This window comes from Carassius gibelio, chromosome A4 (assembly GCF_023724105.1).
Source record: "Carassius gibelio isolate Cgi1373 ecotype wild population from Czech Republic chromosome A4, carGib1.2-hapl.c, whole genome shotgun sequence".
NCBI classification, from domain to species: domain Eukaryota; kingdom Metazoa; phylum Chordata; class Actinopteri; order Cypriniformes; family Cyprinidae; genus Carassius; species Carassius gibelio.
This window is the reverse complement of record NC_068374.1, coordinates 16,066,036-16,138,124: the sequence shown is the minus strand read 5'-3', so window position 1 is coordinate 16,138,124 and position 72,089 is coordinate 16,066,036. Positions and strand designations below refer to the sequence as shown.

The 72,089-nt window shown below is 39.7% G+C and overlaps 1 protein-coding gene across 1 annotated transcript; it reads left to right on the top strand.

The window, feature by feature from the left end:
• Positions 1-21,747: 21,747 nt before the first annotated feature.
• LOC127970775 (deleted in malignant brain tumors 1 protein-like) lies at positions 21,748-67,919 on the top strand (the record flags this gene model as incomplete). The annotated part of the gene is made up of 35 exons (XM_052573497.1): positions 21,748-22,057; positions 23,451-23,766; positions 25,362-25,679; positions 27,275-27,582; positions 29,189-29,494; positions 31,102-31,407; positions 32,839-32,883; positions 33,012-33,317; positions 34,754-34,798; positions 34,918-35,242; positions 36,835-37,142; positions 38,579-38,623; positions 38,753-39,058; positions 40,495-40,539; positions 40,660-40,974; positions 42,581-42,886; positions 44,323-44,367; positions 44,487-44,801; positions 46,238-46,282; positions 46,403-46,717; positions 48,154-48,198; positions 48,319-48,633; positions 50,240-50,545; positions 51,982-52,026; positions 52,146-52,460; positions 53,896-53,940; positions 54,070-54,375; positions 55,982-56,287; positions 64,793-64,912; positions 65,018-65,202; positions 65,443-65,603; positions 65,785-66,030; positions 66,181-66,343; positions 67,115-67,217; positions 67,342-67,919. Coding segments are annotated over 35 exons (7,299 nt in total), but the record flags the coding sequence as incomplete, so codon positions are not given.
• Between the last annotated feature and the right edge of the window lie 4,170 nt (positions 67,920-72,089).

The window sequence follows — 72,089 nt, the reverse complement described above, 5'->3', positions numbered from 1 at the left end:
TATCGGTAGAATTCACATTCTAGGGGCTATATATGACACTATTGGGGTCACCTCAAACCCCGGACAGAAATAGCAACCCTCAGAAAAAAAAAAAAACGGTCCTGGCAACGCCGGTGCTTTTCGAGATGTCGCGTCAGTGCTGCTTGGGTCTCAACACCCGACTTTGGTCTCAATCAACAATTATTCATCTGTACGCTCACGTGAACCTGCACGAATGAAGTCTCTCCGGACCAGCAGACAGAATCAAGGCTGCCGGTCTCTTTCGGCATCTCGCCTCCATTTCTTCATCAGTCTACAGCATTATAAGTATCATTTTGTTCTATACACTTGTGGCGCCTGGGAATTAATTTTATTTTCTGCAAGGATTTATACTCACACGTTCAAATAAAGCACTGGGCGTTTCGTGCTTGTTTATCTAGCAGACTCGCACAGCATAATTAAGATGTTGATCATAGTGCATGCAATGTTCTGAATAACTCCTTCGTAATGAGGCACTTTAAGACCCATAATAAATGCTACAATCTTTTATACTGATAAAGATTGTTCGCATTTCTGTTAAAAATATGATTTGTCTAGCACACTTAAGATTCGTTGTTTTAATCATATGCTTTAATCTTTGTTTATTCAGTCATTGTTTCATTTGCGTCTATTCCTGAAATGCTTCATACTCGAATGGGATTCTATGGTTGCAGATGCAGGGAACCACTGCTCTCACCTCATCTTTACATGGCTTACTCTTGGACTAGCGCTATTATGAACACTGGATCTACCAAGCTGATGCGTATATGGACCCTTTCATTTGAGTCGTAGGTAAGATTCGGCTCAATGCTCAGCAGGTATCTTAAAGTCCACGTGACACGAAGTTGCTGCTGACCTTATTTCAGAGTAGTGACATATCTCCAGTTAAACCGGATATTAATTAGCAGGCATGGTTTGTTTGCGCTCCTGGTCTCCGTCTCACTCTTAGCAAACTAATGGCTGGAGGGGTGTCTTAAGGAGGTTCTGCTCATGCTGTCAAACTGACGTCATCAGAAAAATTATGCATTACAGAGTGGAAATGTTCAGATTTCGATAAAGATTATGAAGACAATGTTTAATTGTCAATTCGATTTATGCGGACTTTAAACTTCTATAACTTTTGATACTTCAACTTTTAGAGAAAAAAAAATCCACTTTTGCCAACATCTGCTAATTTCTTCGTTTAAAAGATACCAACCTTTATTTATATTCCAAAGTGTTCATAAATTACAGCAATTTAGTTCGGATAGTGCACTTTAATGCCTTAAAAAAAATAAAAAAAATTGGCGGATTACAGTTAAGGGGTTAAGCTACAATCAAGGCTTGTTTATTTCGCACATCTACTGGTGTTGGTTCATTCTGTCTCCTACTCGGATGTTGCGGCCTACACTTTAGACTTTCAGACAGCTGTGCCCCTCAGCCAACCCGGATTCTTCAGTCTGCCCTCCGTTAGCAGACATAATAATAAACTAAACGACCTACTTACGTCAGCTAGAAATCACATTTCTAAGGCGTCGCTCCCTCTACAATCAAGCCAACACGTCTGCATGGTCCGCTTTCTAATGTTTCCTTCCAAATTTCTGTTTCCTATTCTAATTTCAACCGTTTGCTCCTTTCTCGTCTTTAATTAAAAAAATTAAATAAATAAAAAAATAATAATAATAAAATCGCAATCTTAAAATTTCTCTATTCGCAGACTCCTTGCCAGCATCTAATTCTACGCTAAATTTTATAATCCTAATTTTCAAAGCCTTTTCTGAATATTCAGTTCTATTACTACTTAAGGGGTTAGCTAAATCTTCCAACAAAATTAAAGACAAACGTCTGCCTATTACCCTGCCCATATTGCAAAAATGAATTACTTCCATCTGCTATGGCCTTCTTTCTAAGTACCTCAATATTCTTCTCGAGGCAGTGTTTTATCTGCCTTCTACGGGTTTATGCGTCCAGGGGAATTCACTTCAAAACTAATCAATTTGATCCTACTCGCGGCATTTCCCTTCAGATCTATGATTCGAACCTAAATTCTTCACACTTTTCCTCAAGCACTCAAAAACCGATGCGCAAGGTTCTGGTGTCACCTTAACAAATTCTAAAATCAATAATAAATTCTGTCCCTTCTCTGCATGGTGAAATTCTTAAAATCTGACCTAGAACTTCTAAAAACGCACCACTCTCTATTTTACCTAACGGAGAACCCCTTTCCAAGGCCTGTTTTAGAACTCACTTAACCACTGTTCTCAAAAGCTGCAGTCTATCCCCCTCTCTCTATACTGGCCATTCATTCAGAATTGGGGCAGCTACTTCAGCAGCTGAGCGAGGGATCTCTACATCAGCTATTAAGATCATGGGCAGATGGTCTTCCTCAGCATTTGAACCATACATCAGACCTGATTCAAAAACCATTCTCGAAGCTCAGCAAGCTCTCCTGTAACTAATCAGGTAAATTCATGCAATTACTGGTGGTGGTGTTACTATATCTGTATGGTCTATCAAGGCCTGTATATGTCTGGCCTCTTGTGGCTATTTCTGTACGGTCTTTCGAGGCCTGTCTGTGTCTGCCTATCGTGGCTGTCTGTGTCTGGCCTATCGTGGCTATTTCTGTACGGTCTATTGAGGCCTATCCGTGTCTGGCTATCATGGCTAATTCCATACGGTCTATCGAGGCCTGTCCGTGTCTGGCCTATCGTGGCTATTTCTGTACGGTCTATCGAGGCCTTTCCGTGTCCGGCTATCATGGCTATTTTTCTGTACGATCTATCAAGGCCTGTCCCGTGTCTGCCTATCGTGGCTATTTCTGTACGGTCTATCGAGGCCTATCCGTGTCTGGCTATCATGGCTATTTCTGTACGGTCTATCGAGGCCTGTCCGTGTCTGCCTATCGTGGCTGTCTGTGTCTGGCCTATCGTGGCTATTTCTGTACGGTCTATCGAGGCCTGTCCTGTGTCTGCCTATTGTGGCTATTTCTGTACGGCCTACTGTCTGCATCTGCCTATTGTGGCTGTCTGCGTCTGGCCTATCGTGGCTATTTTTGTACGGTCTATTGAGGCCTGTCTGCGTCTGCCTATCGTGGCTATTTCTGTATGGTCTATTGAGGCCTGTCTGCGTCTGCCTATCGTGGCTGTCTGCGTCTGGCCTATCGTGGCTATTTCTGTACGGTCTGTCTAGGCCTATCCGTGTCTGGCTATCATGGCTATTTTTGTACGGCCTATTGAGGCCTGTCTGCGTCTGGCTATCATGGCTATTTTTGTACGCTCTATTGAGGCCTGTCTGCGTCTGCCTATCGTGGCTATTTCTTTTTGGTCTATTGTGGCCTGTCTGCGTCTGCCTATCGTGGCTGTCTGCGTCTGGCCTATCGTGGCTATTTCTGTACGGTCTATCGAGGCCTATCCGTGTCTGGCTATCATGGCTATTTCTGTACGGTCTATTGAGGCCTGTCCATGTCTGCCTATCGTGGCTGTCTGCGTCTGGCCTATTGTGGCTATTTCTGTTGGTCTATCGAGGCCTGTCCGTGTCTGGCTATCATGGCTATTTTTCTGTACGGTCTATCGAGGCCTATCTGTGTCTGGCCATCATGGCTATTCTGTACGATCTATCGAGGCCCGTCTGCGTCTGCCTATTGTGGCTGTCTGCGTCTGGCCTATCGTGGCTATTTATGTATGGTCTTTCAAGGCCTGTCTGTGTCTGGCTATCATGGCTATTTTTCTGTACGGTCTATCGAGGCTGTCTGCGTCTGGCCTATCGTGGCTATTTATGTTCGGTCTATTGGGGCCTGTCTGTGTCTGCCTATTGTGGCTGTCTGCGTCTGGCCTATTGTGGCTATTTATGTACGGTCTATCGAGGCCTTTCCGTGTCGGCCTATCGCGGCTATTTATGTACAGTCTATCGAGGCCTGTCTGTGTTGGCCCATTGTGGCTGTCTGTGTCTGCCTATCGTGTCGGCCTATTGCGGCTATTTCTGTAAACTTTATTAGAGGTTTAATCTAACGTCATCATACTGATCATGCTAACTCTCTTTTTATATCTTCCAGTAACCTTAGGATTCACAACTGGTGGGTATACTTCATCTACTTTTTTGGGAGGAAGGCTGGCCCCGTCTGGAGGTCTCATTATCCACCTAATTTTGGGGGTCGGCTGCGCCCCTGCCTTCGTCTTCAGGCGGGAAATGCAGATTGGCTACCCTCGGATTACGAACCATGGAGGGGGGCCTTCCGCCAAAGAAATTTATAATTGTGCTTGCTGAACTGTCAATAAATGTATGCTTCGTACATAATTTTATCTCCCGAGTCTTTCTGGTAGAAATGGAAGCTTTAGCCTAAGTTCTGCCAGGAAGACTCAATCACTTTGTCACTAATTACCTTCATCATTATCCAATCATGTCTTTATACTCCTGTATAAAAGATCGTACTTACACATGTTTGAGTTCGCAGATGCCGACGCGACAACCTCCACCCTCCCCACCACCACCAGGATGGTCCTGTCCTTACCTTCCAGGGGGGTCGGCTGCGCCCCTGCCTTCGTCTTCAGGTGGGAAATGCAGATTCGCTACCCTCGGATTACGAACCATGGACGGGGCCTTCCGCCAAAGAAATTTATAATTGTGCTTGCTGAGCTGTCAATAAATGTATGCTTCGTACATCATTTTATCTCCCGAGTCTTTCTGGTAGAACTACTTTTATTGTGGGTGTCATGGAGGATGAACACGACACTTCCTCAAAGCCTGCTTACATCATGCTTGCCAAGCCACAGTGTGCTTACATCATATATGCTATGGCAAATCCTGCTAACGCCATGCCTTCTACTCCAGGACCTGCTCACATCATGCCAGTTAAGTCAAAGTTCACTCGTTTCATATCTAAGTCAAAGTCTGATAACATCATGTCAGCTAGCACTAGAGCTGTAGTCAAGTCCAGCTTTGTCGAGTCCAAGTCAAGTCCAAGTCCAGGACTAGTCGAGACCGAGTCAAGACCGAGTCCAAAGAGGTTCGAGTCCAAGTCAAGTCCAAGTCCAAATTTTTCGAGTCCAAGTCAAGACCGAGTCCAAATGAGAGAAAAATAAATGATCATCTTCAAGACCACATAGTTAACTATTGATAATGTATGTGATACGAGAGACAGCATATCTCCTAGTCTAAGAAAATAATTTTACAGTATTTTTGGAATGATCAAAAAGCATGTGCAAATTAAAAACTTTGTAGGACAGGGGTCTCCAAACTAGATCCTGGAGGGCCAATGCCTGCAGAGTTTAGCTCTAGCTGGTCTTAACACTATCTGGATATATCTAGTGTGTTTAGTAAGGTTCAAGCTTGATTAATTGGTTCAAGTGTGTTTAATTAGGGTTGGCGCTAAACTTTATTTACTTTAGGTATAGCAATTTCACACAAGCTGAAGTGCAACTTCACAATTTCAGTCTTTTTATTATAGTGTGTAACAATACTGTTTTACAGTTATATATATATATATATATATATATATATATATATATTATACTATTTTATAATTATACTTGTTTAACAATTTTATAGTGTAATAATAACATTCTGGTCTGCCAATGTAAAAAGTAACAAATAAAAAGCAACACAGGTGTCACTAAATTTTTTTACAAAACATTTTAATTCCAAAATGACTGCAATGAACATGTTCCCATTTTTGTAACTTATTACTTACAATAAACCAAAGGAACATTTTCAACAAAAACAAAACAAAAACCAAGTAATAAATCTGAACATATTCAGCTGTGTGTGCGTGTGTGTGTGCTTGCCATAGGCCATATAATATATAACATATTCAGGAGTACCAGTCAAATCAAAATCCCCCAGGGGATTACCAACACAGTTTTAGTGCAGAATTTGATGCAAGTATGGTATAGCAGGACCCTAACCTGAACTGTCTCTGCATCTAATCCTCATACTGTACATCCTCAGTATTCTTTTCTGTTTTACAGAAGTCCATTGTTGCACTTGAGAAATATAAGAGATGAGAGCATTTTTGATCCTAGGCTTGCTCGATGGGGCCTCATAAGAAGTCCTCCAGCACTAAACACTCTTTCAACTGGTGCTGAAGATGCAGGGACAGACAGCACTTTAAGAGCAAGAGCATGCAAATGTGGATATTTGTCCTTGTTGTGAGCCCAGAATATAAGGGGGTCCTCCTCTATTGGAGAGCTCTGGATGTGTTCAAAGTATTTCATTACCTGAGTGACAATGCTTGCCTCAGTGGGAGAGCTAGGTTTCATTTTATGAGTTTTATACTTTGCCAGGAGTCGTGGAATCTTGGAATTTGATGGAGAATGATGTGGATCTGCTCTAGGTCAGCCTTTTCTGCTTCAGCTATCAAGCAGTCTAGAAGAAATAAAACAAAAATGCATACATTACTAATCAACTTGAAAATATAATGTAAGAGGTATTAATAATAGTAGTAGTAGCAGTTAAAGTAGCTGTATAACTATAAAACTTAAAAACTAAATTTTATAAGTTGGCTTTTAATTTGTTTTTATGCTTTTATTCATTAATTTATTTTTTTTAGATTTGTAACCATTGTCTTATCGTTTTAAATTAATTTTTCTTACATTGAATTTAAGTTGTGTCTGTGAAGCACTTCTTTTTGTGCTATATAAATAAAATATATTATAGCAGTAGTCGTAGTAGTAGTAAATACAAGTCCTCACAGGAGGACACACAAACCTGTCAGCGACTTCCGCACCTCCTCCCTTAGTCTCTTTACAGCAACAGTGGTGCCACTGGTCCTCACATCCATGTCGACCCAGCTCATTCCAAACTGAGGGTCCAACATTGCAGCTTGTGCATAGATTTCATGACTAAATGGTGCATCAAATCTATGGTACTCTGGCTCTGCCATATGAAGTCTAATGAAGATGCCTGAGAACCTTTCCTGGAGTGAATCCCGGAGTGCTCTGATCAATGGCCTGCAGAGGCTCTTTGGCAAATCCATCTGAATTAGATGAGTGTTCAGGTCAAGCACTGTTGGAACAACCATGCTGATTGTTATGATTTTTTCTCCCTCTGTTAATTCAGTCGCTTCAGCAAAAGGTCCAAGAATCAAACAAAGTTCTCTTAACTGGGCAAACTCTCTTGTTGTGATGACAACATTCTTAAAGTCAGGAGAGCACATTTCTGTCAAGGTGGTGTGATCCAGCTCCGTAATGGCCTGTACTTGCTTCAAGGTGGAATTCCATCGTGTTACAGTGGCCACCGGAATGCTTTTGCCATTGCCAAAGACTGCCTCAAACTTGTCTTTGAAAATTGTGCTGCTATGCAGGAGAGTTGCAAGCTTTGACACTTTGGACATTGCTTGAGAAAGGCACTTCACCTCCTTTAATCCATCACCCACTACTAGCTGAAGACTGTGAGCAAAGCAGGACAGCCGTTGCCGGGAACCTAGGTTAAAGTTCCTATCTAACGGTTCAGTAACCATGTCCTCCTCATCCTCACTATCATCAGAAAGGTCTTCTGCCATTACAAATTTAAAAGCTTTTTTCATGTTAGCTGCGTTATCTGTGATAATAAATTCAACTTTATCATTTATATTGTATTCTTCCATTATTTCATCAAATGCAGCTGCAATGTTGTCAGCACTATGACGCCCTTTAAATCTTCTGCAGTCAAGGAGGAAGAATTTCAGAGTGTATTCATTAGCTGTGAAGTTACAAACATGAGCTGTTACTCCTAGGTAAGACCTCAAGGTGCGATCTGATCATATGTCAGCCGTTACAGAGACACATTTTTGATCAGCCAGACTGGATTTGATACACTCTTTGACTTTAGTCACTAGCTGAGGTATCTGTTTGAAGGCTATGGTTGATCTGGCGATTGGGGTGTACCTCTCATCAATGGTGTGTAGAAAATGTCGGAAATGTTGATTCTCCACTATTGATAGGGGCAGGCAGCAGCCAATGATGAGGTCATGGATGATGGCTTGGTTAATGGCAAGTTGCCTCAATGAAGAAGCACTGTACACTGGAACTTGTGTTGTTTGCCGCTGGAATGTATCTATGTATCCCCCGTCGCTGGCCTGCCCGATACTGCTGAAGCCTGGAAAGAAGAAATGCAGTGTCCTCTATTAGTGCAGAAATGTAATAACAGAAGATAAGTCAACTTTCTTTTTAAATCAATATAGCAGACATACAGTATACACAGATTTGCATTGATTTTGCATTTCTGATAGTCCTGCACAATATAAGGAAATTCATATATATATATATATATATATATATATATATATATATATATATATATATATCTATATATATATATTTTTTTTTTTTTGCAATGATGATTACTAATGATAAAGTGATAAATAAATAAATAAATAACTGTGCATATATTATATTATTTAATAAAAATAGTTATTCATACATTTTTAGTTCATGTTAGTGTCATTTGAATAATGCATCAGTGAATGCTGAAATTAAAGTTAACTTATATCAATAAATGCTGTAGAAGGAATATTCATTATTAGTTCATGTTAACTAATGTAGTTAACCATACTGTAAAGTGAAAAGGCTTATTCTTATGTTCAGGATGCCTTCCAGCTCAACTTACCTATCTTTGTGGTGTCTTTGCAGGTGCCTTACAAAATTAGATGTTGTCCCACAGGTTTCTGCAATAGTTTTGTTGCAAAATTTGCAGTTGGCCTTGTGTTTCTTCTTCTTCCATGCTCCGTCGAAGAATTCTCTGTGGTTTGTAAAACCATACTGTATAATGCCGCTGTTTGCTGACATCCTGTCTGTATTCAAAAATTAAAATGACTGATGCCTTCGCAAAGCGCGGTTAGGGCAAGAAGGGATACATTTGGCGCCACTGGGTATGCGCACATAAATACGGCATAATTTGTGTCACACTGTACAGCAATAATTATCATTTCACTATTGTAAAGGGCAAGTTTAAAGATTGGCTAGGTGTAGACATTAATAAAAGATGATCTAACAGGTAGAAAATTAAATTAGAAACATCTAAACTTTTCAGAGCCGTTAAGAATGAAGCAAGTGTACTGCTGGTCATGTAACAAGAATCAACCAATCAGCTTCATCCCATAACAAAATAGAAATCTAAGCCAAGAAAGAGAAATAGCTGATTATAGCTGTACAACAGCGGTTCTCAACCCGCGGCTGTCACGGATTCAAATGCGGCCCACCATATGCTGAACACAAAAAAAAAAAAAAAAAAAAAAAACTTTTAGTTTTACAATTAATTTTATTTTTTTACATTAATTTAAAAAATGTAGGCTACTAAAGAAATATAAGCTATAGCCTAATGTTTTTATGTGAAATTATTTTGTTTTTCATAAATTATTTTCAGACAGCAGACTAGGCTATTATGAACCCATAAAAACGGGCACTTTGGCAGAATTCAATTCAAATAGTCATCAACAGCCATTAGTTCGGTAAAATTGAGCATCAGAAATGACAAATTTGTTTTTAAGGGAGAAAAAAAGAAATGTGGAGAATGCCACGGAATGAACACATACACCAAAAAGGATAGTCGCAGTATCAGTAGTGAAGGAGGATTTGCGGTTTGCCCCGCTACTCACTTACTCACTCACGTTTTCAAGCAAATGAAAACTCAATATAGGCTACTACGCAGCAATCATCCTTGCTGAAACTTCCATGTTTTCTTGGAGAGCGCAAGTCATGGTTGCCTAGCAACGGTAGACGCCACAGGAGCGCAAGCACAGAGGGCAGGCTACAGACTGCTTTGGAAAAAAAGGGAAAACCGCGCGCCTAGCATCCACACGTTTTGGGGTTTTTTTTGAAGGAGAAAAAAAAACATATTGCTGGACTCAGTCGAGACCAACGAGAACATTTAGCAAGTCCGATGACCAAGTCCGAGACAAGTCTGAGTGCAAACGCAGCAAGTCCGAGACGATAGAAAAATGTCTTGAGTCCGGACTCGAGTCCAAGACCAGACTCGAGTACTACAGCCCTAGCTAGCACCATGTCTGTTACCTCAGGGCCTGCCCACATCATGTCTGCCAGGCCAGAGCCTGCTCACATCACGCATGCCAAGCCAGAGCCTGCTCACATCATGCCGGTCACGCAAGAGATTCTTCTCAACATTGAAGAATTTTGTCGCAAGGTGGCTTCAGAAAATGGGCGCCATTCTAGAGACTCATCACATCGCAGCTGATCATCCAGAGCTTTGTCACTACAAGACTGGCATTCGAGAGTCTGCTTACGTCAAGCCCGTCATGCCTGAGTCTCTGGCCAAGATGGCTGCCACACCTGAGCCCCCAGCTAAGATGTCCACCACGCCTGAGCCACATCGCAAGATGGCCGCCATTCCTGATTCCCCGGCCAAGATGGCTACCATGCCTAAGTCCTTAGCCAAGATGGCCACCACACCCGAGCCTTACCAAGTCACAGCACTCACCAAATTTTCCCCTAAGGATTTTTTTTGGAGGGGGAGCGCTGTTGCACCCAAGCCCCACAGACTGATTGCCAGAGAGAGATACCCAACAATAATGTTGGTGCAAGCAGCTGGCATCCCCAAGGTCTCAGCACTGGCTGTCACAGAGATTATTCCCCTGTCCTCAGTGCTTTCTGTTATGACAGTAGCCATTTTGAACATGTGGGCTTCACACTGTGCTCCAGAGGCCTCGTCTGTCCTTTAGTCTGCTCATGAAGCCTCTCTTGTCCATGAATCTGCTCCGGCCTCTCATGTTCATAAATCTATTCCAGTGCCTCCAGAGGTGGTGGCTTCCACTGCAGATATTCCTGAGGTGGTGGCACCCACATTTGAACTCTCTTTCTGCCATGTAATGGCTAAGGAGGCCGCTTCTGAACTCTTTGCCTGTCCTGCCATGCCCACAGAAGCCGTTCATGAATTCACTGTCTGTCCTGTCATGGCCAAGTAAGCCGTTCATGAACTCACGGTCTGTCCTGCCATGGCCAAGGAGGCTTTTCATGAACTCACTTCCTGTCCTGTCAAAACTAAGGAAGTTGTTAATGAACTCACTGTCTGTCTTGCCATGGCCAAAGAAGGCCACTCACAAACTCCCTACTCTGCCTGCATTGCTATGGTTCCCCACTCTGCCGGCTCCAACATGGATCCATGCTCCTTTGGATCTTCTTCATGGTCCAGATACACATTTGCTCCATACCCCAGGTCTGCCATTGCTCCATGCTTCAGATCCTGTTCCTCTTTACTGGCCTGGCCCTCCATCCCTCCCCCTGTTCCACCTCTGCTCTACCAACCTCCTGGACTTGGGTTTTGGGTGTGTTTAGGGCATCTGGAGCCATCCTTAAAGGGGGGGTATGTGATGTGGGGTTTGGGTTATGTTTATGTTTCTTATGCATTGTTTTCCTGACTTCATGTCTTTTATTTAGTAGTCATATTCTGTTATGTGACTCCTTTGTTTGTTTGTTATTCCTTTGTTTGTTCTCTGTTCATTGCGACGTTCATTGTGATGTTCTTATTGGTTGTCCAGGTCATGTGTCTTCTGTATTGATGTTGTAACCTGCTGTATGTGAGTCTAATCTGTCTATGCCACGTCAAGTCTGTTCATGCCTCGTCAAGTCTGTGTATATTGTTTAGATTTTGGATTTCACGTCAGTAAATGAACTGCAATTAGGTTCTCACTACGCTCACCTTCAGTGGACTCATTACAAAGCACAACATTTCTTAGCTATTTTCAGTGTACAAAAAAGTAGATTATTTACCATTTTTGAATGATGTCTTTCTCTAATATGTACAATAAAAATAATGGAATCATTTAAGTTATTTCCATTGTTTTCAAGAAAAAATGCAAGAGATCCTGCCAGCACCTCCACTGACCCCAAAAGGTTAACTACCACAGTGGCTTCATACCACAGCCTGGATAAGCCCATGCTTCCCCCACCTAAGCCATCTGACAGCTTGCAAAGGAAGGACGAGCAAAAGTCCTTCTCTACAGCTCCCATAAGTTCCTTCCACACTTGAAGTTTAACTTCCACAACTGCTGCGGCTGTAGTTCTTCTTGCCTACCAGTACCTGTCAGCCCCTGAATTAACCAATCCTAAAAGGCTAGATACTCAACTGTGATTCAGTGCTTAAACACAAAGTCAAACTGTGGTGTCGAGTTGAGGACTTCTGAGTATTCCCACACCTGCTTGATGCTTTTCCACCTGGGTTACTCCAGAGAAGGAGAGAGTACTTGAAGTTCCTGTCCAGGTTCCACAGCCTGAGCTGAGCATGGATGTGTGGACAATTTTATCTAGCCTGTCACTCAAGCTCCTTTAAGTACCTTTAAGTACCGGTAGTACCGAGGTCCCGTTCAAACCCGGTTCAGCGCTATGATTTCCGCGCATTTTAATATGGACAGTCATGGAATTTGTCAAAGTTAGCTTAAATTAATCAAATCCAATCTCCATATGGACCAGTATCTGTAAATGTTAAGCCGCAAAACTTGGTTGAAATATGAATTCGTGTTCTGCGCGTCTCTGTGTGAATTAATTACTACATAGACTGAAGTGCGTGATGCTTGCATTAATTTCAGCATCTGAGCTTCAGAGTTCTCTCTCCATCAAGCAATCTGAACTTTTCAGTTCATCTCAATGGACGCGCAGCGCACCTGTATTTGATGCTCTGTAAACTCTGTGTGAAGGCGCACAACTCACCGTCGCTTTACTGATAGCGCTGTTTCTCACACATGCAAAGAGAGAGAGAGAGCGAGAGTCTTACCACGCTGAATCGACACGCTACATGTTAACTATTCTTTGTTGTCTTCTCCTGTCAAAATAATGGAGTTCATTTAGAATTATTCATATTCATTTTCGAACAAGCAGAACACATACTGGTTTCTCCGGGAGTGGGCAGAGCTAATGCGCAAATGGCAATTTCATTGCCTGGCGCTGATCTTGTACCGTCCCTGTTTTGATTTCAGCAAATCAGTTTGACCGAACGCAGACAATGTGATTAATATTCATGAACCCAGCAGCTCATCAATTCATAGTGCATTGTATATACATTAGTATGATAGTAGAATTAGTAGTAGTATTATCTTTCAATAATAATTAATATGATCTATTACTATTTTTTTTACAGAAACCCTCAATGACCAAAAATATCTTAAGCATCACCACCAGTCTTAAGTTCAGTTAAAATGACAAATATGCATTCATTAGGCCTAAAAGTACATTTTTACATAAAGGCACTGTGCTAGAAACATTACTATTATTAAAAGACAAATTAAATTTGGGTGAAACTTGTTCACTGTTTTTCATAATTATATAACTTGTAGAAAAACTTTAAACACAATTGTAAATAAGTATAAAGAATGGCATAGGTTTTATTTTTAGTGCTTAAAAAGTTATTATTTTTTAAATTAGCATATTTTTGTGTTTTGCTTTGGTACCGAAATTGGTACCGAGAACCTTGGATTTTCAATGGTATCGGTACCGAATACTGAAATTTTGGTACCGTGACAACACTAATTCATTCCATCTCCAAGCATACATATTCAAGAGTAAAGTGAAAACATTTAAGGCTAAGTGGCAGTAACACAACAAAACAATGAATGGTTGACATCAAGTCTATAATCTGGCTTGTGATGCAGCATGGAATCATAACCCCACAGGGGTTGTGATGGTGAGGAAGTTCTCCCATCGACGTGTGACAACACAGGTAATACCAGAATAAAAATAGACCATGCTATAGACTTCATATAAAATAACAAATAACTTATACAAATTTTTTATTCTAAACAAATTTAAATCAGCAAACACTGTGGAACCAAATAAATAAGAAACATGGAATGTTTATTAGCAAAACAAACAAAAGCTTGGAAGCATTGCATACACCTTTATTTAAAATAAAATAAATAAATGACGCAAAATGTAAAAAAAATAAAAAATCTGCAAACACTGTGGAAACAAATACAAAATAAACAAATGTTAAAATCTTCCAAAATCACCTTAGATAAACTGTAAAAGAGTCAACAGTTTTTTTTTTTTTGTATTTCATTTTGAAACTAAATGTTCCACCATCATCTTGATTTTTAAATTTTTAAATTAAATCTGATTCCTGCTACTCTGTGATGCTACTGTTGTTTGGCACATTGTATTGAGCAGCTGCATTAATTTTTTTTATTGTATTGTCTGTTCTCTAAACTAAATTAGAACTAAATTAGTTTTATTACTATAAAATATCAAAAAGACGGTGGGGGGCAGTGCTTTGGTGGGCACGTAACGTAACTGGTGTTGTGACTTAACACCTATAACACCGTCAACACCTTCGTTTGCAAACCTAAGCCTAAACTACGCCATGTTGGTTTGTTTGGCCAAAGGAAACTCTGCCCCCCCCCCCCCCCACCCAACTGAGCCTAGTTTCTCTGCAGGTTTTTTTCTACAGAGCTGCTTTATAATTTATATAAATTGAACTCAATTCATATTTGGTGATCTTTATAATGATTGAAATAAGCTGAATCAACACGGAACTGACCTCAGCTAAACAATGATAGTATTTTCATTTTAAGAGCTGTTTTACAGCAGAATTCATCTGTGAACAAAGGTGACTAAAGTGAACAAAGGATGTGAACAAAGGTAACAAAAGATAACACTGATTAAATGACTAACAACTAGGTGTGCTTTGGGGTTGGGTGTGGAAAGGAACTGGTTTTAAGGTATTTTTGAGTGATACTTTTAGTTTCACTCATGGTCTGCCCACATGTATAAATAAAGGTGCTGACCAGATTCTGACACCTGCAGTTCTGCATCACTGTATTCTGGTAAAGGTTTTGTATCCTGGTAAAGAGTTTGCTCTGCTCTGCATTTTTCTCTGGTAAAAAATGTTTTTTTTTTTATCTCATCTGCTTTTAATGTATTTTTCTAAAATAGTAATTCTCTTTGTGTAAATACACCAATGCTTGTTCCGAAGATTGTAGCAAAAATGTGTCTGTACATTAATGTTTAAATTTTTGTCATTATATATTTTTTTATAATATATTTCCTTCTTAATTGACTTCTTATCTTATTGTAAAGTATATTTATAATGTTATGTGTGTGTCTGTGTGTGTACTTATAAATGTGCAGGTGCAGGAAGTGCAGTTTCTCATAATGAGGTTTTTAATCTCATTGTGTGTGTCTCTACTGCTGCTCATTAATGGTGAGGGGTTTACAGCTCTAGCATTACAGAATTATGACCAAGAATCTGACATTAGAATAAAACATTTAAATAAGCAAACTAACTATGCTTTCCAGTTATTGTGTCATAATGTCTATATTCTCTGTATTTGATAGATGAAATAATTAATGGCCAAACACCAGGTAAGTTTTTCACTATATCATTAATTATTATTATGTATTATCTTCCTCCCATGTTTGGAACTCTACACACCTAGCAATAAAAAAAAAAAAAAACTTCTTAATCTTGTTGCTCATGAGAGTGTGTTCATTCAATTAAAATTTCAGCATTACCACCAGAACCGTCCAGGAGGATTGAACCTGTTTTGGCCTTTTCTCAAGGCTGCAGGAAAATGTCATGGGTTTGCTTTTTCTCACGCACTTCATTCCACATTGCATTCTATTTTCTTGTTATTTATTTAATTGATTCAATAATTGATAAACAAAACATCAATTGAAATTTAGAAACAAATTATAAAAAATTTAATTCATTAAAACAGTGCTTTCAACAAAAGAAAAAAAATGTATGAAGTGGTCTGATGCACTCCATTTCTGCTGTAAAATTCAGTACCACACCTTTTTTTTACTTTCTTTCTTTCTTTCTTTCTTTCTTTCTTTCTTTCGTTTTACTTGTCTTGCAAATATTCAAACAAACTAATCTTCAACAAACAAAGAAAGCATTGAGAACAACAAGTCTTTCATTCAAATACCATTACTCAAGGTAAAGCATGAAGCATATATCCATTGAGTTTCAACGAAGTCCATTCAATTATTTGCTCTACAATCTGTCATATTAATCCAAAGTGATCTACAGAAACTCAGACAATTTTTGACTTGATGTTTTTGACTTTCAAGGCCACGGAAGCATGTGGTTGTAAACAAAATGACCGCTGAATGGTGCTTTAACTACAAGTTATCAAACAAATGCATCAAATCATATCAAAATTACAGAAAAACACTGTACTTAAAATATTAATATTAACAGATGAAAATTTTGTAAGCCTACTTATAAAGTTATGTGCATTTCTTAGAACAAATTCAAGCAGGATAAATGTCAAGCCAATGATTGTCAGAGTTTTTGTTTTGTAATGTTTTATTTTGGCCACTAGAGGTCCCCATGGTACCCTCACATCAATCTTGTGCCTTTTTTCAGTCCCTCCAGAAAAACGCGGATTTTTTTTTGTGATTGTTGGGGGCAAAAATCCTTGATTTTGCGGCACATTTTCTTAAAAAATGCGATGGAATATGCGGGATATTTTTGCAATTTTATGCGATGAAATTGCGTGAACTTGCAAAAACTGCGGTTTGATGAAAAAGAGAAAAAAAAGGTGATTCCCCCAACATCAGCTTTTTCTCACTAGGCTACTACCTTAATGTAAAGAGTAATTTCTTATTACTTCCTATGATAAGCGATCATACTAAATCACAGAATATTTAAGTTGCAATCTCTTACTGCAATGTAAATTATTTTACATACTACTAATATAATTACAACTGTAAGTTTTTGGTACTGTTCTGTAACAAAAAAGTGCAATCTTACAACTGTAAAGTTGCATCAACTACTGAATGAAACTACAACAGTGTTTAGAAGCCTAGTGAGAAGGGGGTGTTGGGGGAATCACCTTTTTTTTCTCTATTTCATCAAACCGCAGTTTTTGCAAGTTCACGTCTTCAGAATCAGTGAGCGCTTGTTTATAAGCATCTTCAAAGTACTTCAAAGCATTTTCGGTGTAACGGCCACGGTTCAGCTCGTCTGCGTTCATCTTTGCGGCGTACATCTTCACTGAATTTTGATATCAGCTACAGCCGGCCAGAGCGCTGCATACTAAGTGCATACTAAGTAGCCACGCGTCCCTCAGAGGGCGGGGGCAATAACAAAAGAAACAAATCCAGTATGGAAATACAGACAGACAATGAAATGCCCCTACTGCGAGCTAGAATCTCCGACAAACTAGCTGATTTCAACCTCAAAATGTACGCTTTTAAATATACCAATACTGCTATCTCAAACACGGAGAGGCTTCTTTGTGATCTCAACTAACAGATTCTGCAAAAAAAACAAAAATCACCAATTTAAAAAAAAAAAACGCTTCTTTCTCATTTTGCTCGAAAGTTGTGCTGCCGACTTGTGTCACTGGTTTCCGTGAAGGGTCACATATATGTGAGTTTTTTGCAACGAAAATACAGGAATTATGAAATCATCCTAGCCCCACATATTTTGCTTTCTGAAATCAACAATTTATGTGGCAAAAGAGCGGCGTATTTGAAAAAATGCGACCCTGCATAAATATGCGGCCTTTGGCTGATTATGCATTAAATCAGGCGATCGCAAAAAACGCGTTTTTCTGGAGGGACTGTTTTTTAATCAGTGCTATTGTTTACACATGTGCCTCTTTCTGGGCTGTGTATTTAAGCTGATCAGTTCTTTTGTATCTTTGCTTGGTTATTGTTGTTCCTGATTAGGTTGACAGGTTACTGCTGTAAGTCTGCTCTATTTCCAAGAACTATTCTTTGAAAGCCTTTTTGGATTGTTTTCCTGGGATTAGCTTTGCTGTCTTTTCCCTGAGTTCTTGTTTTGGATACTATTTTGCACAGAATGGAACGCACAGGATTGTGGGATATCAAAGACATTAGGCCCTGTCTTGAAGAAAGTAAAGGCGTGGCATGCATCTTCCTTTAATCTATCCTATGTTTGTAATGTTCACAATGACAAAAAGTTGTGCTTCTTATGTATATGTATACATAGAACAGTGCTGGTAAAACATGTCTGCAAGGAACTTTTTGTCTGTAGCCTGCATGTAGAAATGTATTCATTAGATGAAGAACATTTTTTTGCTACCGTTGCCCTTATTAGACTTTATATATGAATAATATTGGAACTTAACTTGCTTATGTCTGGATAAAATAATCAATCATTAGCCATTCACTTCAGAAACCCTTGGAATAAGAATTTTTTGTAGTAGGGCTATAAGCCTTGTGTGGTTCAACAAACACATGGACATCAAAAACATTGCAATAACATACCGGATTTTCCGGACTATAAGTTTTTTTCATAGTTTGGCTGGTCCTGCGACTTATAGTCAGGTGTGACTTATTTATCAAAATTAAGTTGACATGAAACGAGAGAAATGAACCAAGAGAAAACATTACCGTCTCCCCTTATTTTTGAACTGATGCGACTTATACTCTGGTGCGACTTATAGTCCGATAAAATGTTTTATTAAAATTAGTTTTATTAATTTGGGTAATTCAGTTGCACATGACCTGCAAAATACATTGTACAATGGGTTGAGTCATAACTACATTTAGCAAACATTTCATATTGCTCAAGAATAATCATATTATCTGACTCTTCTGGCAAGATAAGTGGCACAGAATTCTTGCAAACTTCATCTCCTTTAGTGCAAGTCTCCTGTCTTCTAAGGCCAGAATACCTGTTAATGCTTCCTGGAGTTAAGGTCAAACAATTATATAGAGCCAAGATTCATCAAAAGAGAAGGTCTCAGTTTACTCACATGCAGTGCCGTAGGTAAGGTCAAAGTGTCTGAATAATTTTTGGTTCCATTTTTATTTCTAGCAATTTCACTAGTAGTCCACTGTATGAAGAATTTTTGGGTATAATATGTCACAGTTCGCTTTATTTCGCTATACTCGCTTACCTAAATTAATTATAGTGTCGTGAACATACTATTACAACTTTTTTTATTTATTTAAATAATATATGGTGTCTGAATAATTTTTGGTTTAACTGTGGACTCATTCTTGTTAAAACTACAAAGTAATTCAGTCAAGAGCAGTGAGTGATTTTCTTTCTTTCATTTTCTTGGAATAACATTAAAGCAAGCTGTCACATACATATAATATAATACACATACATATAATACATAATTTTTCTCAGCTGTTTACTTTCACTTAGGACATAACCGACAATTTTTTCGAACATACTTTCCAAGACGGGTATTTTGACATATTTTGTATGTTTTTGTCGGTGCAAGAGCAAAAAGAGGCAAATTCAGTGTTTGAGCGTTTTGAGCCGCATCTGTCACGACCGGTCTCAAAAAATGTCCGCATGCGGATGATGAAAAGTACATAATGCAGACAATGTGTGGACGGCCGAAGTATACTTGATCTTTATCAGTGACGCACGAGATGCGATGACGATGTATGTGTCATTGCATTATAAAGTTTATGTTAGCCTATCCAGTTAAAGCCACTACAAAAAAAAAAAAGAAAAAAAAAGGGAACATCAATGTGGAGAACATTTTGTTTACATCAAAACTGAAACCAAGCCGTTCACACAGAACGCATATTTAGCATTCTCTAGAGGGACACTGTTGGACTCGCGTCTCGCACAAGAGAGCTGCATGTTTAGAAAGACATGTAAAATTAATGTATTTAATTTTATTTTCAAAAAATATATACTTTATGTTGCGTTTTTGTTCCCCATCCCACTGCATCTCATGTTTTTAAATGAAAACAATTAATTCTGTTTGACCATTTCATTTATTTAACAATGCATGCATGATGCTGTTTTGTTTATAGCTCTTTAAGCAACTTAATTAATAATAATTGGTTGATAAAATATTTTAAATATTATGTTGTTTTTTCACAGTCATGTATTCTAATGCTTTGAATAAACATGCAGTAATATTTTGCTCGATGCGCTATCTTGAGGCCTCAGAAGAGAAGCAAAAAGCTTTTCTTCACCCTAACTGAAATTATGCATTTTAAATTTGAATACAATTCGAATTATGATCATATTTAAGTAAAAAATTTGAATGTAGTTTTTCAGCAATTTGACAGCGATTCTAGCCCGAATCTGTATCTGTATGCATGAGACTGTCTGAATACCGGCAGAATTCACATTTCTGTTGTAAAAAGAGAAACATTGTGCAGAAGTATTATTTGCTGTTATGCGTGTGTGTCCGAAGCTGCAGTTACTGAGTGACGCGTGTTCCAAAAAAAGATAAAAAAAAACCTGGAGAGAAATCACTTTCCTATTTTCGTTTTCGAAACTTGTGTTGGTTGGTCCAATCAATTCGTGCAATAGATTTTCGAACATAAAGTGACAGTCGACACGGACACGGTTTTAGACTAGATGGGAGAAGGGATGGGAAAAGATCTGGGCACAGTTTTTACAGAACTTCGTATCATGTTAAAGCGGTGTCGAGTTGTTTTAATGAATGTTTTAGATGTATTATGGTGCCCGAACCCGTATGACTTTGAACAGTTACTGCGAACATTTTGTTTACTGCAGCCGCAGCAATCATTGCCAAGCGCGAACCATTGACTCTGACAGTGAATGAGAAATGAAGTGAACACACAGGCCATATTTTGACATCCATTAACCAATAGTGTAAACATAGATGAAGTCACAGGGGTTTTTTTTAATTAAGGAAGATAGTCTTTGTTTGTATGTAGGCCTAGGAAATGTATATCTTTACAATACCTACTTAAATATAATTAATATTCTGTTAATGCTTTTGTATTAGTTGTTTGAAGAGTAAAAAAAAAATTGGTCAGTCTTAATACAAATTCACAATCGGCAAGTCGGTCGGACTTAAAGCAAAAAAAAAAAAAAAAAAAATCGATCGGTCCTAAATTGACAGGGTCGGTCGGGTTACGGCAAACAAGAATATTTTTAAGGATGGCCTCAGGGAACCATGGTTACGTGAGTAACTTGAGATGTTACCTCTTCAAAAAATACAAACAAACAAAATGCAAGCTCTCCAGTAGAATTCACACAGTGCCGTTGAGTAGGTTTGTTTGGTCATAGCACCCCCAGTGGTGATCTTAGGAAAACTCAATCAAAGGCTAAGATAAAGCATTTAGCCTTATTTGTAACTTTGTAAATGTTATACAGTTGGTGCCATTGGCTAAATTTATTGGCGATAATTTTGATCAAATATACAAAGGTACAGACTCACTTCTGGCTTGGCATTATTGCAGCTGACTTTCTTAGCATGTTGAAGGCAAATGGTATAGAGAATAAAAAAAATATTTCTTGTTTACAATCTGCTTGAATATCACTTCCACTGTGTGGAAAGATCTCACAAATGAAGAATTACATTCTTGAACAGTAATTGACTTAAATTCTCTCTCTTTTTCTGAGATAGGCCAGCGCATTTGACTCTTACTTATGCCCAGTTGGTGGCTGTGGCTAAATAAATTGGCCTGGTCTCAATGTCAGACACTGAATTTTGTTCCCATTTGTAAAGGTACCATGCCCCGTATTGTTGTGGATGATTTTCTTAACATATTTAAAGCAAATGGTATAGAGAATAAAAAAATATATTTTCTTATTTACCATACGTTTATTACTTTCACTGTGAGAAAGCTGATCAAAACTTTTTGATTGCACTGACAAACTTGAAGCACTGCGATCAATCTGATATGCCACCATCATCATCAGAACATAATGTGTGTGTGTTTGTTTTTTTCTGCAGTAACAGCGACATTGAACACAACTACCGAAAAGCCAGGAGTCAGAGGTAAAGACACTGGGGAGGATGAAACTCCACTATTATTACCACTGTGTTATCTCGTCACATTTACAAAAAAAACAAGAAAACAAATCTAATGACCCGTTCTTCTATCTTTATATTGTTTGTGATTAATAGCTGTCAGGTTGGTGAATGGATACAACCTCTGTTCTGGAAGAGTGGAGGTTCTTCACAATGGAGTCTGGGGAACAGTGTGTGATGATCTGTGGGATTCAACAGACGCGGCAGTGGTGTGTAGAGAACTGGGCTGTGGGAATGTCACAGAGGCAAAGGGCTCTGCTTATTTTGGACAAGGTTCTGGACAAATATGGTTGGATGATGTTCAGTGCCGTGGGAATGAATCTACACTGAAAAACTGTTCATCAAGTGGATGGGGAACCCATGACTGTGGGCACCAAGAAGATGCTGGAGTCATCTGCCAAGGTGAGTCACAGGACATTTTCTCTTTAGCAATACAACAGCATTTCATGATCCAAATAACATGATCTACTTTCAAGAACCAATATGTCATCAGAATATTTCCTTCTTTTTATTACGTTTCCAATTGCACAACAAAGTTTTAAAATAATGCCATTTTTATTCCTCAATTATGAGGTCAAGCTCCTTAACAGCAAGGGTTGCCAGGTTTTCATAACAAAACCCACCAAATAGCTCCTCAAAACTAGTCCAGACTCATTTTGTGGGGGTAAAATGGTTGTTTTTTTTGATGGGTTTCATGCCACAATTTTTATTCCAGGGGCTAAATATCATGTTATTGGGGTCGCTTCCACCCACGGCAACAATGTTACAGTAGCCAAATTCTGAGGGAAAACCGTGGAGCAACCAACATCCATGGTTGCCAAGTTTTCACAACAAAACCCACCAAATTGCTAATCAATACTAGGCCAGTCGGATTCTCTGAGTAAATTTCACATTTTTTTGACGTGGTTCCTGCTAAAATTTTTATTCCAGGGGCTATATATCATGTTATTTGGGCCGCTTCGACCCGCGGGAACAATGTTACAGTAGCTGAATTCCGAGGGAAAGCTGTGGACCCAGCAACACTGCCAACAGCATGCACACAGTACTGTTGAGTGGATTTGTTTGATTATAGCACCCCCCCAGGGGTGACTTTAGGAAAAGACGATCAAAGGCTATGAGTACATTTGTCTTCATTTCTAACTTTTGCCCAGTTGGTGATGTTAGCTGAATGAATTGGCCTGATCTCAATGTCAGATGCTGCAAATTCCAAGAAAATTCAAAGGTACCGACCGCCTCGCTTCTGGCCTGGCATCGTTGCGGTTGACTTTCTTAGCACGATGAAGACAAATGGCAAGAGAATAAAAAATCCATGTCTTGTGTACCGTCCGTTTGAATATCACTTTCACTGTGGGAAAGATTTTGCAAATGAAGAAATCCATTCTTCAACTGTAATACACCTCAAATATCTCTCTTTTTCTGGAATAGGTCAGGCACAAACTAGCGCAGCACCACCGACAGGTAATTATACACCTTTGAATTAGAACCAGATCTGTTTTTCTCATGACCTGTAAAACAGACGTGTTCATTTGATTGAACAGAACATACTTGAAGCACTGCAAACAATCTGACATGCCAACATCATCATCAGAACATAATGTGTGTGTGTTCGTTTTTTTCTGCAGTAACAGCGTCATTGAACACGACTACCTCACAGCCAGGAGTCAGAGGTAAAGACACTGGGGAGGATGAAACTCCACTATTATTACCACTTTGTTATCTCGTCGAATTTACAAAGAAACAAGAAAAAAAATTGAATGACCCGCTCTTCTATCTTTAAATTGTTTGTGATTAATAGCTGTCAGGTTGGTGAATGGATACAACCTCTGTTCTGGAAGAGTGGAGGTTCTTCACAATGGAGTCTGGGGAACAGTGTGTGATGATCTGTGGGATTCAACTGACGCGGCAGTGGTGTGTAGAGAACTGGGCTGTGGGAATGTCACAGAGGCAAAGGACTCTGCTTATTTTGGACAAGGTTCTGGACAAATATGGTTGGATGATGTTCAGTGCCGTGGGAATGAATCTACACTGAAAAACTGTTCATCAAGTGGATGGGGAACCCATGACTGTGGGCACCAAGAAGATGCTGGAGTCATCTGCCAAGGTGAGTCACAGGACATTTTCTCTTTAGCAATACAACAGCATTTCATGATCCAAATAACATGATCTACTTTCAGGAACCAATATGTCATCAGAATATTTCCTTCTTTTTATTACGTTTCCAATTGCACAACAAAGTTTTAAAATAATGTCATTTTTATTCCTCAATTATGAGGTCAAGCTCCTTAACAGCAAGGGTTGCCAGGTTTTCACAACAAAACCCACCAAATAGCTCCTCAAAACTAGTCCAGACTCATTTTGTGGGGGTAAAATGGTTTTTTTTTTTTTTATGGGTTTCATGCCACAATTTTTATTCCAGGGGCTAAATATCATGTTATTGGGGTCGCTTCAACCCACGGCAACAATGTTACAGTAGCCAACTTCCCAGGGAAAACTGTGGATCCTCCAACAGTCAGGGTTGCCAGGTTTTCACAACAAGACCAACCAAATCCCTATTCAAAACAAGGCCAGTCGCGTTCTGGGGTGTAAAATACAAGTTTTTTGATGAGTTCCTGGTAAAATTTGTATTCATGGGGCTAAATATCACGTTATTGGGATCACTTCAACCCAGGGCAACAATGTTACAGTAGCCAAATTCTGAGGGAAAACCATGGAGCAACCAACATCCATGGTTGCCAAGTTTTCACAACAAAACCCACCAAATTGCTAATCAATACTAGGCCAGTCGGATTCTCGGAGTAAATTTCACATTTTTTTGACGTGGTTCCTGCTAAAATTTTTATTCCAGGGGCTAAATATCATGTTATTTGGGTCGCTTCGACCCGCGGGAACAATGTTACTGTAGCTAAATTCCGAGGGAAAGCTGTGGACCCAGCAACACTGCCAACAGCATGCACACAGTACTGTTGAGTGGATTTGTTTGATTATAGCACCCCCAGGGGGGACTTTAGGAAAAGACGATCAAAGGCTATGAGTACATTTGTCTTCATTTCTAACTTTTGCCCAGTTGGTGATGTTAGCTGAATGAATTGGCCTGATCTCAATGTCAGATGCTGCAAATTCCAAGAAAATTCAAAGGTACCGACCGCCTCGCTTCTGGCCTGGCATCGTTGCGGTTGACTTTCTTAGCACGATGAAGACAAATGGCAAGAGAATAAAAAATCCATGTCTTGTGTACCGTCCGTTTGAATATCACTTTCACTGTGGGAAAGATTTTGCAAATGAAGAAATCCATTCTTCAACTGTAATACACCTCAAATATCTCTCTTTTTCTGGAATAGGTCAGGCACAAACTAGCGCAGCACCACCGACAGGTAATTATACACCTTTGAATTAGAACCAGATCTGTTTTTCTCATGACCTGTAAAACAGACGTGTTCATTTGATTGAACAGAACATACTTGAAGCACTGCAAACAATCTGACATGCCAACATCATCATCAGAACATAATGTGTGTGTGTTCGTTTTTTTCTGCAGTAACAGCGTCATTGAACACGACTACCTCACAGCCAGGAGTCAGAGGTAAAGACACTGGGGAGGATGAAACTCCACTATTATTACCACTTTGTTATCTCGTCGAATTTACAAAGAAACAAGAAAAAAAATTGAATGACCCGCTCTTCTATCTTTAAATTGTTTGTGATTAATAGCTGTCAGGTTGGTGAATGGATACAACCTCTGTTCTGGAAGAGTGGAGGTTCTTCACAATGGAGTCTGGGGAACAGTGTGTGATGATCTGTGGGATTCAACTGACGCGGCAGTGGTGTGTAGAGAACTGGGCTGTGGGAATGTCACAGAGGCAAAGGACTCTGCTTATTTTGGACAAGGTTCTGGACAAATATGGTTGGATGATGTTCAGTGCCGTGGGAATGAATCTACACTGAAAAACTGTTCATCAAGTGGATGGGGAACCCATGACTGTGGGCACCAAGAAGATGCTGGAGTCATCTGCCAAGGTGAGTCACAGGACATTTTCTCTTTAGCAATACAACAGCATTTCATGATCCAAATAACATGATCTACTTTCAGGAACCAATATGTCATCAGAATATTTCCTTCTTTTTATTACGTTTCCAATTGCACAACAAAGTTTTAAAATAATGTCATTTTTATTCCTCAATTATGAGGTCAAGCTCCTTAACAGCAAGGGTTGCCAGGTTTTCACAACAAAACCCACCAAATAGCTCCTCAAAACTAGTCCAGACTCATTTTGTGGGGGTAAAATGGTTTTTTTTTTTTTTATGGGTTTCATGCCACAATTTTTATTCCAGGGGCTAAATATCATGTTATTGGGGTCGCTTCAACCCACGGCAACAATGTTACAGTAGCCAACTTCCCAGGGAAAACTGTGGATCCTCCAACAGTCAGGGTTGCCAGGTTTTCACAACAAGACCAACCAAATCCCTATTCAAAACAAGGCCAGTCGCGTTCTGGGGTGTAAAATACAAGTTTTTTGATGAGTTCCTGGTAAAATTTGTATTCATGGGGCTAAATATCACGTTATTGGGATCACTTCAACCCAGGGCAACAATGTTACAGTAGCCAAATTCTGAGGGAAAACCATGGAGCAACCAACATCCATGGTTGCCAAGTTTTCACAACAAAACCCACCAAATTGCTAATCAATACTAGGCCAGTCGGATTCTCGGAGTAAATTTCACATTTTTTTGACGTGGTTCCTGCTAAAATTTTTATTCCAGGGGCTAAATATCATGTTATTTGGGTCGCTTCGACCCGCGGGAACAATGTTACTGTAGCTAAATTCCGAGGGAAAGCTGTGGACCCAGCAACACTGCCAACAGCATGCACACAGTACTGTTGAGTGGATTTGTTTGATTATAGCACCCCCAGGGGGGACTTTAGGAAAAGACGATCAAAGGCTATGAGTACATTTGTCTTCATTTCTAACTTTTGCCCAGTTGGTGATGTTAGCTGAATGAATTGGCCTGATCTCAATGTCAGATGCTGCAAATTCCAAGAAAATTCAAAGGTACCGACCGCCTCGCTTCTGGCCTGGCATCGTTGCGGTTGACTTTCTTAGCACGATGAAGACAAATGGCAAGAGAATAAAAAATCCATGTCTTGTGTACCGTCCGTTTGAATATCACTTTCACTGTGGGAAAGATTTTGCAAATGAAGAAATCCATTCTTCAACTGTAATACACCTCAAATATCTCTCTTTTTCTGGAATAGGTCAGGCACAAACTAGCGCAGCACCACCGACAGGTAATTATACACCTTTGAATTAGAACCAGATCTGTTTTTCTCATGACCTGTAAAACAGACGTGTTCATTTGATTGAACAGAACATACTTGAAGCACTGCAAACAATCTGACATGCCAACATCATCATCAGAACATAATGTGTGTGTGTTCGTTTTTTTCTGCAGTAACAGCGTCATTGAACACGACTACCTCACAGCCAGGAGTCAGAGGTAAAGACACTGGGGAGGATGAAACTCCACTATTATTACCACTTTGTTATCTCGTCGAATTTACAAAGAAACAAGAAAAAAAATTGAATGACCCGCTCTTCTATCTTTAAATTGTTTGTGATTAATAGCTGTCAGGTTGGTGAATGGATACAACCTCTGTTCTGGAAGAGTGGAGGTTCTTCACAATGGAGTCTGGGGAACAGTGTGTGATGATCTGTGGGATTCAACTGACGCGGCAGTGGTGTGTAGAGAACTGGGCTGTGGGAATGTCACAGAGGCAAAGGACTCTGCTTATTTTGGACAAGGTTCTGGACAAATATGGTTGGATGATGTTCAGTGCCGTGGGAATGAATCTACACTGAAAAACTGTTCATCAAGTGGATGGGGAACCCATGACTGTGGGCACCAAGAAGATGCTGGAGTCATCTGCCAAGGTGAGTCACAGGACATTTTCTCTTTAGCAATACAACAGCATTTCATGATCCAAATAACATGATCTACTTTCAGGAACCAATATGTCATCAGAATATTTCCTTCTTTTTATTACGTTTCCAATTGCACAACAAAGTTTTAAAATAATGTCATTTTTATTCCTCAATTATGAGGTCAAGCTCCTTAACAGAAAGGGTTGCCAGGTTTTCATAACAAAACCCACCAAATAGCTCCTCAAAACTAGTCCAGACTCATTTTGTGGGGGTAAAATGGTTTTTTTTTTTTTATGGGTTTCATGCCACAATTTTTATTCCAGGGGCTAAATATCATGTTATTGGGGTCGCTTCAACCCACGGCAACAATGTTACAGTAGCCAACTTCCCAGGGAAAACTGTGGATCCTCCAACAGTCAGGGTTGCCAGGTTTTCACAACAAGACCAACCAAATCCCTATTCAAAACAAGGCCAGTCGCGTTCTGGGGTGTAAAATACAAGTTTTTTGATGAGTTCCTGGTAAAATTTGTATTCATGGGGCTAAATATCACGTTATTGGGATCACTTCAACCCAGGGCAACAATGTTACAGTAGCCAAATTCTGAAGGAAAACCGTGGAGCAACCAACATCCATGGTTGCCAAGTTTTCACAACAAAACCCACCAAATTGATAATCAATACTAGGCCAGTCGGATTCTCTGAGTAAATTTCAAATTTTTTTGACGTGGTTCCTGCTAAAATTTTTATTCCAGGGGCTAAATATCATGTTATTTGGGTCGCTTCGACCCGCGGGAACAATGTTACAGTAGCTGAATTCCGAGGGAAAGCTGTGGACCCAGCAACACTGCCAACAGCATGCACACAGTACTGTTGAGTGGATTTGTTTGATTATAGCACCCCCAGGGGGGACTTTAGGAAGAGACGATCAAAGGCTATGAGTACATTTGTCTTCATTTCTAACTTTTGCCCAGTTGGTGATGTTAGCTGAATGAATTGGCCTGATCTCAATGTCAGATGCTGCAAATTCCAAGAAAATTCAAAGGTACCGACCGCCTCGCTTCTGGCCTGGCATCGTTGCGGTTGACTTTCTTAGCACGATGAAGACAAATGGCAAGAGAATAAAAAATCCATGTCTTGTGTACCGTCCGTTTGAATATCACTTTCACTGTGGGAAAGATTTTGCAAATGAAGAAATCCATTCTTCAACTGTAATACACCTCAAATATCTCTCTTTTTCTGGAATAGGTCAGGCACAAACTAGCGCAGCACCACCGACAGGTAATTATACACCTTTGAATTAGAACCAGATCTGTTTTTCTCATGACCTGTAAAACAGACGTGTTCATTTGATTGAACAGAACATACTTGAAGCACTGCAAACAATCTGACATGCCAACATCATCATCAGAACATAATGTGTGTGTGTTCGTTTTTTTCTGCAGTAACAGCGTCATTGAACACGACTACCTCACAGCCAGGAGTCAGAGGTAAAGACACTGGGGAGGATGAAACTCCACTATTATTACCACTTTGTTATCTCGTCGAATTTACAAAGAAACAAGAAAAAAAATTGAATGACCCGCTCTTCTATCTTTAAATTGTTTGTGATTAATAGCTGTCAGGTTGGTGAATGGATACAACCTCTGTTCTGGAAGAGTGGAGGTTCTTCACAATGGAGTCTGGGGAACAGTGTGTGATGATCTGTGGGATTCAACTGACGCGGCAGTGGTGTGTAGAGAACTGGGCTGTGGGAATGTCACAGAGGCAAAGGACTCTGCTTATTTTGGACAAGGTTCTGGACAAATATGGTTGGATGATGTTCAGTGCCGTGGGAATGAATCTACACTGAAAAACTGTTCATCAAGTGGATGGGGAACCCATGACTGTGGGCACCAAGAAGATGCTGGAGTCATCTGCCAAGGTGAGTCACAGGACATTTTCTCTTTAGCAATACAACAGCATTTCATGATCCAAATAACATGATCTACTTTCAGGAACCAATATGTCATCAGAATATTTCCTTCTTTTTATTACGTTTCCAATTGCACAACAAAGTTTTAAAATAATGTCATTTTTATTCCTCAATTATGAGGTCAAGCTCCTTAACAGCAAGGGTTGCCAGGTTTTCACAACAAAACCCACCAAATAGCTCCTCAAAACTAGTCCAGACTCATTTTGTGGGGGTAAAATGGTTTTTTTTTTTTTTATGGGTTTCATGCCACAATTTTTATTCCAGGGGCTAAATATCATGTTATTGGGGTCGCTTCAACCCACGGCAACAATGTTACAGTAGCCAACTTCCCAGGGAAAACTGTGGATCCTCCAACAGTCAGGGTTGCCAGGTTTTCACAACAAGACCAACCAAATCCCTATTCAAAACAAGGCCAGTCGCGTTCTGGGGTGTAAAATACAAGTTTTTTGATGAGTTCCTGGTAAAATTTGTATTCATGGGGCTAAATATCACGTTATTGGGATCACTTCAACCCAGGGCAACAATGTTACAGTAGCCAAATTCTGAGGGAAAACCATGGAGCAACCAACATCCATGGTTGCCAAGTTTTCACAACAAAACCCACCAAATTGCTAATCAATACTAGGCCAGTCGGATTCTCGGAGTAAATTTCACATTTTTTTGACGTGGTTCCTGCTAAAATTTTTATTCCAGGGGCTAAATATCATGTTATTTGGGTCGCTTCGACCCGCGGGAACAATGTTACTGTAGCTAAATTCCGAGGGAAAGCTGTGGACCCAGCAACACTGCCAACAGCATGCACACAGTACTGTTGAGTGGATTTGTTTGATTATAGCACCCCCAGGGGGGACTTTAGGAAAAGACGATCAAAGGCTATGAGTACATTTGTCTTCATTTCTAACTTTTGCCCAGTTGGTGATGTTAGCTGAATGAATTGGCCTGATCTCAATGTCAGATGCTGCAAATTCCAAGAAAATTCAAAGGTACCGACCGCCTCGCTTCTGGCCTGGCATCGTTGCGGTTGACTTTCTTAGCACGATGAAGACAAATGGCAAGAGAATAAAAAATCCATGTCTTGTGTACCGTCCGTTTGAATATCACTTTCACTGTGGGAAAGATTTTGCAAATGAAGAAATCCATTCTTCAACTGTAATACACCTCAAATATCTCTCTTTTTCTGGAATAGGTCAGGCACAAACTAGCGCAGCACCACCGACAGGTAATTATACACCTTTGAATTAGAACCAGATCTGTTTTTCTCATGACCTGTAAAACAGACGTGTTCATTTGATTGAACAGAACATACTTGAAGCACTGCAAACAATCTGACATGCCAACATCATCATCAGAACATAATGTGTGTGTGTTCGTTTTTTTCTGCAGTAACAGCGTCATTGAACACGACTACCTCACAGCCAGGAGTCAGAGGTAAAGACACTGGGGAGGATGAAACTCCACTATTATTACCACTTTGTTATCTCGTCGAATTTACAAAGAAACAAGAAAAAAAATTGAATGACCCGCTCTTCTATCTTTAAATTGTTTGTGATTAATAGCTGTCAGGTTGGTGAATGGATACAACCTCTGTTCTGGAAGAGTGGAGGTTCTTCACAATGGAGTCTGGGGAACAGTGTGTGATGATCTGTGGGATTCAACTGACGCGGCAGTGGTGTGTAGAGAACTGGGCTGTGGGAATGTCACAGAGGCAAAGGACTCTGCTTATTTTGGACAAGGTTCTGGACAAATATGGTTGGATGATGTTCAGTGCCGTGGGAATGAATCTACACTGAAAAACTGTTCATCAAGTGGATGGGGAACCCATGACTGTGGGCACCAAGAAGATGCTGGAGTCATCTGCCAAGGTGAGTCACAGGACATTTTCTCTTTAGCAATACAACAGCATTTCATGATCCAAATAACATGATCTACTTTCAGGAACCAATATGTCATCAGAATATTTCCTTCTTTTTATTACGTTTCCAATTGCACAACAAAGTTTTAAAATAATGTCATTTTTATTCCTCAATTATGAGGTCAAGCTCCTTAACAGAAAGGGTTGCCAGGTTTTCATAACAAAACCCACCAAATAGCTCCTCAAAACTAGTCCAGACTCATTTTGTGGGGGTAAAATGGTTTTTTTTTTTTTATGGGTTTCATGCCACAATTTTTATTCCAGGGGCTAAATATCATGTTATTGGGGTCGCTTCAACCCACGGCAACAATGTTACAGTAGCCAACTTCCCAGGGAAAACTGTGGATCCTCCAACAGTCAGGGTTGCCAGGTTTTCACAACAAGACCAACCAAATCCCTATTCAAAACAAGGCCAGTCGCGTTCTGGGGTGTAAAATACAAGTTTTTTGATGAGTTCCTGGTAAAATTTGTATTCATGGGGCTAAATATCACGTTATTGGGATCACTTCAACCCAGGGCAACAATGTTACAGTAGCCAAATTCTGAAGGAAAACCGTGGAGCAACCAACATCCATGGTTGCCAAGTTTTCACAACAAAACCCACCAAATTGATAATCAATACTAGGCCAGTCGGATTCTCTGAGTAAATTTCAAATTTTTTTGACGTGGTTCCTGCTAAAATTTTTATTCCAGGGGCTAAATATCATGTTATTTGGGTCGCTTCGACCCGCGGGAACAATGTTACAGTAGCTGAATTCCGAGGGAAAGCTGTGGACCCAGCAACACTGCCAACAGCATGCACACAGTACTGTTGAGTGGATTTGTTTGATTATAGCACCCCCAGGGGGGACTTTAGGAAGAGACGATCAAAGGCTATGAGTACATTTGTCTTCATTTCTAACTTTTGCCCAGTTGGTGATGTTAGCTGAATGAATTGGCCTGATCTCAATGTCAGATGCTGCAAATTCCAAGAAAATTCAAAGGTACCGACCGCCTCGCTTCTGGCCTGGCATCGTTGCGATTGACTTTCTTAGCACGATGAAGACAAATGGTATAGAGAATAAAAAATCCATGTCTTGTGTACCCTCCGTTTGAATATCACTTTCACTGTGGGAAAGTTTTGCAAATGAAGAAATCCATTCTTCAACTGTAATACACCTCAAATATCTCTCTTTTTCTGGAATAGGTCAGGCACAAACTAGCGCAGCACCACCGACAGGTAATTATACACCTTTGAATTAGAACCAGATCTGTTTTTCTCATGACCTGTAAAACAGACGTGTTCATTTGATTGAACAGAACATACTTGAAGCACTGCAAACAATCTGACATGCCAACATCATCATCAGAACATAATGTGTGTGTGTTCGTTTTTCTGCAGTAACAGCGTCATTGAACACGACTACCTCACAGCCAGGAGTCAGAGGTAAAGACACTGGGGAGGATGAAACTCCACTATTATTACCACTTTGTTATCTCGTCGAATTTACAAAGAAACAAGAAAAAAAATTGAATGACCCGCTCTTCTATCTTTATATTGTTTGTGATTAATAGCTGTCAGGTTGGTGAATGGATACAACCTCTGTTCTGGAAGAGTGGAGGTTCTTCACAATGGAGTCTGGGGAACAGTGTGTGATGATCTGTGGGATTCAACTGACGCGGCAGTGGTGTGTAGAGAACTGGGCTGTGGGAATGTCACAGAGGCAAAGGACTCTGCTTATTTTGGACAAGGTTCTGGACAAATATGGTTGGATGATGTTCAGTGCCGTGGGAATGAATCTACACTGAAAAACTGTTCATCAAGTGGATGGGGAACCCATGACTGTGGGCACCAAGAAGATGCTGGAGTCATCTGCCAAGGTGAGTCACAGGACATTTTCTCTTTAGCAATACAACAGCATTTCATGATCCAAATAACATGATCTACTTTCAGGAACCAATATGTCATCAGAATATTTCCTTCTTTTTATTACGTTTCCAATTGCACAACAAAGTTTTAAAATAATGTCATTTTTATTCCTCAATTATGAGGTCAAGCTCCTTAACAGCAAGGGTTGCCAGGTTTTCATAACAAAACCCACCAAATAGCTCCTCAAAACTAGTCCAGACTCATTTTGTGGGGGTAAAATGGTTGTTTTTTTTGATGGGTTTCATGCCACAATTTTTATTCCAGGGGCTAAATATCATGTTATTGGGGTCGCTTCAACCCACGGCAACAATGTTACAGTAGCCAACTTCCCAGGGAAAACTGTGGATCCTCCAACAGTCAGGGTTGCCAGGTTTTCACAACAAGACCAACCAAATCCCTATTCAAAACAAGGCCAGTCGCGTTCTGGGGTGTAAAATACAAGTTTTTTGATGAGTTCCTGGTAAAATTTGTATTCATGGGGCTAAATATCACGTTATTGGGTTCACTTCAACCCAGGGCAACAATGTTACAGTAGCCAAATTCTGAGGGAAAACCGTGGAGCAACCAACATCCATGGTTGCCAAGTTTTCACAACAAAACCCACCAAATTGATAATCAATACTAGGCCAGTCGGATTCTCGGAGTAAATTTCAAATTTTTTTGACGTGGTTCCTGCTAAAATTTTTATTCCAGGGGCTAAATATCATGTTATTTGGGTCGCTTCGACCCGCGGGAACAATGTTACAGTAGCTGAATTCCGAGGGAAAGCTGTGGACCCAGCAACACTGCCAACAACATGCACACAGTACTGTTGAGTGGATTTGTTTGATTATAGCACCCCCAGGGGGGACTTTAGGAAAAGACGATCAAAGGCTATGAGTACATTTGTCTTCATTTCTAACTTTTGCCCAGTTGGTGATGTTAGCTGAATGAATTGGCCTGATCTCAATGTCAGATGCTGCAAATTCCAAGAAAATTCAAAGGTACCGACCGCCTCGCTTCTGGCCTGGCATCGTTGCGGTTGACTTTCTTAGCACGATGAAGACAAATGGCAAGAGAATAAAAAATCCATGTCTTGTGTACCGTCCGTTTGAATATCACTTTCACTGTGGGAAAGATTGTGCAAATAAAGAAATCCATTATTCAACTGTAATACACTTCAAATATCTCTCTTTTTCTGGAATAGGTCAGGCACAAACTAGCGCAGCACCACCGACAGGTAATTATACACCTTTGAATTAGAACCAGATCTGTTTTTCTCATAACCTGTAAAACAGACGTGTTCATTTGATTGAACAGAACATACTTGAAGCACTGCAATCAATCTGACATGCCAACATCATCATCAGAACATAATATTGTGTGTGTGTTCGTTTTTTTTCTGCAGTAACAGCGTCATTGAACACGACTACCTCACAGCCAGGAGTCAGAGGTAAAGACACTGGGGAGGATGAAACTCCACTATTATTACCACTTTGTTATCTCGTCGAATTTACAAAGAAACAAGAAAAAAAACTGAATGACCCGCTCTTCTATCTTTATATTGTTTGTGATTAATAGCTGTCAGGTTGGTGAATGGATACAACCTCTGTTCTGGAAGAGTGGAGGTTCTTCACAATGGAGTCTGGGGAACAGTGTGTGATGATCTGTGGGATTCAACAGACGCGGCAGTGGTGTGTAGAGAACTGGGCTGTGGGAATGTCACAGAGGCAAAGGGCTCTGCTTATTTTGGACAAGGTTCTGGACAAATATGGTTGGATGATGTTCAGTGCCGTGGGAATGAATCTACACTGAAAAACTGTTCATCAAGTGGATGGGGAACCCATGACTGTGGGCACCAAGAAGATGCTGGAGTCATCTGCCAAGGTGAGTCACAGGACATTTTCTCCTTAGCAATACAACAGCATTTCATGATCCAAATAACATGATCTACTTTCAAGAACCAATATGTCATCAGTATATTTTCTTCTTTTTATTACGTTTCCAATTGCACAACAAAGTTTTAAAATAATGTCATTTTTATTCCTCAATTATGAGGTCAAGCTCCTTAACAGCAAGGGTTGCCAGGTTTTCATAACAAAACCCACCAAATAGCTCCTCAAAACTAGTCCAGACTCATTTTGTGGGGGTAAAATGGTTGTGTTTTTTGATGGGTTTCATGCCACAATTTTTATTCCAGGGGCTAAATATCATGTTATTGGGGTCGCTTCAACCCACGGCAACAATGTTACAGTAGCCAACTTCCCAGGGAAAACTGTGGATCCTCCAACAGTCAGGGTTGCCAGGTTTTCACAACAAGACCAACCAAATCCCTATTCAAAACAAGGCCAGTCGCGTTCTGGGGTGTAAAATACAAGTTTTTTGATGAGTTCCTGGTAAAATTTGTATTCATGGGGCTAAATATCACGTTATTGGGATCACTTCAACCCAGGGCAACAATGTTACAGTAGCCAAATTCTGAGGGAAAACCGTGGAGCAACCAACATCCATGGTTGCCAAGTTTTCACAACAAAACCCACCAAATTGATAATCAATACTAGGCCAGTCGGATTCTCTGAGTAAATTTCAAATTTTTTTGACGTGGTTCCTGCTAAAATTTTTATTCCAGGGGCTAAATATCATGTTATTTGGGTCGCTTCGACCCGCGGGAACAATGTTACAGTAGCTGAATTCCGAGGGAAAGCTGTGGACCCAGCAACACTGCCAACAGCATGCACACAGTACTGTTGAGTGGATTTGTTTGATTATAGCACCCCCAGGGGGGACTTTAGGAAGAGATGATCAAAGGCTATGAGTACATTTGTCTTCATTTCTAACTTTTGCCCAGTTGGTGATGTTAGCTGAATGAATTGGCCTGATCTCAATGTCAGATGCTGCAAATTCCAAGAAAATTCAAAGGTACCGACCGCCTCGCTTCTGGCCTGGCATCGTTGCGATTGACTTTCTTAGCACGATGAAGACAAATGGTATAGAGAATAAAAAATCCATGTCTTGTGTACCCTCCGTTTGAATATCACTTTCACTGTGGGAAAGATTTTGCAAATGAAGAAATCCATTCTTCAACTGTAATACACCTCAAATATCTCTCTTTTTCTGGAATAGGTCAGGCACAAACTAGCGCAGCACCACCGACAGGTAATTATACACCTTTGAATTAGAACCAGATCTGTTTTTCTCATGACCTGTAAAACAGACGTGTTCATTTGATTGAACAGAACATACTTGAAGCACTGCAAACAATCTGACATGCCAACATCATCATCAGAACATAATGTGTGTGTGTTCGTTTTTCTGCAGTAACAGCGTCATTGAACACGACTACCTCACAGCCAGGAGTCAGAGGTAAAGACACTGGGGAGGATGAAACTCCACTATTATTACCACTTTGTTATCTCGTCGAATTTACAAAGAAACAAGAAAAAAAATTGAATGACCCGCTCTTCTATCTTTATATTGTTTGTGATTAATAGCTGTCAGGTTGGTGAATGGATACAACCTCTGTTCTGGAAGAGTGGAGGTTCTTCACAATGGAGTCTGGGGAACAGTGTGTGATGATCTGTGGGATTCAACTGACGCGGCAGTGGTGTGTAGAGAACTGGGCTGTGGGAATGTAACAGAGGCAAAGGGCTCTGCTTATTTTGGACAAGGTTCTGGACAAATATGGTTGGATGATGTTCAGTGCCGTGGGAATGAATCTACACTGAAAAACTGTTCATCAAGTGGATGGGGAACCCATGACTGTGGGCACCAAGAAGATGCTGGAGTCATCTGCCAAGGTGAGTCACAGGACATTTTCTCTTTAGCAATACAACAGCATTTCATGATCCAAATAACATGATCTACTTTCAGGAACCAATATGTCATCAGAATATTTCCTTCTTTTTATTACGTTTCCAATTGCACAACAAAGTTTTAAAATAATGTCATTTTTATTCCTCAATTATGAGGTCAAGCTCCTTAACAGCAAGGGTTGCCAGGTTTTCATAACAAAACCCACCAAATAGCTCCTCAAAACTAGTCCAGACTCATTTTGTGGGGGTAAAATGGTTGTTTTTTTTGATGGGTTTCATGCCACAATTTTTATTCCAGGGGCTAAATATCATGTTATTGGGGTCGCTTCAACCCACGGCAACAATGTTACAGTAGCCAACTTCCCAGGGAAAACTGTGGATCCTCCAACAGTCAGGGTTGCCAGGTTTTCACAACAAGACCAACCAAATCCCTATTCAAAACAAGGCCAGTCGCGTTCTGGGGTGTAAAATACAATTTTTTTGATGAGTTCCTGGTAAAATTTGTATTCATGGGGCTAAATATCACGTTATTGGGATCACTTCAACCCAGGGCAACAATGTTACAGTAGCCAAATTCTGAGGGAAAACCGTGGAGCAACCAACATCCATGGTTGCCAAGTTTTCACAACAAAACCCACCAAATTGATAATCAATACTAGGCCAGTCGGATTCTCGGAGTAAATTTCAAATTTTTTTGACGTGGTTCCTGCTAAAATTTTTATTCCAGGGGCTAAATATCATGTTATTTGGGTCGCTTCGACCCGCGGGAACAATGTTACAGTAGCTGAATTCCGAGGGAAAGCTGTGGACCCAGCAACACTGCCAACAACATGCACACAGTACTGTTGAGTGGATTTGTTTGATTATAGCACCCCCAGGGGGGACTTTAGGAAAAGACGATCAAAGGCTATGAGTACATTTGTCTTCATTTCTAACTTTTGCCCAGTTGGTGATGTTAGCTGAATGAATTGGCCTGATCTCAATGTCAGATGCTGCAAATTCCAAGAAAATTCAAAGGTACCGACCGCCTCGCTTCTGGCCTGGCATCGTTGCGGTTGACTTTCTTAGCACGATGAAGACAAATGGCAAGAGAATAAAAAATCCATGTCTTGTGTACCGTCCGTTTGAATATCACTTTCACTGTGGGAAAGATTGTGCAAATAAAGAAATCCATTATTCAACTGTAATACACTTCAAATATCTCTCGTTTTCTGGAATAGGTCAGGCACAAACTAGCGCAGCACCACCGACAGGTAATTATACACCTTTGAATTAGAACCAGATCTGTTTTTCTCCTAACCTGTAAAACAGACGTGTTCATTTGATTGAACAGAACATACTTGAAGCACTGCAATCAATCTGACATGCCAAAATCATCATCAGAACATAATATTGTGTGTGTGTTCGTTTTTTTTCTGCAGTAACAGCGTCATTGAACACGACTACCTCACAGCCAGGAGTCAGAGGTAAAGACACTGGGGAGGATGAAACTCCACTATTATTACCACTTTGTTATCTCGTCGAATTTACAAAGAAACAAGAAAAAAAAATCTAATGACCCGTTCTTCTATCTTTATATTGTTTGTGATTAATAGCTGTCAGGTTGGTGAATGGATACAACCTCTGTTCTGGAAGAGTGGAGGTTCTTCACAATGGAGTCTGGGGAACAGTGTGTGATGATCTGTGGGATTCAACAAACGCGGCAGTGGTGTGTAGAGAACTGGGCTGTGGGAATGTCACAGAGGCAAAGGACTCTGCTTATTTTGGACAAGGTTCTGGACAAATATGGTTGGATGATGTTCAGTGCCGTGGGAATGAATCTACACTGAAAAACTGTTCATCAAGTGGATGGGGAACCCATGACTGTGGGCACCAAGAAGATGCTGGAGTCATCTGCCAAGGTGAGTCACAGGACATTTTCTCTTTAGCAATACAACAGCATTTCATGATCCAAATAACATGATCTACTTTCAAGAACCAATATGTCATCAGAATATTTCCTTCTTTTTATTACGTTTCCAATTGCACAACAAAGTTTTTAAATAATGTCATTTTTATTTCTCAATTATGAGGTCAAGCTCCTTAACAGCAAGGGTTGCCAGGTTTTCATAACAAAACCCACCAAATAGCTCCTCAAAACTAGTCCAGACTCATTTTGTGGGGGTAAAATGGTTGTTTTTTTTTATGGGTTTCATGCCACAATTTTTATTCCAGGGGCTAAATATCATGTTATTGGGGTCGCTTCAACCCACGGCAACAATGTTACAGTAGCCAACTTCCCAGGAAAAACTGTGGATCCTCCAACAGTCAGGGTTGCCAGGTTTTCACAACAAGACCAACCAAATCCCTATTCAAAACAAGGCCAGTCGCGTTCTGGGGTGTAAAATAAAATTTTTTTGATGAGTTCCTGGTAAAATTTGTATTCATGGGGCTAAATATCACGTTATTGGGATCACTTCAACCCAGGGCAACAATGTTACAGTAGCCAAATTCTGAGGGAAAACCGTGGAGCAACCAACATCCATGGTTGCCAAGTTTTCACAACAAAACCCACCAAATTGATAATCAATACTAGGCCAGTCGGATTCTCGGAGTAAATTTCAAAGTTTTTTGACGTGGTTCCTGCTAAAATTTTTATTCCAGGGGCTAAATATCATGTTATTTGGGTCGCTTCGACCCGCAGGAACAATGTTACAGTAGCTGAATTCCGAGGGAAAGCTGTGGACCCAGCAACACTGCCAACAGCATGCACACAGTACTGTTGAGTGGATTTGTTTGATTATAGCACCCCCAGGGGGGACTTTAGGAAAAGACGATCAAAGGCTATGAGTACATTTGTCTTCATTTCTAACTTTTGCCCAGTTGGTGATGTTAGCTGAATGAATTGGCCTGATCTCAATGTCAGATGCTGCAAATTCCAAGAAAATTCAAAGGTACCGACCGCCTCGCTTCTGGCCTGGCATCGTTGCGGTTGACTTTCTTAACACGATGAAGACAAATGGCAAGAGAATAAAAAATCCATGTCTTGTGTACCGTCCGTTTGAATATCACTTTCACTGTGGGAAAGATTGTGCAAATAAAGAAATCCATTATTCAACTGTAATACACTTCAAATATCTCTCGTTTTCTGGAATAGGTCAGGCACAAACTAGCGCAGCACCACCGACAGGTAATTATACACCTTTGAATTAGAACCAGATCTGTTTTTCTCCTAACCTGTAAAACAGACGTGTTCATTTGATTGAACAGAACATACTTGAAGCACTGCAATCAATCTGACATGCCAAAATCATCATCAGAACATAATATTGTGTGTGTGTTCATTTTTTTTCTGCAGTAACAGCGTCATTGAACACGACTACCTCACAGCCAGGAGTCAGAGGTAAAGACACTGGGGAGGATGAAACTCCACTATTATTACCACTTTGTTATCTCGTCGAATTTACAAAGAAACAAGAAAAAAAAATCTAATGACCCGTTCTTCTATCTTTATATTGTTTGTGATTAATAGCTGTCAGGTTGGTGAATGGATACAACCTCTGTTCTGGAAGAGTGGAGGTTCTTCACAATGGAGTCTGGGGAACAGTGTGTGATGATCTGTGGGATTCAACAGACGCGGCAGTGGTGTGTAGAGAACTGGGCTGTGGGAATGTCACAGAGGCAAAGGGCTCTGCTTATTTTGGACAAGGTTCTGGACAAATATGGTTGGATGATGTTCAGTGCCGTGGGAATGAATCTACACTGAAAAACTGTTCATCAAGTGGATGGGGAACCCATGACTGTGGGCACCAAGAAGATGCTGGAGTCATCTGCCAAGGTGAGTCACAGGACATTTTCTCTTTAGCAATACAACAGCATTTCATGATCCAAATAACATGATCTACTTTCAAGAACCAATATGTCATCAGAATATTTCCTTCTTTTTATTACGTTTCCAATTGCACAACAAAGTTTTAAAATAATGTAATTTTTATTCCTCAATTATGAGGTCAAGCTCCTTAACAGCAAGGGTTGCCAGGTTTTCATAACAAAACCCACCAAATAGCTCCTCAAAACTAGTCCAGACTCATTTTGTGGGGGTAAAATGGTTGTGTTTTTTGATGGGTTTCATGCCACAATTTTTATTCCAGGGGCTAAATATCATGTTATTGGGGTCGCTTCAACCCACGGCAACAATGTTACAGTAGCCAACTTCCCAGGGAAAACTGTGGATCCTCCAACAGTCAGGGTTGCCAGGTTTTCACAACAAGACCAACCAAATCCCTATTCAAAACAAGGCCAGTCGCGTTCTGGGGTGTAAAATACAAGTTTTTTGATGAGTTCCTGGTAAAATTTGTATTCATGGGGCTAAATATCACGTTATTGGGATCACTTCAACCCAGGGCAACAATGTTACAGTAGCCAAATTCTGAGGGAAAACCGTGGAGCAACCAACATCCATGGTTGCCAAGTTTTCACAACAAAACCCACCAAATTGATAATCAATACTAGGCCAGTCGGATTCTCTGAGTAAATTTCAAATTTTTTTGACGTGGTTCCTGCTAAAATTTTTATTCCAGGGGCTAAATATCATGTTATTTGGGTCGCTTCGACCCGCGGGAACAATGTTACAGTAGCTGAATTCCGAGGGAAAGCTGTGGACCCAGCAACACTGCCAACAGCATGCACACAGTACTGTTGAGTGGATTTGTTTGATTATAGCACCCCCAGGGGGGACTTTAGGAAGAGACGATCAAAGGCTATGAGTACATTTGTCTTCATTTCTAACTTTTGCCCAGTTGGTGATGTTAGCTGAATGAATTGGCCTGATCTCAATGTCAGATGCTGCAAATTCCAAGAAAATTCAAAGGTACCGACCGCCTCGCTTCTGGCCTGGCATCGTTGCGGTTGACTTTCTTAGCACGATGAAGACAAATGGTATAGAGAATAAAAAATCCATGTCTTGTGTACCCTCCGTTTGAATATCACTTTCACTGTGGGAAAGATTTTGCAAATGAAGAAATCCATTCTTCAACTGTAATACACCTCAAATATCTCTCTTTTTCTGGAATAGGTCAGGCACAAACTAGCGCAGCACCACCGACAGGTAATTATACACCTTTGAATTAGAACCAGATCTGTTTTTCTCATGACCTGTAAAACAGACGTGTTCATTTGATTGAACAGAACATACTTGAAGCACTGCAAACAATCTGACATGCCAACATCATCATCAGAACATAATGTGTGTGTGTTCGTTTTTTTCTGCAGTAACAGCGTCATTGAACACGACTACCTCACAGCCAGGAGTCAGAGGTAAAGACACTGGGGAGGATGAAACTCCACTATTATTACCACTTTGTTATCTCGTCGAATTTACAAAGAAACAAGAAAAAAAATTGAATGACCCGCTCTTCTATCTTTATATTGTTTGTGATTAATAGCTGTCAGGTTGGTGAATGGATACAACCTCTGTTCTGGAAGAGTGGAGGTTCTTCACAATGGAGTCTGGGGAACAGTGTGTGATGATCTGTGGGATTCAACTGACGCGGCAGTGGTGTGTAGAGAACTGGGCTGTGGGAATGTCACAGAGGCAAAGGACTCTGCTTATTTTGGACAAGGTTCTGGACAAATATGGTTGGATGATGTTCAGTGCCGTGGGAATGAATCTACACTGAAAAACTGTTCATCAAGTGGATGGGGAACCCATGACTGTGGGCACCAAGAAGATGCTGGAGTCATCTGCCAAGGTGAGTCACAGGACATTTTCTCTTTAGCAATACAACAGCATTTCATGATCCAAATAACATGATCTACTTTCAGGAACCAATATGTCATCAGAATATTTCCTTCTTTTTATTACGTTTCCAATTGCACAACAAAGTTTTAAAATAATGTCATTTTTATTCCTCAATTATGAGGTCAAGCTCCTTAACAGCAAGGGTTGCCAGGTTTTCATAACAAAACCCACCAAATAGCTCCTCAAAACTAGTCCAGACTCATTTTGTAGGGGTAAAATGGTTGTGTTTTTTGATGGGTTTCATGCCACAATTTTTATTCCAGGGGCTAAATATCATGTTATTGGGGTCGCTTCAGCCCACGGCAACAATGTTACAGTAGCCAACTTCCCAGGGAAAACTGTGGATCCTCCAACAGTCAGGGTTGCCAGGTTTTCACAACAAGACCAACCAAATCCCTATTCAAAACAAGGCCAGTCGCGTTCTGGGGTGTAAAATACAAGTTTTTTGATGAGTTCCTGGTAAAATTTGTATTCATGGGGCTAAATATCACGTTATTGGGATCACTTCAACCCAGGGCAACAATGTTACAGTAGCCAAATTCTGAGGGAAAACCGTGGAGCAACCAACATCCATGGTTGCCAAGTTTTCACAACAAAACCCACCAAATTGATAATCAATACTAGGCCAGTCGGATTCTCGGAGTAAATTTCAAATTTTTTTGACGTGGTTCCTGCTAAAATTTTTATTCCAGGGGCTAAATATCATGTTATTTGGGTCGCTTCGACCCGCGGGAACAATGTTACAGTAGCTGAATTCCGAGGGAAAGCTGTGGACCCAGCAACACTGCCAACAACATGCACACAGTACTGTTGAGTGGATTTGTTTGATTATAGCACCCCCAGGGGGGACTTTAGGAAAAGACGATCAAAGGCTATGAGTACATTTGTCTTCATTTCTAACTTTTGCCCAGTTGGTGATGTTAGCTGAATGAATTGGCCTGATCTCAATGTCAGATGCTGCAAATTCCAAGAAAATTCAAAGGTACCGACCGCCTCGCTTCTGGCCTGGCATCGTTGCGGTTGACTTTCTTAGCACGATGAAGACAAATGGCAAGAGAATAAAAAATCCATGTCTTGTGTACCGTCCGTTTGAATATCACTTTCACTGTGGGAAAGATTGTGCAAATAAAGAAATCCATTATTCAACTGTAATACACTTCAAATATCTCTCTTTTTCTGGAATAGGTCAGGCACAAACTAGCGCAGCACCACCGACAGGTAATTATACACCTTTGAATTAGAACCAGATCTGTTTTTCTCATAACCTGTAAAACAGACGTGTTCATTTGATTGAACAGAACATACTTGAAGCACTGCAATCAATCTGACATGCCAACATCATCATCAGAACATAATATTGTGTGTGTGTTCGTTTTTTTTCTGCAGTAACAGCGTCATTGAACACGACTACCTCACAGCCAGGAGTCAGAGGTAAAGACACTGGGGAGGATGAAACTCCACTATTATTACCACTTTGTTATCTCGTCGAATTTACAAAGAAACAAGAAAAAAAACTGAATGACCCGCTCTTCTATCTTTATATTGTTTGTGATTAATAGCTGTCAGGTTGGTGAATGGATACAACCTCTGTTCTGGAAGAGTGGAGGTTCTTCACAATGGAGTCTGGGGAACAGTGTGTGATGATCTGTGGGATTCAACAGACGCGGCAGTGGTGTGTAGAGAACTGGGCTGTGGGAATGTCACAGAGGCAAAGGGCTCTGCTTATTTTGGACAAGGTTCTGGACAAATATGGTTGGATGATGTTCAGTGCCGTGGGAATGAATCTACACTGAAAAACTGTTCATCAAGTGGATGGGGAACCCATGACTGTGGGCACCAAGAAGATGCTGGAGTCATCTGCCAAGGTGAGTCACAGGACATTTTCTCTTTAGCAATACAACAGCATTTCATGATCCAAATAACATGATCTACTTTCAAGAACCAATATGTCATCAGAATATTTCCTTCTTTTTATTACGTTTCCAATTGCACAACAAAGTTTTAAAATAATGTCATTTTTATTCCTCAATTATGAGGTCAAGCTCCTTAACAGCAAGGGTTGCCAGGTTTTCATAACAAAACCCACCAAATAGCTCCTCAAAACTAGTCCAGACTCATTTTGTGGGGGTAAAATGGTTGTGTTTTTTGATGGGTTTCATGCCACAATTTTTATTCCAGGGGCTAAATATCATGTTATTGGGGTCGCTTCAACCCACGGCAACAATGTTACAGTAGCCAACTTCCCAGGAAAAACTGTGGATCCTCCAACAGTCAGGGTTGCCAGGTTTTCACAACAAGACCAACCAAATCCCTATTCAAAACAAGGCCAGTCGCGTTCTGGGGTGTAAAATACAATTTTTTTGATGAGTTCCTGGTAAAATTTGTATTCATGGGGCTAAATATCACGTTATTGGGATCACTTCAACCCAGGGCAACAATGTTACAGTAGCCAAATTCTGAGGGAAAACCGTGGAGCAACCAACATCCATGGTTGCCAAGTTTTCACAACAAAACCCACCAAATTGATAATCAATACTAGGCCAGTCGGATTCTCGGAGTAAATTTCAAAGTTTTTTGACGTGGTTCCTGCTAAAATTTTTATTCCAGGGGCTAAATATCATGTTATTTGGGTCGCTTCGACCCGCAGGAACAATGTTACAGTAGCTGAATTCCGAGGGAAAGCTGTGGACCCAGCAACACTGCCAACAGCATGCACACAGTACTGTTGAGTGGATTTGTTTGATTATAGCACCCCCAGGGGGGACTTTAGGAAAAGACGATCAAAGGCTATGAGTACATTTGTCTTCATTTCTAACTTTTGCCCAGTTGGTGATGTTAGCTGAATGAATTGGCCTGATCTCAATGTCAGATGCTGCAAATTCCAAGAAAATTCAAAGGTACCGACCGCCTCGCTTCTGGCCTGGCATCGTTGCGGTTGACTTTCTTAACACGATGAAGACAAATGGCAAGAGAATAAAAAATCCATGTCTTGTGTACCGTCCGTTTGAATATCACTTTCACTGTGGGAAAGATTGTGCAAATAAAGAAATCCATTATTCAACTGTAATACACTTCAAATATCTCTCGTTTTCTGGAATAGGTCAGGCACAAACTAGCGCAGCACCACCGACAGGTAATTATACACCTTTGAATTAGAACCAGATCTGTTTTTCTCCTAACCTGTAAAACAGACGTGTTCATTTGATTGAACAGAACATACTTGAAGCACTGCAATCAATCTGACATGCCAAAATCATCATCAGAACATAATATTGTGTGTGTGTTCATTTTTTTTCTGCAGTAACAGCGTCATTGAACACGACTACCTCACAGCCAGGAGTCAGAGGTAAAGACACTGGGGAGGATGAAACTCCACTATTATTACCACTTTGTTATCTCGTCGAATTTACAAAGAAACAAGAAAAAAAAATCTAATGACCCGTTCTTCTATCTTTATATTGTTTGTGATTAATAGCTGTCAGGTTGGTGAATGGATACAACCTCTGTTCTGGAAGAGTGGAGGTTCTTCACAATGGAGTCTGGGGAACAGTGTGTGATGATCTGTGGGATTCAACAGACGCGGCAGTGGTGTGTAGAGAACTGGGCTGTGGGAATGTCACAGAGGCAAAGGGCTCTGCTTATTTTGGACAAGGTTCTGGACAAATATGGTTGGATGATGTTCAGTGCCGTGGGAATGAATCTACACTGAAAAACTGTTCATCAAGTGGATGGGGAACCCATGACTGTGGGCACCAAGAAGATGCTGGAGTCATCTGCCAAGGTGAGTCACAGGACATTTTCTCTTTAGCAATACAACAGCATTTCATGATCCAAATAACATGATCTACTTTCAAGAACCAATATGTCATCAGAATATTTCCTTCTTTTTATTACGTTTCCAATTGCACAACAAAGTTTTAAAATAATGTAATTTTTATTCCTCAATTATGAGGTCAAGCTCCTTAACAGCAAGGGTTGCCAGGTTTTCATAACAAAACCCACCAAATAGCTCCTCAAAACTAGTCCAGACTCATTTTGTGGGGGTAAAATGGTTGTGTTTTTTGATGGGTTTCATGCCACAATTTTTATTCCAGGGGCTAAATATCATGTTATTGGGGTCGCTTCAACCCACGGCAACAATGTTACAGTAGCCAACTTCCCAGGGAAAACTGTGGATCCTCCAACAGTCAGGGTTGCCAGGTTTTCACAACAAGACCAACCAAATCCCTATTCAAAACAAGGCCAGTCGCGTTCTGGGGTGTAAAATACAAGTTTTTTGATGAGTTCCTGGTAAAATTTGTATTCATGGGGCTAAATATCACGTTATTGGGATCACTTCAACCCAGGGCAACAATGTTACAGTAGCCAAATTCTGAGGGAAAACCGTGGAGCAACCAACATCCATGGTTGCCAAGTTTTCACAACAAAACCCACCAAATTGATAATCAATACTAGGCCAGTCGGATTCTCTGAGTAAATTTCAAATTTTTTTGACGTGGTTCCTGCTAAAATTTTTATTCCAGGGGCTAAATATCATGTTATTTGGGTCGCTTCGACCCGCGGGAACAATGTTACAGTAGCTGAATTCCGAGGGAAAGCTGTGGACCCAGCAACACTGCCAACAGCATGCACACAGTACTGTTGAGTGGATTTGTTTGATTATAGCACCCCCAGGGGGGACTTTAGGAAAAGACGATCAAAGGCTATGAGTACATTTGTCTTCATTTCTAACTTTTGCCCAGTTGGTGATGTTAGCTGAATGAATTGGCCTGATCTCAATGTCAGATGCTGCAAATTCCAAGAAAATTCAAAGGTACCGACCGCCTCGCTTCTGGCCTGGCATCGTTGCGGTTGACTTTCTTAACACGATGAAGACAAATGGCAAGAGAATAAAAAATCCATGTCTTGTGTACCGTCCGTTTGAATATCACTTTCACTGTGGGAAAGATTGTGCAAATAAAGATATCCATTATTCAACTGTAATACACTTCAAATATCTCTCGTTTTCTGGAATAGGTCAGGCACAAACTAGCGCAGCACCACCGACAGGTAATTATACACCTTTGAATTAGAACCAGATCTGTTTTTCTCCTAACCTGTAAAACAGACGTGTTCATTTGATTGAACAGAACATACTTGAAGCACTGCAATCAATCTGACATGCCAACATCATCATCAGAACATAATATTGTGTGTGTGTTCGTTTTTTTTCTGCAGTAACAGCGTCATTGAACACGACTACCTCACAGCCAGGAGTCAGAGGTAAAGACACTGGGGAGGATGAAACTCCACTATTATTACCACTTTGTTATCTCGTCGAATTTACAAAGAAACAAGAAAAAAAAATCTAATGACCCGTTCTTCTATCTTTATATTGTTTGTGATTAATAGCTGTCAGGTTGGTGAATGGATACAACCTCTGTTCTGGAAGAGTGGAGGTTCTTCACAATGGAGTCTGGGGAACAGTGTGTGATGATCTGTGGGATTCAACAGACGCGGCAGTGGTGTGTAGAGAACTGGGCTGTGGGAATGTCACAGAGGCAAAGGGCTCTGCTTATTTTGGACAAGGTTCTGGACAAATATGGTTGGATGATGTTCAGTGCCGTGGGAATGAATCTACACTGAAAAACTGTTCATCAAGTGGATGGGGAACCCATGACTGTGGGCACCAAGAAGATGCTGGAGTCATCTGCCAAGGTGAGTCACAGGACATTTTCTCTTTAGCAATACAACAGCATTTCATGATCCAAATAACATGATCTACTTTCAAGAACCAATATGTCATCAGAATATTTCCTTCTTTTTATTACGTTTCCAATTGCACAACAAAGTTTTTAAATAATGTCATTTTTATTCCTCAATTATGAGGTCAAGCTCCTTAACAGCAAGGGTTGCCAGGTTTTCATAACAAAACCCACCAAATAGCTCCTCAAAACTAGTCCAGACTCATTTTGTGGGGGTAAAATGGTTGTTTTTTTTGATGGGTTTCATGCCACAATTTTTATTCCAGGGGCTAAATATCATGTTATTGGGGTCGCTTCAACCCACGGCAACAATGTTACAGTAGCCAACTTCCCAGGAAAAACTGTGGATCCTCCAACAGTCAGGGTTGCCAGGTTTTCACAACAAGACCAACCAAATCCCTATTCAAAACAAGGCCAGTCGCGTTCTGGGGTGTAAAATACAATTTTTTTGATGAGTTCCTGGTAAAATTTGTATTCATGGGGCTAAATATCACGTTATTGGGATCACTTCAACCCAGGGAAACAATGTTACAGTAGCCAAATTCTGAGGGAAAACCATGGAGCAACCAACATCCATGGTTGCCAAGTTTTCACAACAAAACCCACCAAATTGCTAATCAATACTAGGCCAGTCGGATTCTCGGAGTAAATTTCAAAGTTTTTTGACGTGGTTCCTGCTAAAATTTTTATTCCAGGGGCTAAATATCATGTTATTTGGGTCGCTTCGACCCGCAGGAACAATGTTACAGTAGCTGAATTCCGAGGGAAAGCTGTGGACCCAGCAACACTGCCAACAGCATGCACACAGTACTGTTGAGTGGATTTGTTTGATTATAGCACCCCCAGGGGGGACTTTAGGAAAAGACGATCAAAGGCTATGAGTACATTTGTCTTCATTTCTAACTTTTGCCCAGTTGGTGATGTTAGCTGAATGAATTGGCCTGATCTCAATGTCAGATGCTGCAAATTCCAAGAAAATTCAAAGGTACCGACCGCCTCGCTTCTGGCCTGGCATCGTTGCGGTTGACTTTCTTAGCACGATGAAGACAAATGGTATAGAGAATAAAAAATCCATGTCTTGTGTACCCTCCGTTTGAATATCACTTTCACTGTGGGAAAGATTTTGCAAATGAAGAAATCCATTCTTCAACTGTAATACAACTCAAATATCTCTCTTTTTCTGGAATAGGTCAGGCACAAACTAGCGCAGCACCACCGACAGGTAATTATACACCTTTGAATTAGAACCAGATCTGTTTTTCTCATGACCTGTAAAACAGACGTGTTCATTTGATTGAACAGAACATACTTGAAGCACTGCAAACAATCTGACATGCCAACATCATCATCAGAACATAATGTGTGTGTGTTCGTTTTTTTCTGCAGTAACAGCGTCATTGAACACGACTACCTCACAGCCAGGAGTCAGAGGTAAAGACACTGGGGAGGATGAAACTCCACTATTATTACCACTTTGTTATCTCGTCGAATTTACAAAGAAACAAGAAAAAAAATTGAATGACCCGCTCTTCTATCTTTATATTGTTTGTGATTAATAGCTGTCAGGTTGGTGAATGGATACAACCTCTGTTCTGGAAGAGTGGAGGTTCTTCACAATGGAGTCTGGGGAACAGTGTGTGATGATCTGTGGGATTCAACTGACGCGGCAGTGGTGTGTAGAGAACTGGGCTGTGGGAATGTCACAGAGGCAAAGGACTCTGCTTATTTTGGACAAGGTTCTGGACAAATATGGTTGGATGATGTTCAGTGCCGTGGGAATGAATCTACACTGAAAAACTGTTCATCAAGTGGATGGGGAACCCATGACTGTGGGCACCAAGAAGATGCTGGAGTCATCTGCCAAGGTGAGTCACAGGACATTTTCTCTTTAGCAATACAACAGCATTTCATGATCCAAATAACATGATCTACTTTCAGGAACCAATATGTCATCAGAATATTTCCTTCTTTTTATTACGTTTCCAATTGCACAACAAAGTTTTAAAATAATGTCATTTTTATTCCTAAATTATGAGGTCAAGCTCCTTAACAGCAAGGGTTGCCAGGTTTTCATAACAAAACCCACCAAATAGCTCCTCAAAACTAGTCCAGACTCATTTTGTGGGGGTAAAATGGTTGTGTTTTTTGATGGGTTTCATGCCACAATTTTTATTCCAGGGGCTAAATATCATGTTATTGGGGTCGCTTCAACCCACGGCAACAATGTTACAGTAGCCAACTTCCCAGGGAAAACTGTGGATCCTCCAACAGTCAGGGTTGCCAGGTTTTCACAACAAGACCAACCAAATCCCTATTCAAAACAAGGCCAGTCGCGTTCTGGGGTGTAAAATACAAGTTTTTTGATGAGTTCCTGGTAAAATTTGTATTCATGGGGCTAAATATCACGTTATTGGGATCACTTCAACCCAGGGCAACAATGTTACAGTAGCCAAATTCTGAGGGAAAACCGTGGAGCAACCAACATCCATGGTTGCCAAGTTTTCACAACAAAACCCACCAAATTGATAATCAATACTAGGCCAGTCGGATTCTCGGAGTAAATTTCAAATTTTTTTGACGTGGTTCCTGCTAAAATTTTTATTCCAGGGGCTAAATATCATGTTATTTGGGTCGCTTCGACCCGCGGGAACAATGTTACAGTAGCTGAATTCCGAGGGAAAGCTGTGGACCCAGCAACACTGCCAACAACATGCACACAGTACTGTTGAGTGGATTTGTTTGATTATAGCACCCCCAGGGGGGACTTTAGGAAAAGACGATCAAAGGCTATGAGTACATTTGTCTTCATTTCTAACTTTTGCCCAGTTGGTGATGTTAGCTGAATGAATTGGCCTGATCTCAATGTCAGATGCTGCAAATTCCAAGAAAATTCAAAGGTACCGACCGCCTCGCTTCTGGCCTGGCATCGTTGCGGTTGACTTTCTTAGCACGATGAAGACAAATGGCAAGAGAATAAAAAATCCATGTCTTGTGTACCGTCCGTTTGAATATCACTTTCACTGTGGGAAAGATTGTGCAAATAAAGAAATCCATTATTCAACTGTAATACACTTCAAATATCTCTCTTTTTCTGGAATAGGTCAGGCACAAACTAGCGCAGCACCACCGACAGGTAATTATACACCTTTGAATTAGAACCAGATCTGTTTTTCTCATAACCTGTAAAACAGACGTGTTCATTTGATTGAACAGAACATACTTGAAGCACTGCAATCAATCTGACATGCCAACATCATCATCAGAACATAATATTGTGTGTGTGTTCGTTTTTTTTCTGCAGTAACAGCGTCATTGAACACGACTACCTCACAGCCAGGAGTCAGAGGTAAAGACACTGGGGAGGATGAAACTCCACTATTATTACCACTTTGTTATCTCGTCGAATTTACAAAGAAACAAGAAAAAAAACTGAATGACCCGCTCTTCTATCTTTATATTGTTTGTGATTAATAGCTGTCAGGTTGGTGAATGGATACAACCTCTGTTCTGGAAGAGTGGAGGTTCTTCACAATGGAGTCTGGGGAACAGTGTGTGATGATCTGTGGGATTCAACAGACGCGGCAGTGGTGTGTAGAGAACTGGGCTGTGGGAATGTCACAGAGGCAAAGGGCTCTGCTTATTTTGGACAAGGTTCTGGACAAATATGGTTGGATGATGTTCAGTGCCGTGGGAATGAATCTACACTGAAAAACTGTTCATCAAGTGGATGGGGAACCCATGACTGTGGGCACCAAGAAGATGCTGGAGTCATCTGCCAAGGTGAGTCACAGGACATTTTCTCTTTAGCAATACAACAGCATTTCATGATCCAAATAACATGATCTACTTTCAAGAACCAATATGTCATCAGAATATTTCCTTCTTTTTATTACGTTTCCAATTGCACAACAAAGTTTTAAAATAATGTAATTTTTATTCCTCAATTATGAGGTCAAGCTCCTTAACAGCAAGGGTTGCCAGGTTTTCATAACAAAACCCACCAAATAGCTCCTCAAAACTAGTCCAGACTCATTTTGTGGGGGTAAAATGGTTGTGTTTTTTGATGGGTTTCATGCCACAATTTTTATTCCAGGGGCTAAATATCATGTTATTGGGGTCGCTTCAACCCACGGCAACAATGTTACAGTAGCCAACTTCCCAGGGAAAACTGTGGATCCTCCAACAGTCAGGGTTGCCAGGTTTTCACAACGACCAACCAAATCCCTATTCAAAACAAGGCCAGTCGCGTTCTGGGGTGTAAAATACAAGTTTTTTGATGAGTTCCTGGTAAAATTTGTATTCATGGGGCTAAATATCACGTTATTGGGATCACTTCAACCCAGGGCAACAATGTTACAGTAGCCAAATTCTGAGGGAAAACCGTGGAGCAACCAACATCCATGGTTGCCAAGTTTTCACAACAAAACCCACCAAATTGATAATCAATACTAGGCCAGTCGGATTCTCGGAGTAAATTTCAAATTTTTTTGACGTGGTTCCTGCTAAAATTTTTATTCCAGGGGCTAAATATCATGTTATTTGGGTCGCTTCGACCCGCGGGAACAATGTTACAGTAGCTGAATTCCGAGGGAAAGCTGTGGACCCAGCAACACTGCCAACAGCATGCACACAGTACTGTTGAGTGGATTTGTTTGATTATAGCACCCCCAGGGGGGACTTTAGGAAGAGACGATCAAAGGCTATGAGTACATTTGTCTTCATTTCTAACTTTTGCCCAGTTGGTGATGTTAGCTGAATGAATTGGCCTGATCTCAATGTCAGATGCTGCAAATTCCAAGAAAATTCAAAGGTACCGACCGCCTCGCTTCTGGCCTGGCATCGTTGCGATTGACTTTCTTAGCACGATGAAGTCAAATGGTATAGAGAATAAAAAATCCATGTCTTGTGTACCCTCCGTTTGAATATCACTTTCACTGTGGGAAAGATTTTGCAAATGAAGAAATCCATTCTTCAACTGTAATACACCTCAAATATCTCTCTTTTTCTGGAATAGGTCAGGCACAAACTAGCGCAGCACCACCGACAGGTAATTATACACCTTTGAATTAGAACCAGATCTGTTTTTCTCCTAACCTGTAAAACAGACGTGTTCATTTGATTGAACAGAACATACTTGAAGCACTGCAATCAATCTGACATGCCAACATCATCATCAGAACATAATATTGTGTGTGTGTTCGTTTTTTTTCTGCAGTAACAGCGTCATTGAACACGACTACCTCACAGCCAGGAGTCAGAGGTAAAGACACTGGGGAGGATGAAACTCCACTATTATTACCACTTTGTTATCTCGTCGAATTTACAAAGAAACAAGAAAAAAAAATCTAATGACCCGTTCTTCTATCTTTATATTGTTTGTGATTAATAGCTGTCAGGTTGGTGAATGGATACAACCTCTGTTCTGGAAGAGTGGAGGTTCTTCACAATGGAGTCTGGGGAACAGTGTGTGATGATCTGTGGGATTCAACAGACGCGGCAGTGGTGTGTAGAGAACTGGGCTGTGGGAATGTCACAGAGGCAAAGGGCTCTGCTTATTTTGGACAAGGTTCTGGACAAATATGGTTGGATGATGTTCAGTGCCGTGGGAATGAATCTACACTGAAAAACTGTTCATCAAGTGGATGGGGAACCCATGACTGTGGGCACCAAGAAGATGCTGGAGTCATCTGCCAAGGTGAGTCACAGGACATTTTCTCTTTAGCAATACAACAGCATTTCATGATCCAAATAACATGATCTACTTTCAAGAACCAATATGTCATCAGAATATTTCCTTCTTTTTATTACGTTTCCAATTGCACAACAAAGTTTTTAAATAATGTCATTTTTATTCCTCAATTATGAGGTCAAGCTCCTTAACAGCAAGGGTTGCCAGGTTTTCATAACAAAACCCACCAAATAGCTCCTCAAAACTAGTCCAGACTCATTTTGTGGGGGTAAAATGGTTGTTTTTTTTGATGGGTTTCATGCCACAATTTTTATTCCAGGGGCTAAATATCATGTTATTGGGGTCGCTTCAACCCACGGCAACAATGTTACAGTAGCCAACTTCCCAGGAAAAACTGTGGATCCTCCAACAGTCAGGGTTGCCAGGTTTTCACAACAAGACCAACCAAATCCCTATTCAAAACAAGGCCAGTCGCGTTCTGGGGTGTAAAATAAAATTTTTTTGATGAGTTCCTGGTAAAATTTGTATTCATGGGGCTAAATATCACGTTATTGGGATCACTTCAACCCAGGGAAACAATGTTACAGTAGCCAAATTCTGAGGGAAAACCATGGAGCAACCAACATCCATGGTTGCCAAGTTTTCACAACAAAACCCACCAAATTGCTAATCAATACTAGGCCAGTCGGATTCTCGGAGTAAATTTCAAAGTTTTTTGACGTGGTTCCTGCTAAAATTTTTATTCCAGGGGCTAAATATCATGTTATTTGGGTCGCTTCGACCCGCAGGAACAATGTTACAGTAGCTGAATTCCGAGGGAAAGCTGTGGACCCAGCAACACTGCCAACAGCATGCACACAGTACTGTTGAGTGGATTTGTTTGATTATAGCACCCCCAGGGGGGACTTTAGGAAAAGACGATCAAAGGCTATGAGTACATTTGTCTTCATTTCTAACTTTTGCCCAGTTGGTGATGTTAGCTGAATGAATTGGCCTGATCTCAATGTCAGATGCTGCAAATTCCAAGAAAATTCAAAGGTACCGACCGCCTCGCTTCTGGCCTGGCATCGTTGCGGTTGACTTTCTTAGCATGATGAAGACAAATGGTATAGAGAATAAAAAATCCATGTCTTGTGTACCCTCCGTTTGAATATCACTTTCACTGTGGGAAAGATTTTGCAAATGAAGAAATCCATTCTTCAACTGTAATACACCTCAAATATCTCTCTTTTTCTGGAATAGGTCAGGCACAAACTAGCGCAGCACCACCGACAGGTAATTATACACCTTTGAATTAGAACCAGATCAGTTTTTCTCATAACCTGTAAAACAGACGTGTTCATTTGATTGAACAGAACATACTTGAAGCACTGCAAACAATCTGACATGCCAACATCATCATCAGAACATAATGTGTGTGTGTTCGTTTTTTTCTGCAGTAACAGCGTCATTGAACACGACTACCTCACAGCCAGGAGTCAGAGGTAAAGACACTGGGGAGGATGAAACTCCACTATTATTACCACTTTGTTATCTCGTCGAATTTACAAAGAAACAAGAAAAAAAATTGAATGACCCGCTCTTCTATCTTTATATTGTTTGTGATTAATAGCTGTCAGGTTGGTGAATGGATACAACCTCTGTTCTGGAAGAGTGGAGGTTCTTCACAATGGAGTCTGGGGAACAGTGTGTGATGATCTGTGGGATTCAACTGACGCGGCAGTGGTGTGTAGAGAACTGGGCTGTGGGAATGTCACAGAGGCAAAGGGCTCTGCTTATTTTGGACAAGGTTCTGGACAAATATGGTTGGATGATGTTCAGTGCCGTGGGAATGAATCTACACTGAAAAACTGTTCATCAAGTGGATGGGGAACCCATGACTGTGGGCACCAAGAAGATGCTGGAGTCATCTGCCAAGGTGAGTCACAGGACATTTTCTCTTTAACAATACAACAGCATTTCATGATCCAAATAACATGATCTACTTTCAAGAACCAATATGTCATCTGAATATTTCCTTCTTTTTATTACGTTTCCAATTGCACAACAAAGTTTTAAAATAATGTCATTTTTATTCCTCAATTATGAGGTCAAGCTCCTTAACAGCAAGGGTTGCCAGGTTTTCATAACAAAACCCACCAAATAGCTCCTCAAAACTAGTCCAGACTCATTTTGTGGGGGTAAAATGGTTGTTTTTTTTGATGGGTTTCATGCCACAATTTTTATTCCAGGGGATAAATATCATGTTATTGGGGTCGCTTCAACCCACGGCAACAATGTTACAGTAGCCAACTTCCCAGGGAAAACTGTGGATCCTCCAACAGTCAGGGTTGCCAGGTTTTCACAACAAGACCAACCAAATCCCTATTCAAAACAAGGCCAGTCGCGTTCTGGGGTGTAAAATACAAGTTTTTTGATGAGTTCCTGGTAAAATTTGTATTCATGGGGCTAAATATCACGTTATTGGGATCACTTCAACCCAGGGCAACAATGTTACAGTAGCCAAATTCTGAGGGAAAACCGTGGAGCAACAAACATCCATGGTTGCCAAGTTTTCACAACAAAACCCACCAAATTGCTAATCAATACTAGGCCAGTCGGATTCTCGGAGTAAATTTCACATTTTTTTGACGTGGTTCCTGCTAAAATTTTTATTCCAGGGGCTAAATATCATGTTATTTGGGTCGCTTCGACCCGCGGGAACAATGTTACAGTAGCTGAATTCCGAGGGAAAGCTGTGGACCCAGCAACACTGCCAACAGCATGCACACAGTACTGTTGAGTGGATTTGTTTGATTATAGCACCCCCCAGGGGTGACTTTAGGAAAAGACGATCAAAGGCTATGAGTACATTTGTCTTCATTTCTAACTTTTGCCCAGTTGGAGATGTTAGCTGAATGAATTGGCCTGATCTCAATGTCAGATGCTGCAAATTCCTAGAAAATTCAAAGGTACCGACCGCCTCGCTTCTGGCCTGGCATCGTTGCGGTTGACTTTCTTAGCATGATGAAGACAAATGGTATAGAGAATAAAAAATCCATGTCTTGTGTACCCTCCGTTTGAATATCACTTTCACTGTGGGAAAGATTTTGCAAATGAAGAAATCCATTATTCAACTGTAATACACTTCAAATATCTCTCTTTTTCTGGAATAGGTCAGGCACAAACTAGCGCAGCACCACCGACAGGTAATTATACACCTTTGAATTAGAACCAGATCAGTTTTTCTCATAACCTGTAAAACAGACGTGTTCATTTGATTGAACAGAACATACTTGAAGCACTGCAAACAATCTGACATGCCAACATCATCATCAGAATATAATGTTGTGTATTTTTGTGTTAGTTTTTGTTTCTGCAGCAACAGTGACATTGAACACGACTGCCCCACAGCCAGGAGTTGGAGGTAAAGATGATCGGGAGGATGAAACTCCACTATATCACCACTTAGCTATCTCATCAAAAATATAAAAGTCACAGGACATTGTCTTGATAGCAATACAACAGCATTTCATATTCCAAATAACATCATCTACTTTAAAGAACCGATATATAATTAAAATATTTCATTCTTTGTTTTTTTTACATTTACAATGGCTCAACAAAGTTTTTAATTATGTCAAGTCAAGTCACCTTTATTTATGTAGCACTTTTAACAAGATACATTGCAACTGAACAACATTCATTAGGAAAACAGTGTGTCAATAATGCAGAATGACAGTTAAAGGCAGGTCATCATTGAATTCAGTTATGCCATCTCTGTTCAGTTAAATAGTGTCTGTGCATTTATTTGCAATCAAATCAACGATATCGCTGTAGATGAAGTGACACCAACTTAGCAAGCCAGAGGCGAAAGCGGCAAAGGAACCGAAACTCCATCGGTGACAGAATGGAGAAAAACACCTTAAGAGAAACCAGGCTCAGTTGGGGGGCTATCTCTCCTGTACAGATGAAACCAGCAGTTCAATTCCAGGCTGCAGCAAAGTCAGATTGTGCAGAAGAATCATCTGTTTCCTGTGGTCTTGTCCTGGTGGTCATCTGAGACAAGGTCTTTACAGGGGATCTGTATCTGGGGCTTTAGTTGTCCTGGTCTCCGCTGTCTTTCAGGGATGTAGAGGTCCTTTCTAGGTGCCGATCCACCATTTGGTCTGGATACGTACTGGATCCGGGTGACTGCAGTGACCCTCTGATCTGGATACAGACTGGATCTGGTGGCTACGGTGACCTCGGAATAAGAGAGAAACAGACGAATTTTAGCATAGATACCATTCTTCTAATGATGTAGCAAGTACATCGGGTGTTATGGGAAGTGTTTCCGGTTCCAGTTTACCTAATTAGTGCAGTCTAAAAATCCTTTAACAAATTTGGATATTAAAAGAATATTAGCATGTTATGTGTAAGCCAGGTTATAGAGATGGGTCTTTACTCTTGATTTAAACTGCAAGAGTGTGTCTGCCTCCCGAACAATGTTAGGTAGGTTATTCCAGAGTTTAGGCACCAAATAGGAAAGGGATCTGCCGCCCGCTGTTGATATTGATATTCTAGGTATTATCAAATTGCTTGAGTTTTGAGAACGCAGCGGATGTAAAGGATTATAAAGTAAAAGGAGCTCACTCAAATACTGAGGTGCTAAACCATTCAGGGGTTTATAAGTAATAAGCAATATTTTAAAGTTTATTCAATGTTTGATAGGGAGCCAGTGCAGTGTTGAGAGGACTGGGCTAATATGGAAATTCTAATTCAATTACAATTTGTAGAGACTGAGAATGAAAAACCAAACAGAGTTTTGTCTTTGTATTGCTCTGCAGAGAATGATCTGGTTTACACACAGCTTCTGAGTCTGTGTGCAAAGAGATAACACACAGACTCACAGTCCGCTTTTTATAGAATGTAAAAGATACATTGAAGGACAGACTAGGACCTTTGAGCCAATCATGTTTCTCAGTGCACATCACCCCACATTGAGAGCATAGGCCATAATTTAGATATATTTTTAAGATGGAAAAGTGCAGTTCTACAAATGTTAGAAACGTGGCTTTCTAAGGAAAGATTGTGATCAAATAGCACAGCTAGGTTCCCAACTGATGACGAAGAATTGACAGAGCATCCATCAAGTCTTAGAAAGTGTTCTAGGTTATTACATGCAGAGTTTTCAGGTCCTATAATTAACACCTGTTTTTTCAGAATTTAGCAGTAAGAAATTACTCGTCATCCAGTTTTTCATATCGACTATGCATTCCATTAGTTTTTCAAATTGGTGTGTTTCACCAGGCCGTGAAGAAATATAGAGCTGAGTATCATCACCATAACAGTGAAAGCTAACACCATGTTCCCTGATGATATCTCCCAAGGGTAACATATAGAGCCTGAAGAGTAGCGGCCCTAGTACTGAGCCTTGAGGTAATCCATACTGCACTTGTGATCGATATGATACCTCTTTATTTACTGCTACGAATTGATGGCGGTCATATAAGTACGATTTATTATTTTGTTATGCAAAATAATGTTGTGGTCAATTGTGTCAAACACAGCACTAAGATCCAATAGAACTAATAGAGAGATCATACCACGATCAAATGATAAAAGCAGGTCATTTGTAACTCTAAGGAGAGCAGTCTCAGTACTATGATACGGTATAAATCCTGACTGGAAATCCTCACATATACCATTTTTCTCTAAGAAGGAATATAATTGTGAGGATACCACCTTTTCTAGTATCTTGGACAGAAAAGGGAGATTCGACATTGGTCTATAATTAACTAGTTCTTTGGGGTCAAGTTGTGTTTTTTTTTTATGAGAGGCTTAATAACAGCCAGTTTGAAGGTTTTGGGGACATATCCTAATGACAATGAGGAATTAATAATAGTCAGAAGAGGATCTATGACTTCTGGAAGCACCTCTTTTAGGAACTTAGATGGTATAGGGTCTGAAATACATGTTGTTGGTTTAGATGATTTAACAAGTTTATACAATTCTTCCTCTCCTATAGTAGAGAAGGAGTGGAACTGTTTCTCAGGGGGTCTATCGTGCACTGTCTGATGTGATACTGTAGCTGACGGCTTAATCGTTACAATTTTATCTCTAATATTATCGATTTTAGAAGTAAAGTAGTTCATAAAGTCATTACTACTGTGATGTTGGGAAATGTCAACACTTGTTGAGGCTTTATTTTTCTTTAATTTAGCCACTGTATTGAATAAATACCTGGGGTAATCTTTGTTTTCTTCTAAAGGAGAAGAAAAGTAATCGGATCTAGCAGTTTTTAATGCTTTTCTGTAGGATAGGTTACTTTCCCACCAAGCAATAAGAAATACCTCTAGTTTTAATTTCCTCCAGCTGCGCTCCATTTTATGGGCTGCTCTCTTTAGGGTAGAGTCCTGCACGGGTTCGGGTACCCGCAAATTTGGCTGAAACGGTCGAAAAATATCCAACTGTGTCGGATACGGGTGCGGGTCGGGTCGGACACAGGGAAACACGGGTCTAAACACAGGTTCAAAACAGTCACGTGCAAACGTAAAAATAGGCCTACGTTCCACAAAAAAAATCACCACGGCGCGAACTACTGCATGAGTCATAGTTAACAGACGTTAAGATCAGTTAAGATCAGCCAGCTGTTTTTTTCCGTTGTTTTTGTTTTCAAAAATACAACAAATGAAAGCGTTTATCTGTATTTCCGACTGATGAGAAATATGCATATACATTCATAAATCAGTCAATTTTGTATTTTATTATGATATATTTTATTCTAATGTGATCAGTGACTGATGGACCAAAGAGCACGTATTTCGACATTTGCAGTAAAAAAAGTGAAATATAAATTCTCAGAAAATGCATTTAATACCAGTATATTGAAACGTCTGTTTAAATAGCCTACTCCATTAATAAAGGAGTCCAGACATTGGAAAATATCAGTCCACATGCGTTTTAAATTTAGGCCTAATATGAGGGAAATAGACATGCATGCATGCATGATACAAAAAATATTTAAATTTTAGGTAGCAAAATATTTTTTAGTAATTCTGTCAATTACACCAAGGTTATTTCATTGTCTGCTATATATTTGCTTCTTATTTATTAAAATATGGACAATTGATAGATAAAACATTGATCAAAATTAAGATACAATGTATAAAAAACGAATATCTTTTAAAAAGAGTTTTCCATAAATAACTTCTGTATGACCTGGCAATAAAATTCGAAGTGTGTCTAATGTGATTTGCTTAACTGATTTGATTTTGGGTGCGGGTCGGGTGTCGGTTCTATTTTAAGCGGGTTGGGTGCGGATTTTAATTAGTGCTGCTGTCGGAAAACAGGTCGGATGCGGTTTTAAACACTGCGGGTACGGGCGGGTGCCGATTTACAAAATCGGACCCGTGCAGCTCTCTGCTTTAGGGAGTAAGTATGCTCATTATACCATGGTGTCATACTGGTTCCCTTAACCTTCCTTAAGCGTAAAGGAGCAACAGTATTTAAAATGCTAGAAAAGAGAGAGTCCATAGTTTCTGTTACATCATCACGTTGTTCTGGGGTTTTGGATATGCTAAGGAATTTGGATACATCAGGAAGATAACTTAAAAATCACTCTTTTGTGGTAGAAGTGATGGTTCTACCATACTTGTAACATGAAGTAGAATTTAAAATTTTGGCTATATGAAGTTTGCACAAAACTAAATAATGACCTGATATATCATCACTTGGCTGCATAATTTCAACACTATCAACATCAATTCCATGTGACAGTATTAAATCTAGAGTATGATTTCAATAATGAGTAGGTCCTGAAACGTGTTGTCTAACCCCAGAGTTCAGAATGTCTATAAATACTGGGGTCAAGTTCACCAACAGCCAGGGCTGCCAGGTTTTTATGACAAAACAAACTAAATCGCTACTCAAAACAAGTTCAAATCTAGCCCAGTTGCTTTTGGGGGGGTAAAATACAAGATTTTTGGCTTGGGTTCCTGGAAAAAAATGTGCATTCCAGGGGCTATGCAGTACTGTTGATAAGAATTGTTCGGTCATAGCGCCCCCAGTGGTGACTTTAGGAAAAGTCGATCAAAGGCTATGAGTACATTAAGCTTCATTTGTAACTTTTACTCAGTTGGTAACGTTAGCTTTTAAGGATTTGCTTGTTCTCAATATAAGACAGTGAACTTTGTTACAATTTGAAAAGGTGCTGCCTCTTTCTGGTGTGGCATCATTGTGGCTGAATTTATTAGCATGTAAAAGGCAAATGGTATAGAGAATAACAATTTCTTGTTTAGCATCTGTTTGAATATCATTTTCACTGTGGGAATGATCACGCAAAGAAAGAAATCCATCCTCGAACAGTAATAAACTTCAATTATCTCTCTTTTTCTGGAATAGGTCAGGCACAAACTAGCGCAGCACCACCGACAGGTAATTATAAACCTTTGAATTAGAACCAGATCAGATTTCCTCATAACCTGTAAAACTGCCTAACAATTAAATTGAGCCAAACAAACTTGAGGCGCTGCAATCAATCAGACATGCCAACATCATCAACAAAACATAATGTTGTGTATTTTTGTGTTAGTTTTTGTTTCTGCAGCAACAGTGACACTGAACACGACTGCCCCACAGCCAGGAGTTGGAGGTAAAGATGATCGGGAGGATGAAACTCCACTATATTACCACTTAGCTATCTCATAAAAAATATAAAAGTCACAGGACATTGGGTCTCATTCACTAAATATGCGTAGGCACAGATTTTTGCGTGAAATGTGCGTACGCACGTTTTCACAAATAAATCATGATTCATCAAAATCTTTCATACTAAAATGTATTCTAAATGTACGAAAAGATTCAAGAACAACTTATACCACACGTACGCAATAATCATGTACAACCCAGGCCTTATAAGCATGTGTTAAGAACCCTACATATAATTAGATGTTATTGATAAATTATAATTAGAGTTCCAATTTGTATTATATATATATATATATATATATATATATATATATATATATATATATATATATATATATATATATATAAATATATATATATATATATATATATATATATATATTTATTTATATTTTAGAGGTCCGAACAACAATCACCTGATCTATCCTTATATAAACGGTGATTAATGTGTCTCATCTTGTGTTTAGATGCATTGGAACACTTGGTACTGCTTAAAGACATCGCGGCGCGTGCTCTTAGGAAAGAGTGCGTCTTTAGAGAGCGCACAGATATGTTCGCTGAGAGTGACGAATGGCTGTTCAGTCGCTTTAGGTTGCCCAGAGAAGTCCTCATTGATTTATGCAATTCACTGGAACCACACCTAAGCCACATCACCAACCGCTCTCACCCTATACCACCTTATCTCCAAGCCTGTGTTATAACCCATGCTTCTTTTTTACCTGTGCCCGTTATGCCAGTGGATACACTTTTAAATAACAAATTTTTCCTGGCTTCCACCTCCGACAGCAAAACCTCACGTTCATTATCGTTACAGTTATTTTTCTTTGTCTTTTGTTTCGGTGCCATAATTGTCTTTCTATGTACAAGTGCCTCGTTGTGGAAAGCCCTTATATGGAGCTGGTTTGGGCGTGAATTATGCTAATTACTGACCTCGTGCACGCGGGCGCTCATTTAGAAGACTCCAAATTCACTAACAGAAGAAGGAGTTTAAGAACAAGCTCATGTGCGTACCCACGTGTTGTGAATTAGGTGGAAAGTTCTCGTGAGAAGTTCAAATGTGCGTATGAATAAGAAAATTGTACGCAATTATTAGTGAATGAGACCCATTGATAGCAATACAACAGCATTTCATAATCCAAATAACATCATCTACTTTAAAGAGCCGATATATAATACAAATATTTCATTCTTTGTTTTTTCAAATTTCCAATGGCTCAACAAAGTTTTTAATTATTTACCATTTATTCCTCAATTACGGGGGAAAGCTCACCAACAGCCAGGGTTGCCAGGTTTTCACGACAAAAGCCCAGTTGCTTTTTGGGGGGTAAAAATAAGATTTTTGGCTGGGTTCCTGGTAAAATGTGAATTCCAGGGGGTATGTAGTACTGTTGATTAGAATTGTTTGGTCATAGCACCACCAGGGCTGACTTTAGGAAAATTTACTCAAAGGATATGAGTATATTTAGCTTCATGTATAACTCATACACATTAAACATACCTGGCTGCATTACTTTAAAGAGAGATTAGAAACTGAATGAGTAAAACAGATATAAGATAATAAAAGTATTCATTCATCATTAATTTGCTATTATTAACAAAACTATCAAATTAAATAAATCAAAATAACCCGAGTGCATAATTAAATAGAGGGCTAAAACTTTGTACATATGACCCTGGTGATGTAATTCATTTAATTTCTATGAGCGTACAAAATGTTCCACCTGCTTCATTCATTCTTTGGTTCTTCTCTTAGCTTTAAATGATCCCTGTTTTGAGCTCAACTGCACGGAGGATGAATGGTGTGGAGAGAAAAATGATGTTTATGGCTGTTTCTGTAACAAGAGTCATCACAGACCAGACCCAGAATCTTTTGGTTGGACAACATTGCACAACTACAATTCAAATCTACATTTTAATTAATCAATAATTTTTTTATTTAAAGCTTACTTAGGTGTTCATAATCTTTTTTTTCTGTCAGATTTCTCTGAGGTTTGTGAAAGCAGCTCTGGTTCCATTTCCCTGTCTCGCTGTCAGCTCTTTGAGGCTGGTTTTCCTGCTGACATCTTACACCTCAATGACCCCAACTGCAAAGGAACAGTCTGGAATGGCAGAGTGGAGTTCTATTTTGACAACAATGACCACATCTGTGGTACAAGTATTTTGGTAAGAGATATTATGCTATTTAAAACACACTAGGCTCTCACATCTCAGTTTACCACTTAATGAATAATTTCTAAGCTTTTTTTAATCAAACATTTTCCCCCCATTTTCCAGTCGACTGATGTGTTTTGCTCTTAATACAGTACCTTTTGATGAAATCTGGTCTTATAAATATCTTTAAAAACCTTGTAGATAAAATCTTGAATTCAATTCGAACTAAAATGTTATTTATCTGGTCCACAGGCCAATGGCACCCACTTCATTTATGAGAACTTTATTTTTGGAACGTCTGACTTGACTGAAGGTCCCATCAGCAGGAAGAGAATTCTGAAGCTGAATTTCAGTTGTGTATACCCCCAAACCCAATCACTTTCTATGAATATGGAAATCAATCCACTAGAGAGGTGAGACTTCAAGTGTTGTCTCTGTTTGTGCCAATTTAATTAAAATAAACAGAAAGTTTTATATCTGGTAATTGTCTGTAAACCGAGAGCACATTTATTACTGTATATCTGTAAATTATTCATTAAATTGATACAGAATGCAGCAGATTTCCACATATCAACCTTACATCTATTTTAACAGCATTGTCCACAAGAAGCTTCCTGCTGGTCAAGGGAGATATCAGGTCAGGATGGTTCCATATCAGGATGCTGAGTTCTCCAAGCCCTTCAATGGGAGTGTGAATGTGGAGCTGAACCAGCAGATGTTTCTGGAAGTTCATGTAGACGGGATTGACAGTCGTCAGTTTGCCACAGTGATTGACTCATGTTGGGCTACACCTGAGAACGATCCTAATCACTCTGTCCGCTGGGACCTCATCAGCGGAGAGTAAGGGTTTTCTTCTGCAAATAATCTGTAAATAATCTATAATCTGCGAATAATTTTTCTTTGTTTTTGGTTGAAATAATTATTTTTAACAGTGGTCCTTTCATACAATTCCTTTATAAAATGGATGACTATCACTACTGATATTCTCAGGTGTCCCAGTCCAAATGATGAGACAGTGGAGCTGCTGCAGAATGGAGTCTCCACATCTAGCCGTTTCTCCTTCAGGATGTTTTTCTTCACTGAAAACTCCACTAAGGTTTACGTGCACTGTACTGTTCACATTTGCCTTCTGGCAGGAAACCACTGCTCAACTGTGAGTCACAAACCCTCTCTGATGCATACATATAAATATGGTTGAAAGACATTCCAAGTTATTAATTAATTTTCAACAACTACACAGCTATGGAGTAGGTCCTGGTTTGACCGCATTAGAGTTCCATATCACTTTGCAGATTATTACACAAGCTTTCGCTTTCTCTTTCACCACACACACACACACTCACACACACATACCTTGGTGAACCGTGCCCTTAATTCATTGTCTGCAATCAAGACATTTCATGTGTTTGATCTGCGTTTTTTTCACAATAGAATTGTGCAGTTTAATTTAAATAAATAAATATTGCCTAAACAAATACAGAAATAAATTACATTTAATTAATAAATAAACCATTTGTTAACATACTTTATCTCTCAACCAAATATTTTAAAAGATAACTGCACAAGTTATCTCTTTTGCCCTTGTCCTTTAGTGACTGCTTAAATACAGCCCATCCTTGTTAGTTTGAAAGTCTAATGGGTGTGCATTTATTTTCAATAATTCAACGACCCTTCATCAGTTATTACTTATATATATACATCAATTAAATAAAGCTGTCAATAAATGCTGAATCCAAAATTTTTAAATTTAATGACTAAACATTTTATATTTTAGTATCTCGTCGTGTTTTATTGCAATATCTCCTAAAACAAAACACCTGATTTCTTATATCTCTGTTTCTTATTTCTCAGTTTTAAATATAGAATCATCTGATTGCATTAATCATTTCACAGCTCAAGTATCCTGTATTTTCTTCTCTTTTAGCACTGTGACTCTGGATCCCACTTGAGAGAGGGCAGGTCTGCAGAATTCCATGACAGTGCTTCCATTTCCATGGGTCCCCTGATGATGTCTGAAAGGAACCAAGGTTTTTGCTTTTTCTCATCTAATTCAGTTTTGTGCTGTATTGTTACTGCATATTTTTTTCTAAATATGATACATGTCTGTTTTGAATCTATTACATGTCACTTTATTATATTTATTGTTCACAGGTATTTGAGCCCCAGAGCAGCAGAACATATCCACTGCTTAAATGTCTGCGTGGTTCTTTGATATTATTTGTTTCTCTGCTAAGTGTTTTCATCTTTTTTTTTTTTGTATAATATTTCACTGATTGAAATATTTCTGCCAAGAATACTCATTGTTTTATACACATCTCATCTCTTTCTAAATGAATGTCTTACTGATGCCACACTCCTACAAGCTGTGTTTCTCATTGCAAAATACACTCTTGAGATCATCTAAATTTTTTTGTCCTGTTTTTTTTTTATATATATTTTTTTTATGATGGATTGACATGTTGTTTCCAAAACCAGCATGTAGATTGTTCATTACTAAGCAGAACTTAAGTGCACTGTTATGGGATATATACCAAAGGTACTGAATAAATCTATCCAGTGGTTACATTTTCTTTGGTCATTATAGTGTGGGGTAGAATCATTAGGAAGAACAGAAATAATATCATTCTTTGTAGTTATGGCTTTTGTTTGTGCTGCAGTATAAATAAACAGAATCCACTGGCTCTGAGTTTATGGTTTATGCTTTTGTCCCCATGCTCCGGATTAATGTTGGTGCACCAAACTTTCCCCCCATGATGGGTCGCAACAACATTTATAAGATGATGAGGAGGAATAATGAGAACAAAAAGTGATGAATAGTTGAATTACAAATAACTTGGTCTACGGGGGGAAAAAAGGTTTCAAGGTTAATTTTAAATGTTGTTCAAACACTAACAGATGCTGTGTTAATCACTAATATTCTATTGAAGCTTATCATTGTGACAAAAATTTCTAAATGTATCTCCAGCTTTAATGCTATAAGCACCAAACTAGGCAGAGACCTTCAGACTGATCTGACTTGGTGTGCTATATCCTATCTAACTGATCAGAATTATGGTTTTCATAAAAATGAAGATCAAAACTGGAAAAAATTCCAGAGAAATATTACGACTAAATCTAAACCTTTATAACCCTTGTGCGCTCCTCATTTGAGTCACACTCATGGTCTTTGCGGTCAAAAGTGACTGGACACCTGAAATGAAAATCTTTTTTTCTTCAGCAAAATCAATGTAATATAATTTTGTATTTTGAGAGAATTTCATGGTACTAATTAGTATTTATGCAATAATTATGATCAGTTTTTCCCATTGAAAATAGTACGGAAGGGTTTTATCTTTTTTTTTTTATAATTACTTATCAATTCATGTAGTATTTCAGATTGAAATAGAGACTACTTTCTGACTCATTTTGGCTATATGGTTATATGAGTATGTATAATTCTGTAAGTGTGTGTAAGTAAGCGTGTGAGAGTGGATGTATCCATTTTACACTCTTGATATTTTATAGTGCAACGCCTTCCTTGCGGTCCATTTTTTTTTTTTTTTACTACATTGTAGTTGAATTATTGATTTTATTTTACATAGTTGCAGTTTTACAGTCACAGCAGTTCATAGGTGTGTATGTGTGTGTCAGAGTGTGTGAGAGCTGGTGTGTTGATTTTGCACTCTAGATGTTTTAGAGTTTCATCCCTTTATTGCTGTGCAGTTTTTTCTGCATTGTGGGGGATTTGTAGATTATACACATAAAAATGTTCTGTATATTCAATTTTTTTCCCCATTTTCCGTTCATTTCATATGGTCGGTCATTTATGACCAAAGACCATGAGTGTGACTGTTTTTTTATGACCACTTAGCTTTTTCGAATCATGCCCTCAACTTATTTTTTTTTGTTCTTGTGTTCACAAACCGAGTGCCATAGTTTCATACCAATCTTTTTTTAATGTAAAATTCTCCTGTCAAAAATTACTCATTTAAGCTTCCATTCTACCTATTATTTCTAATCTATCTATCTCTCTCCAATGCTAAAAGGACATACTACCACAACAAAATTAACAATTTGTCCAACTCTTGTATGCGCTTTAAAACAATTTCCTCCGTCCTTTGTCCTCCTCCTCCTCCTCCTTCATCAACTCTAATAGCTGATAAGTGTGTGACGTGGAGAAATGTTCACTGATGGTTGTAATTTAATTAATGACGAGTGTGGCAATCACATCGTACACACAAATATACACCAATTGGAAGTATCCAATCTCTTCCTTTACAAACGTCCTACTACTTGTCCACTTTATCCTATTCCTTCTCATCTCCTTCAAGCCATTTTTCCTGCAGTTGTACCTGCAGTCACTCACATCATTAAAACATCCATGCATGCTGGTGTTTTCCATCAGCTTTAAAACAGGCTTGCAGAATCCCACCACCCTCCCGTCAACTCTCATGAAAAAACTTTAAAACATTTTTTTTTAAATTTTAAGCTTTTACAGCTAATTCAAACTTTCAGGCAAGGCTTTCTCACAGCAACCTAAAGTTTGTCTTGTCTATGTGCATTTTACAATAACAAGATATAGTGCAATCTTAAAGGGAAAGTTCACCCAAAAATCTAAATTATGTCATTAAAAACTCACCCTCATGTCGTTCCAAACCCGTGAGACCTCCATTTATTTTTAGAACAGAGTTTAAGATATTTTAGATTTAGTCAGAGAGCTCTCAGTCCCTCCATTGAAACTGTGTGTATGTTATACTGCAAATACTACGACTTTATTCTGTCTTCTCTGCCGTGTCTGTTGTGAGAGAGTTCAAAACAAAGCTGTTAGTGATATCCGGTTCGTGAACGAAACATTCAATGTAACCAGATTTTTTTGAACCAGTTCACCAAATCGAACTGAATTGGTTTAAACGGTTCGTGTCTCTAAAACGCATTAATCCACAAATTACTTAAACTGTTAAATTTTTTTATGTGGCTAACACTCCCTCAGAGTTCAAACAAAACAATGTCCCGGAGTAATTCATTTACTCAAACAGTACACTGACTGAACTGCTGTGAAGAAAGAACTGAAGATGAACACCGAGCCGAGCCAGATAACAAACAAAAGACTGACTCTTTCACAAGCAAAATACTTTGTTACCTTACTTAAGTAGAAATTTGGAGTATCTATACTTTATTCGAGTAATTATTTTTCAGCTGACTTTTTACTTCTACTCCTTACATTTTAAAAATAGCTTAGTTACTGCTATTTAATTTCAGCTTTTTTTCATTCTGGCTTGTCATCATTCCAAAAAAAAAAAAACCTATCCAGATAAATCACACCATCCGGATGAAGTGAATTGGATTGCGGTTGGATGAGAAGTATAAACATACCATTTCGACACCCTATTGGTTTTTACGCGATCAATCACACCTGCACATGACACAAATCACAACACACTCCAGCAAGGACATAGCCAGTGTTGGGTTCGTTTATCAAAAAATATATTTCTTAAAAAGTAGGGTTGGGTATGGAACCGATATCCGATCGCCTCAGAGTCAGTCCCCTTAAATTTCATATGAAACTGGCGTCAGACCTGTCTCCTCTCCGTCTTACAGCGCACTCTTCAATCCGCAGACCATGGCGGAGCAGCGAAAGTGCACTTAAACACAGAGGACACAAGGTATGTGTTTATCGATAGATTGTTAGAATATCTGTATCTGTGCAGTTCTTTGTCATAAATACAGTTTACTTTATACATACACTACTGTGCAAAAGTCTTAGTCACATTAGTATTTTCACCCAAAAGAATGGTGTTTGGCCAGTTATTTATATATTTTGCTAGAGTGTGTCAGTAAATATCCATTTACATTTCCAAACATTCATTTTGCCGTTGTCAGGCTGCTTGTACATTCAGTCTTAAGAGCAATCACTTCCCATGGTCCAAAAACATCAACACCCACATAGGTAAAGGGTGGAGCTATTGTCAACCGTTCTACAGGCAGATCAGACATCTGCTAATGTCCAGTCATCCCTCACAGCTTTTTGCATGCACTTACCTCCTATTAGCCAAAATCCAGCAGCTCTGACAGTACCCTCCGTGAAGTGTTTGCCCTGACGTTTCACAGCCTCATGATAATGCCGTACAATAAGCTACATGTTGCCACATGATGTGTACCTTTGATGATGATAGGGTTGACTTCACAAGTTCCCAGATCTGACCTCACAATCCGTCCACCTACACGAAGTAAGCCATTATCGTCAAGGACAGGAGGTTTCCTCAACACAATCTTACAAGGATGATTATGGGTGGCAATGATTCTCTGTTGGATAACTCTCATTTTGAGCACTTTTCAACACAATAATTTTTGCTTTTTCCAGCTCTTCTTCAGTAGGACCTTTACAGCGGATATGCCACCCTCTACAACTATCATCTTTTGAGCATTAGGAGAAAGAACTGGCAATGTGAATCAGACGTGCTATCGCTCTACTGAGAGTGTTAAAGCTAGACAATCTGCTGAATCTCTCAGAGTTCCATTTGAACTTGGGAACTTCAGTAAGGTTTGTACACACTTGTGGGCGTATCTCAGAATCTAAGACTGGATCCACAAGCTCAAATGATTCCTGTGATTCAGACCGAAACTGGGAATTATGCAAGAAGCGTGGGCCTGTGAGCCACGAAGTGGAACCTAAGAAAGCTGCAGGTACAGATCTAGATCCGTGGTCTGCTGGGTTAAGTTCTGTGGGAACAAATTGCCATTGTGCTGGTGAACTGGATGAATGACCATCACCTTCAGCTTAACCTTACGAAGACAGAATTCCTGGTGATTTCAGCTAACCCTTTGCTTCATCACAACTTCTCTATACAGCTGGGTTCTTCAACCATTACTACTTCGAGGACAGCCAGAAACCTAGGAGTTGTGATGGATCATCAGTTAAG